The sequence below is a fragment of the Musa acuminata genome, chromosome BXJ1-10 (genome assembly GCF_036884655.1).
Source record: "Musa acuminata AAA Group cultivar baxijiao chromosome BXJ1-10, Cavendish_Baxijiao_AAA, whole genome shotgun sequence".
Taxonomy (NCBI): Eukaryota; Viridiplantae; Streptophyta; class Magnoliopsida; order Zingiberales; family Musaceae; genus Musa; species Musa acuminata.
Genome location: NC_088336.1, coordinates 3,070,227 through 3,137,500, shown reverse-complemented (window position 1 = coordinate 3,137,500; position 67,274 = coordinate 3,070,227). Strand labels below are relative to the sequence as shown.

Here is a 67,274-nt window from a genome sequence, read left to right as displayed (position 1 = left end):
GGTACAATACCCTCGGGTGCTTCAATTAGGTACTAAACCTTATTGGGGTACATGGAACCCACCATAGAATTCATGGCTTTTTGTCACTTCCCGGAGTCTATATTCGTAATAGCCTTCACATAGGCTTGAGGATTAATATCCTTGACATCCTCTTATCTAATATATCCCACATATCTCTTAGAAGGATGAGATACTCTGTCGGACATACGTAAAGTCAGAACTTGTGTGCTAGGTTATAACATCCCTCATTATTGAAAATTTTGTAAGGGCTATTTTGTAATGTAGGGACCTAAATATAAGTATTAAAAAATATGATATGATTTGTGAAAGATTCATATTAGGTTAAAAGAAAAATGGTGGACATGTGTCACTAGCTAACCTAAGGTTGGTGCCACCTAAGTTTGTTCTATGAATGACACATAAGCCTCTTTCATGCATGCTTGCCACCTTGCAATCCTTATATTAGCAAAATCTAATGCATTACAAGAGAAACTAAAGGAGAGAAACCTGCTGCATCTAACGTAGGATTGAGAAGAGAAGGGAAGAGGAATTGAAGTAGAAGAAGTTTTGCTTTGGCTTGAGGTTTTGCATCAATTCCACACATTTGGGATTCAAATTTTTCTAAGACAAGTGCTATAACCCCTTCTTTCTTATAGAAATATTGATATCTGATTTCATCTTAATTTAAAATTTTTTAAAAGATTTTAGCTTCATACTTGATATTTCTGTCATTTGGGAATAAAACTGTGAATCTAGAATTTTTTAAGATTTGACCTTTCTGCATTTTTCTACCCATAACTTTCTGTATCGATTTTTTACTTAGGAAAAATAAATTCATCTAAAAATAGACTCATAGCTCTTTCTTTTGATACTAAGATTGATAAATTTGGAGTTTATTTACCTACCGAAACTATTATTTCAATTGACCCTATGAAATCTGAAAAACAGAGATTGTCGGTTTTGACCTTTTAGTACTCTCTTACTTATAACTCTTCATTGAAAACTTTTATTTATATAAAATATGATTTATTAGAAACTAGACTCATAGCATATTTGATTTGAAGATTTAGAGCACAAATGCCTATTGAATCATCTATTTTAATTAACTTTATGAATTCTGTAAAATAGAGATAATGTTCTTTGACCTTTGGTTCCTAAATTATTTATAACTCCTTATTGGAAACGAAACTCCTATTTATACAAAACTTGAGTTATCTAAAATTAGATTGATACATTTTGAATGACCCCAATTTTATGTAATTTAGAGTATAATTGGTTATCCAAATAATTTATTCAATGTGCCTCTCAAATTCTGTCAGAATCGAGCTTTGGTTGATTTCACCTATTCTTGTTTTATCTCTTTGGAAATTAATTTCTACTATAATCCTTACTTTAGTTGAGCTTTACATTATTGCTTTGAATTTCTATTTACTCTTTTCCTTCAATTATTTATATACTTGAATCTATTATGTAAAATTCATGTTTATATCACAATGTTTCATATAGGCACATGCATTCCATTGTTCAGCATGTGTTTCTGATATATCCCAATTTTATTGTTCACAATATCTTTTTGTACTCTGGTGTTTGTGAGATAAATGTGAACCTTTGCTAAAAATGGTAAAGGGAGTTACGTTTAGATCCTATGATGCTCTACCGACCCCCTATGACTTCACTCAAATATGGGTGGATGGAGCTTCCAAACGTGGGAGACTTATGTTTGGTGGTCACTCAGAAACGGATGGACCATATTATATTATGATTCCACTTCACCATCTATGTGTTTGATATGATATCTAGAGCTTTGGTTATATGCTTCTATATGTGCTTTGGATATGAATGAAATGTATGCTACGTCAAATGCGACATTTGAGCTTCTATTTCGTATTTATTCTTTGATATATTCCGAAATGCTTCTTATGCTTCTGAAACATTTCATACATCATTGATATGCTCCGAAATATTTCATATGCCTTTGATATGCTTCGAAACATTTCATATATCATTGATATGTTCCAAAATGTTTCATTTGTTATTAATATGTTCTGAAATATTTCACATGTCGTTAATATGCTCTGAAACATTTCATATGCCCTCGATATGCTATGAAATACTTCATATGCCATTGATATACTCAGTAACATTTCATACGCCTCTGATATGCTTTGAAATGCTTTCTATACTATTGATATACTCTGAAATACTTCCTATGCCATTGATATGTTCCGAATATACCTTTGATATGCTTCGAAATGTTTCATATGCTATTGATATACTCCAAAATATTTCATACACCATTGATATGCTTTGAAATATTTTATATGTAATTGACTTGCTCCAAAACACGTCATATGCCATTGATCTACTCCAAAATGTTTCATATATCGTTGATATACTCCGAAACATTTCATATGACCTTGATATGCTCCGAAATGCTTCATATGCGATTGATATGCTCCGTAACATTTCATACGCCATTGATATACTCCGAAATATTTCATATACTATTGACATGTTCCAAAATATTTCATATGCCATTGATATCCGAAATGCTCCTTATGTCAATGATATGCTCCAACTAATCTTACTCCTTTGTTATAAACAAAACATGCTTCGAATGAAATGATATTGTAATTCTACATTCGTTGAGTGGCTATTTATGAACTCTTGTATCCTTGCCTTATATTTGGTACCTTATTTATTAGAATCTGTCCTCTTTTGTCATAGATATGTTAGTCTTTTGCTGAGCTCTATGTGCTCACTCCGTTGCTATATAAAATTTTCAAGATAGCTTATCACTCGCTAAAATATTTAAATTAAGCTGCGGTAGTGGAAAACTAGAAGACTTTGTGCAAACCTTTTGTAGATGATATGTTTTTGTTGTGTAAGTACACTTGGTGTCTAATGAAATATTGATAGTAAATCTAAACTTATGAGTTTTGTAAAAGTTTAAAGAACCTCTTATGTTTAAGATTTTGGAGTGTTAAGTTAATTTGTGTAATGATATGAACATATGGTAAATATTAGTTTTTGTGATTGTATAGAATATTACATTTATGGATTTATGAGGTGGTTATTGTCTTGGTGAATTGGCTTTAGATTTTATGATTCATCAAGTGATGTGGTATATGATTTTAAACTACACAGGTTTTATGAATTATGGAATTAATGTGTTCCTTCTCAAGGAACACCGCTCTCTTAGCTACAAAGACGTTTTGGTCCTCGGGATAATAGAAATAATATCCACAAGTTTCCTTGGGGTATCTCATGAACCTGCACCACTTTGTCATCGATTCTAACTTATCGAGGTTATATCTTTTAACGTTGGCAGGGCAGCCCAAAATTTTAACAACCTTAAGATCATGCTTCTTTCCTTTCCATATCTCATATGGTTTAGACACTACTGATTTAGTTGGAATTCTATCCAAAAGATAGGCTGTAGTCTCTTGAGCATATCCCCATAATGAGATGGGTAAGTCAGCGATACTCATCATGGATCGCATCATATGTAATACTGTATGATTCTTTCTTTCATATACACCATTAAGATGAGGTGTATAAGAAGGTGTCCATTGGGATATAATCTCATGGTTCTTGAGGAACTGGGTGAACTTTGTACTCAAGTACTCACCTCCACGATTTGATCGACGAGTCTTAATACTCTTTCTAGTCTAGTTCTCTACTTTATTCTTATACTCTTTGAATTTCTTAAAAGCCTCGGACTTATACTTCATCAAGTACATATGTCCATACCTTAAAAAATCATCAATAAAAGTAATAAAGTAGGAGTAACCACCTATGACATGAGTTGACATGGGTCCACATACATCACTATGTATGAGTTCCAACAGCTCATTGGCTCTCTCTCCAGTTCCACTAAAAGAAGATTTGGTCAGTTTTCCATGAAGGTAAGGCTCCCAAGTTCCATAAGTATGCAATGTTCACCTCATCTCGTTTCCTCTTAGACACACTTACATTCATGATATATGGAGTTTAGCAATGATATTTGAGTTAGGCAACCTAGAAGGACTGATCCAGTTCCCCCACCAGTCGAACACCCCGAAAAATCTCCTCCTCCTAGTCCCTTTGGTGTAGTACCTTCAGAATCTGCTCCTGCTTCATTCTCTGAAGATCTCATTATGACAGAATTGCATCAGATCAAATCACAACAAGAGTAACTCAAATCATAGCAAGAGCAAATTCAATCTCAGCAAGTTGAAATTTTGAGAGAACTACGACAAATGAATCAAAAGATAGATGTCATGTATAAGAACTATGGATTTCCTCCTAAGGATTAATCGATATGTCTTCTTATTCTGTTATCTTAACATACAATCCTTGTATAATTACTCTTAATGCCAAGTTAAAGCTTTGTCATCTTTGTTCTTTTTATATGAAAGCCATGCTGATTCTTTTTGAGATGAATTTTGGATGAATGCTACTTTTCTTTCGAATGGTATGAAGTTTGGATGAATGCTGATTTTCTTTCGAATAATATGAAGTTCGGATAAATGCTGATTTTCTTTCTAATAATATGAATTTTTGGACAAATGCTGAACTTGAGGTTATAAGATGAATTTTGTATAATCTTATGAATGTTGAATGATCGATCTTTATGTTGAACTCCTTTTCTAAAGATTTTATGATCACAAATTGTACGCTTAAAGTCTCATCTCCTTTTTTTGATGACAAACGGGGAGAAGAATGAACAAAAGATTGATGACTTATACCAATGCAATAGCATGACTTATATGAATTGCAAAAGCTAATATGTTGTGTAATGCAAATGTCTTATATGCATCACAAAAATTTCTTATATGCATTGCAAAACTTTTTGAGAATATTGCAATATGAAAGTTTTTAGATTGGTTATCATTTCATCTCATGATCATATGAAATCATGCCTTACATTTATATCATGAGATTTACGTTGATAGTTCATATCTCTTGCCGAAATGATAATTGTCTTTTATCATTCGACTTGAAAATAATTTTCATAGCTTGAAATTATGAGAAATACGAAGTTTCGTATTTGCTCATGCTTATTGAGAATAATGATAAGTTCAACGGATATAACTTATCGGTTTAGGCTTAAATTCAAAGAGATTAAATTCAAGTATTTTTATCTTCTCATTATATAGCATTTAGATAGGGGGAGTTATGTTTAACTCCATCATCAATTGATTGTCATCATCAAAAAGGGGAAGATTGTTGAATCTCAGATTTTGATGATGAAATCAATTGGTGGGTTAATTGATCTAATCCATATTATTGAGATAAGTGTGCAGGATTAACTATGATATATTGAAGACATAAAGCAAAGTCTACTAGTGTCAAGATTCGATGGGTGTTCGAGAGTCCGCCGAGAGTCCGAAGATTCGTCGGAAGTGTTGCCGGAACCAACCGAGAAGAAATCGGGGATTTGTTGAAGTTTTCAGAAGTCTGCCGGAGAGATCGTTGGAGGTTCGAGGAGATCACCGAGAAGGTTCAGCTACTTGCCAAAGACTCGCTGAACTCGCCACAAGACCGGGAGTCTGCCGAAAGAAATCCGAGGGTGTATCGGAAGTCTGCCGGAAGTTCGCCAAAAAGCTCACCGGAAGGAAACTCGACGTTGTTGGATTATGTCTTAATTTCATAGTTTGCATGTAATTCGGGTTAGGATTAAGGGTTAATCCTATAATCTGGTACAAGGCCAACTGGGCCCTAATACAGACTGGTTTGGGCCAAATTAGGAGCCCGACTAGTGATTCGTAAGGTCGGGCGGTGGCACCGCCTAGAATCCTCTTGGGTTCAAATTTGAATCCTCTCGGGCCCTATAAATACCCCTCAATTCTCAGCAGAGAATACAACCTTTGAGAAGTTAGAGATTGAGATAAAGCCTTAGCAAAGTCTTTAGCAAGTCTTGTTTTCAATAGCTTAAGTGTTCACCTCCCTCTTTCTCTTTGAAAATATGTAAGAGTGTGAACCACTTGTAAAAGGTTGTAAGAGGGGTATATGTCCTTCCCCTTTAAAGTGATTTGCTAGTGGAAGTTGAGAGCCTCATCGAAGAAGGCTTCGCAAGTGGATGTAGGTCATTTGATCGAACCACTTTAAATTGGTGTGTTCCTTGAATGTGTGAGTGTTTACCTTTCTGAAACCGTTATTTACATAGTAGCAAGCTTTTGGTTTTCATCTCCTTACTTTACTCGAGCTACTTTTACCAAGTCATTCTTTGTCGAATCGAAATCTCTATGTATTTACGAAATCATTTTCAAACTTACAAGTTTTAATCCACTGCACTAAATCACCCCCCCGCCCCTCTTAGTGTCGCTCCGATCCTAACAAAAGTTAGGTCAAGTGGTGGTGCCACTAGAGGCTTAGTCTCTAAGACATAGTCTCCGATACTGTGTTAGGCAGTAGTACAGCCAGAATGGGCGATGGTACCGCCCAATATCAAGCGATGGTACCACCAGTCTGGGCAGTGGTACTATCCAGACACAATCTCCCAAATAGTGTCAAGCGGTGGTACCGTCAGTTTGGATAGTGGTACCGCCCAATGTCAATGCTATAGGCGATAGTACCACCCAACACAAGCGGTGGTACCACTAGGACCCGGGATGAAACCTTTTTTTGCTTCATTTTTGAAGTCATTTGAGGTATATAAATACCCCATATATTTCTGCTTATCAAAGCACGAATTGAGTAGAAAGGGGGAAAATATTCTTGAGAAAGAAATGTTGTAATCTCTCTTACAGTATAGAATCACTTCTTCCTAGTATTTAGAAGTTCATCTAAAGGGAGAAGTGAGGTCTAAGAAAGAGAGGTTATATAGGTCCTTTCCTAAGCCTATCAAAAGGAGAAAGAGTGTAAAAAGGTAGTTGATCTTTGCCCATTAAAGGAAGATTGGTAGCAGAAGCCAGTAACCTTGAGTGAAGAGGAATCGGGAGTAGATGTAGGTCACGACGACCGAACTACTATAAATCTGATTTGCATTTACTTTGAGCATTTTATTTTCATTGCAAACTGATTTCTTACTTCCAATATGCTTACAAACGTGTTTTCAAGTTAACATCTTTCCTATATCATTTTTCATCGAACGTAATTTTTTAAAATCGATGTGATTTTTTCGTAAGCACTAATTCACCCCCCCCACCCCCTTAGTGCTGACTCATTCCTAACAAATCTTCCTTTTAACTCTTAAAAACTTCCCTCACAATCTTTACCCCATTCAAAATTCATATTTTTTTGGATTAGCTCGGTGAAAGGACTTGCAATTTAATAGAATCTCTCCACAAATCTCTTATAGTAACCTACAATCACTTAGAAACTTCTAACTTTTGTCACATTTATTAGTCTTTCCATTTAACTACTTCTTTCACTTTCTTTGGATCAACATAAATGACCCCCTGAAATCATATGGCCTAAAAAGGTAATTTAATTCAATCAAAACTTACATTTGTTGAACTTTGCATATAACTTCTTTTCTCTTAATATTGACAATACATTTCTCACGTATTTTTCATGCTCCTAGTTACTCCTTGATTACACTAATATATCATTAATGAATATAATTATATTGTCGTCTAAGAGTGATTGAAATATCCTATTCATTAGATATATAAAAGCTACAAGGATATTAGTCAAGCCAAAAGGTATTACCAAGAATTTATAGTGACCATATTGAGTTCTAAAAACTGTTTTTAAGATATCCTCCTTCTTAATCTTTAATTGTGAATAACCAAACCTTAGGTCAATCTTGGAAAAGATTTGTGCACCCTACAATTGATCAAATAAATCATTAATTCTTGGTAAAGGATACTTATTTTTTATGGTCACCTGATTCAACTATTTATAATTAATACAAAGCCTAAATATTCCATTCTTCGATTTAACTAACAGCATCGGAACACCCCATGATGAGACACTAGGTCGAATGAAACTCTTATCTAATAGTTCTTGCAGTTGCTTGTTTAACTCCATGAACTCGAGTAGTACCATTCTATATGGAGGCTTAGATATTATGGTTATTCTGAGAACCAAATCAATAGCAAATTTACCTTCTCTCTCCAGTGGTAAGTCATCCAAAAATACATCAAGAAACTCCCTGACCATAAAGAGCATCGGCAATGCCTGAGTTTGGATGGAGAACGCTTGTGGCAGCTTCCATCGGAAACAATTTTGTTGCTAATCTAGTTTGTGGGTTGAAGTGAATGGTTCCCTGCCATATGCAAGGACATTGGAAGGGTGGGGGAAATGAGTTATCTTAACAAGAATGTATGTAAGAGAAACCATATTATTACCATGTTGTAGCTGGAAAGGTGGCTAGTCTCTTTTTCCCTTTAATCAGGGCTGGAGCACTTGTTGAAGTTAGAATGAGCCTGTTTTTTACTAGAATACCCCCATTTTGTCTTTGCTCCTGAGCTATGGAAATGTGTATAATGTGATACACCTAATGCATGTCAGATTGATCCATTTGCTCGCTATAATCAACATTGTCACAGTTTGGAAGTATCATAAGAACACTTCTCACATATTAATGCATTTACATATTAACACTGGAAACTGCTTGCTTGTGTTCTGCTACGTGTATCTATAGTTGGCACCTTTCAGCGCAGAGATCTGAGAGTATTGAGTTGGTTTCCTCTAGCTATGATATTAGACCTTTACAAACATTATACACTAGTATTAAACCTTCTGCAGCTATGCCTAACCACCACTGACAAAGTGCATATAGTATTACTATTTTGTAAATGTAACGTACCATAATAGATATATATATCTCTTTTTCTGGTTACATGCACGTGGTTAGTTAATCCTGAAGAAAATAGATCTACAAAGCTGTTTCGGAAGTATTATTATCTTTGGTCTGTAAATAAGAAATAAAATGAGAAAATTTCATGCGCTATACAGCAAAACAAAAAACAAACAAACAAACAAACAAAAGACGAACATTGACAGCCTACCAATTACACAAAATCCAAAAGTAGATAAGCATAACAGCAACATAACAGCAGCAATTGAGAAGCATTATTCAAGGACAAACAAATTGGACACCCTTTGTGCATTCTTGTATACGGGTCACAACCTCCAAGGAACAGAGAAAATTTCTCAGTTTTCAAATGCAGCGGCAATTTTTTTCTGAATAAGCTCCACCGTGAGACGAGGGGATAACCGCGGAAGTGTTTCCTGCAAGAGTAAAAAGTTCAAAAGATGATTTGCTAAAAAGTCCTTGGATCAAGTTTCGGTGCTGCAATGCTTGGTTCTAATAGCAGCACCTGCATAAAGGACTACGGCAAAAAGATCAATGGTAATGATGTGAATTAATGTCAGTTTTATTATGAAGTATGAATGGTCTATGGTTACCATACAAGAGTTAGATGCCTGGTATGGACAATAGTTGAATTGACCGAACTGGTGACACCTTATGATGGTTTCGGTCAGGGAAGTGTCCCTTCAAATATCTGAAACTATGCATTTATCCCCTAAATATTGAAATATCCTGCATAACTTTAAAGATTTTGACTTCAACCTTTTCATAGACATAAAGATCTAGCTTGCCATAGCTTTCATGTGCCACTTGAAAGTATTACATGAGATCTTGATCTCTAAAGGACAAATACAACAACTCAAGAGTTCTCTAAGCACAACCAGGAGGCATTATGACTGTCGATGCAAGCATGTTTTGTCTTTCCAGAAGTTTGAAAACCAAATTTGCCAACTGATGTGGTCAACTCACCATAATTCAAGTACTCAAGTGATATGATGATGTTTATATAAAACTATAATGAGCCTACTCAACATTCAAAATAAAGATTATATAAATAAAGGAGAAATGTCTTCATGTCGTAAATTGCTTAATGATGTGAGTTTTGGTTCTTATTTTTGCTATTTCCTAATCTATCCTCTTTTTATGTTTATTATTATTTCTTTTAAAGTAAATATTCTCACTCAATGTTGTTTGGCATGTAAAAGCAAGGGCTACCATACTGTCCAAAACAATACAAAATGGGCAGAGGCGAGACTAACCAGTTCGCTCAATGACCAATATGTGAATCACTCCATTTCAGACGAGCAAGGGGGGCCAACTTGGATCGGCCAATGACAATCAAATTTCGATGGTACGCTTCAATCCAATCAAATCAGGGGTTCCCACGATTAAATTGACTTGGTTCACCCCTTTTAAAGCCCCTCTCTCCCCCTCTTTCACTCACCCTCACTCTCTTTCTCCCTCTCTTTCTCACTCTCACTTCCTTTCTCAATTAAAGATCCTAATTCAGTGATTAGAGCTCATCAAAAGATTCAATCAGAGGGCTTTAAATGCAGGATTGGATGGAAATTCTCTTATATTATAGGTATTTATGTTCTTTCCATCTTTTAGTTATTTTTTGACATAATTGAATGCTTATTATTTCATAATTATGAATTACTGACTGATGCATTTCTCTTATGATTAGACAATAGGTTCATTATCATGCTTTTAGGTCCAAATTAATGTTAATTTGGTCCAATCACAACTAGTTAATGGTGATTAGTATCTTTCTTTAAAGTTTAGGCACAATAAGGACCATTAGCTTACTTTTATTAGGGATAACTATACCTAATCATAGCATGTTAAGTGTGATTAGTGTGCCTCTCTTAATTTTAGGCTCAATTAGGTCCATTGTCTTACTTTTATGCTCGAATTGGAGATAATTAGGTCTAATCACAACTTGTTAAGTGAATTAGTGTGTTTCTCTTACGTTGAGGCACCAATTATGACCATTAGCTTACTTTTAGCCCAAATTAGGGATAATTAGGCCTAATCACAACTTGTAATGAGTTGTTTCATTATAAATCTAGTTGTTGATTAAAGTTCCTTTCTTGTATTTAATATGATTAAAGCATAATTAGAGGCAATTAGTGTTATTCTTCATATCTTTAGACCCAATTATGGGTCATTAACCATAATTTAGGATTAATCACAGCATTAACCATAATTTAGGATTAATCACAGCTTCTTGCTAATTGTTTTATTATAAATTTAATTGTTGATTAAGGATCATTACTTGTATTTTATATGATTAAAGTGTAACCAGAGGTGATTAATATTAATTTTCATACTTTTAGACACAACTTAGGGGTCATTAACCATAAGTTAGTCTTAATCACAGCATCTTATTAGTTGTTTGAATATAAATAGATAGGTTGATTAAGGATCTTTCCACGTATTTAATATGATTAAAGTCTAATTAGATCTAACCAGTCTCAATTTTTACTTTTAGACCACAGTTATGGTCATTATCTATAATTTAGGTATAATCACAGTTTATGAATTGATTGGTTAAGGGTTTCTTCATGTATTTAATATGATTAAAGTCTAAGTACGACCAATTAATCTTATTTTCTTACTTTTGGATCTACTTAGGGTTATTATCATTGAAATTCCGTACTGTACCAGAGTTTTGAGCTTCACTCGGTACGGTACAGTACTGTGTACCGAGCGGTACATCAGGGCGTACCGAGCGGTACGTCAGGGCGTACCGAGCGGTACGTCAGGCCATACCGAGCGGTACGTCAGGGCGTACCGAGCAGTACACCTAATTTAGACATAAAATCCTTCGAAAATACCTGAAAATAAAAAAAAAAGTTATGATAGGATTTTTAAGTTAGAAATAAATATAGTAATAGTTTAAGTTTAGCAAAACCAATGTAAATTAGGTAAGAATAGTATCACAAATCTTTTTCGAACTTTGAGGAATAGCCTTGTCCAAGGTTTATATTTTAATCCGTTACGGATTGCTCTTCTGTAAATATTGAAATATCTACAGAAAAATTATTTGAATTGTCAATTCACAAATCGTTGCTTTGTAGAGTTTAGGAGAGTGTAAATGTGAGAAAATATGAGTTTGAGGTAGTTTAAGAGAGTGAGAGTGAAATAGAGTGAAATATAGGAGAAGATGAGTTTAAAAACCCATGAGAAAGGGCTCCAATATTGGAGCACTGTTACAGATCGGTAACGGTCGAAATCGATCGTTACCGAGCTGTGTCGGGTGGTAACGGTCGAAATTTTGACCATTACCATCCGATATACCCCCGTATTGTCCAATACAAGGCAATATTGAGCGTTTCGCTCGATAGCAGGCGGTCCGCGTACCGGTATGCTGTCAGACCAGTACATACCGCCCGTACCGAGTAGTATTATTCGAATTAAAAACCTTGGTCATTACCCATAATTTAGGCTTAACCACAACTTATTATATTAATAATTTTTTGTAGGAAAATGGTCCCAAAACAACAATAAGGTGATAAGTCCTCATCGTTTGGAGATCCACCATCATTGGCATGCTATGTAGGGATTACATCGGTTAGGTTGAAGCAAAATTTTGCAAGCAAGAATCCCAATGTCACAAAATGTACAAAATACACCAAGGTTCCACTATTGATCAAAAGAAAATTTCAATCAACTTGGATTAAAAAGAAGGCTAATACAGACTAGAACCATAAGAACAATATGGGCATGCTACGTAGTCATGATGATGATAGCAACACAAACATTACGACTTATATCGTGCTTCATTGGACATTGATCAAGGGGCTCAATGGGAACATGATAGTGGCACAACATGAGGCAACTAATTGCCCCTCAGTTGAGGATAAGTAGCATAAGGTAGGGTCACTTACGTGGCTCCATGAGAGGCCTTTGGTTGGAGGGCATCACCTGAAGTCATCGACATTGATCCATAGTCCTATCCACCATAGCCAACCAAACAGACAAAGATTAATGGTGTATACAAAGGGAAAAAAATGGGATATTAGCAAGGTCATTATCAAGTGGTTTAACTTCTATAGGATTCTAATGCATATAGCACAAGGTCCATATTACCAGAATGAGCATCCAACCTCCTAAGCCTGAGAAGATACATGGCATGTATTTAGATAAGGAGGTGATAGAACCAAAAGACTAGATAAAATCCTTCAAGAAGCAATGAGACCTACATGGTTGATATTAATGTATGATACTTGAACTCAACCCATCCCGAATGAGAGCATCATCATAGTTTACAGCAATAAAAGGGTGGTCTTTCAAGATAAGTTATTGAAAGATAGTCTTGCAATAAAAGAGTCATAGAAGATATTGACTTACAGTATATTATATACATTATTCTAATAATAAAGCGAATTTCAAGAAGACTGATTTGCAATTGATGAAGAGTTTTTTTTTTACTCTATGTGCATAATAAAGAATATTGGTGAACTACATTAGTTAGAAGATAGTGGCAAAGGCACAATTGATTAAGGATTGAAATATCGTACTGTACCGGAGTTTTGAAATATCGTACTGTATCAAGGTCTTCAATTTTGATATACCGCTCGGTATATATATATATATATATATATATATATATATATATATATATATATATATATATATATATATATATATATATATATATATATATATATATATATATATATATATATATATATATATAAGTAAAAAAATAAAATCTGCGATGTCGCCTCTCTTCTCTCCACGCGGGGCAACGTCACCTTTATACATATACATATACATATACATATACACATATACATATATATACATATATTTACATATATATATAATTAAAAAAAAATCTGCGACGTCGCCTCTCTTCTCCCCAAGTAGGGCAACGTCGCCTTTATATATATATATATATATATATATATATATACCGCCCGGTAGCGAGCGGTCCGTATACCAATGGCAGACCGGTACGTACTGCCCAGTACGAGCGATATCATTCGAAATTGAAGACCTTGCAATCGATCATGATGTTTATCTACAACCATCAATGGGTACATTCCTTGATGTATTACACAAATAGAGAGATCCTCCGACCTTCAACAGAAGACACATGGAGTAATTACAATGTTCATATCTCAAGAATGGACCAATGCTGACCAGATTTGGGATTCAGTCTTTCGGATTATAACAACGATCGAGCCACTTAAAGTCGTCCTCCACAAAGTCGATTTGGAGAAGTGGCCGCATATGGGCTACCTAACATTATGTTAATTTCGATCGAGAAGATTAAAAAAGCATTTAACAAGTTATTCCTCCACCCTGAGTTATTCCTCCATCCGAGTAAAAGTGAGGTTAAAAAAGTATATACAAATCATCAATCGTAAGTGTACAGCCTACATAGGGCAAGATATTCATAATGCAAGTGTATTAAATTTTGATTTTATTTAGAATTTGAATAATATTTGTAACATATTAAATTGACCAATACAAATCATATCTTGTAGCATATTACCTATATCCTGATATTCAGTATAACTAATGTTATTTATCAGCTCCTATCAAAAAACGACAAGACAACCGATGCCATAATAGAGGGTCTATTATTCTAAGAATGTATCAACTCATTCACCGATAACATAATCATATCATGTCGATACCCTATGGTTCCTAGCAATACACATTTATATTTAAGGCTCAAGCTCGAAGCCTACAACTCAAGGCCTGACGCAATCTAGCGAGCCAAATAGGGTAGCACAAAGATCGATGTGGCTTGGTAGGTTGACGCAGGCAGCCTAGTCCTATGCGACTCAACGTAAGGCCCAACCAATAGCCCAGCCTATTGCCAAGACAATCATGTGTAGGCACGTGACTAAATTTGGCCGCAACCCTAGATCTAATAGTCTAGGCCAGAGTCGTCCCAGTACTGTGTTGAGCCTAGTTGAATCCTAATTTGATCGGTTTGATCGGTTCAGACCTATTCAAGGTGATTTTAGATTGATTTTAAGCGATTCAAGCCTATTTGACCCAAATTGGAACTAAGTCCAAATTAGACTAGTGATTGCAGACTAATTTTATGAGGGACTTCAGGTTGGTTTAATTACGTTTTAATTGAATCGAGTCCAATTCGAGTCAATTTGACTCATTCAACTATGGTTCAGGTCAATTAATGGTTAATTAGGATATGACTCCTTATATTATTAATCTTGAATGATTATTAATCATTTTTATGAGGTTACATGGTAGCACTATACCCTGAGACTTATATGTCACGAGGTGTTATGTGTGCCCAAAATGATGTGAGGGCAATTATTGACCTTGCCATGGACAAGAAGACTAATATACTGGTAGGGCAATTCTCTTCAGGGATCTAGCAGGTTGTTAGGCATGGTAGCTTGACAAGTAAGAGACATCATTCCATCAATGGCTAAGAAAGTGATATGGGTTCTCTCCATAAGCGGATGGGAGAACATAGAGCTCAATTTATGAGGCAAGACCTCTCCATCAACTACTAGGATAGTGCATGATCAGGTATTTGACTTATGCCATATGTTCATGAGACCTAAACTTGATCATATTATTAAAACTAGTTACTGAATTATGATTTGATATTTTGATATTATTTATGACATATTGATATCCGTTCATGATATTTTATTGATTTTGTTACATGTTTTGAGAGGACATTTAAGAAGTTCCTACTCAGCTTTGTTGATTTGTTGTTGATTTCTTTTTTTTTTCAGAGCAACTTTCAGATTTTAATACTGACTTTGACATAGAGAGGGTCATTGTGTAGCCTTAAGTAATTATGTGGAGGATTTTAGTTTTTACAGTTTCGGTATGAGCCAGTAGGGTTTCATTTTCCTTAATGTTACACCTTATTTATGATACATTTAAAATTTAAATTAAATAAAATTAGTTTGTTTATATATTGTTCGAAATGTTATATATGGAAAGTATATCATATTCTGTACATGTGTGAAAAATAAAATATTTTTAGCACGAGATGTGATATCTTTTTATGATATCATAGCATAGTTAAAGACCTCTGAGTTTTAGGATTCAAGGACTGACTTGACTAATGAATTTTTGTGACATATTGTAGGATTGATGGAACCATTGAACCTTTGAGGAGCAAGTCTCCTTTGCTACCTTCATTCTAGTGGGTAGGGTCGATGCTTGGTGGACTACCTAAAGGAGAATCTTATTGATGGCGGCAATTAGATTATTTGAGAAAGGTTCAAGCAGGCATCTTATGATTAGTACTACGGAAAGGTTTCATCGTCAAAAGAAAAGAGAGTTCTTAATGTTCATCAAGGGAATCGGACAATAGCTGAGGACAAAGTTTACTTCATTGAGCTGGCCTGATTTTCTCCACACATGATCTTCAACGATGAGTAGAAGGCCCGACATTTTGAGGCTGGCCTACCCCCATCTGTCCAAGACCGTATTGTGCTCATGGAGCTTTGCACCTATATCGCAATCGTCAACAAGGCAATGGCTGTGGAGAAGTTAACAATGAATACCTAATCAACAACAAAGGGCATCATCTGATCAAGAGGTGTTACTTTTGTGGCAGGACAGATCTTGTGTCCATAAACTGCACCATTGGACAACATGCATGCTTTCCAAAGATTGTTCCCTTAGGAACCAACACCCCTGAAACCAACAGTAAGGAGCAGCACCAACTTAGCCTGGACAAAGGGAAGAACAAGCTTGAGTCTTTGGACTTACCCATTGGGATGCACAAGCTTCTAAGACAATAACTTCAAGTTATGCTTACTCTCTACAGCATATATGCTAGTGTCTTGATTAAACTGAGTACTTTGTACTCTTTTGTACCTCCATATTTTGCAGATAAGTTAAAAAGAGACTCATAACCTATGACTAATGCTATAGTCTTGGCCACACTGGCTAGAGATTCTTTACTAGCTAACCGGATATTTAGATGATGCATTATTACAATAGGACATGAATTATTGGTTGAATGATTCCCTGATTCCCACAGAGAAGGATTTGTGGTATTTAATAATGCTTCTATTCATGGACTTGGATGTGTGTTAATGCAAAATATAAGAGTGGTAACTTATACATATAAACAATTAAAAACAAATAAAAAGAATTATCTCACATATAATTTTGAATTAATGGCTATTATCCAAGGATTACAATTTCGAATAATACCGCCCATACCGGGCGATACGTACCGGTCTGTCAGTAGATCGGTACACGGACCACCCACCACTACCAAGCGGTATCATATATATAATATATATATTATATATAATATATATTATAATATATATATTATATAAATATGCGACGCCGCATTCTCCCCAAGCGGGAAAAGGCGACGTCGCGTCGCCTCGGCAACATTGCCGAAAAAGGCGATGTCGCGTCGCCTCGGCATCGAAAAATTCTTTTTATATATATATAAATATATATAAGATATTTTTACTTATATATATATATATATATATATATATATATCGAACAGTATATCGCTCGGTATACAGTACCGTATCATATCGAGCGAATATTGAAACTTCGGTATGGTACGATATTTCAATCCTTACTATTATCTTTACATTAAAGATTTAAAGACATTATCTTTACGAGTAAAACATAACATTAAGGGCTTGTTCAGGGCAATTGCTCTATTATTTTTAGATTAAAAAATATAAAACTTATGATCTATTAATTGTTTAAAACATAGATTTAAATGAAACTATGACATGAAAATTATTTATATATCAAAATTATTCATGAATTGTTGAATTTGTTTAGAAATACTAATTTATGGATATTTTTTATTTATCAAAATAGTTTTAGAATCTTATTAATTAAATTTCTATTTTAATTAATTTAGTTTGTATGCTTAGAATCCTATATGTTTATTATGTGATTTTTGAGCAATTAAAAGTGATATTATAGAATTATAAAAGTATATAAAAAAGAATCAATTTGAATTCGAGTCTAAACCGAGTCAAACTCGAGTCAAATCAAGATAACCGAGCCATAATCAGCTTGGACCTAGGTGTGATTTTGGTTCAACTCAAATTCTAACCTATAGCTTGGCTCGGCATCGTTTGTTTCAGGCACGAAGCATGCGACTCAAGGCCCGGTGCAGGTCCAATGAGCCAAAGGCAAGCTGTGGTCATTTGTATCTGTATAACTTTTGAACATATCATGTGGGTGTGTTTTTCCTTTGGTTAAAGGTTATAATTATGTACATATGTCAAAATCACCATGTATAGGGGTAACTCTATCATTTTGTGCAGTAAATTAACATGTTTTACTTTTAAGATTGCTTACACTCCTATAAAAACATTAAAAGAATTGAAAACTGACATCCTACTTTCGTCATGCATGCAAGATATGGGTAGGACTAAAAGTAGGGTGTTATAAGTTGTGGTATCAAAGCCCAGGTCATGAGTCCTGTAGACTATCTGTATCTACAAAAGCATAGAGCGCACTACTTAATTATATTATAAGTTTTAATAATTAAATTATATTGATTTTCTTATTAATATATGATCCTCTTATGTTTGGCAGCTAGGGTGTAAACAACTTGAGATTAATCAAGAAGATATCATAAGAACTAGAGGACAAGCTAGTAACTCTAATATCCCGATTTGCACTCCACATGAGTAACACTAATGCCTTGAAGGTGGATCAATTTCTACAATGACTTAGAGTAGAAATTTATTGGGATATGAAGATGACAATGAATGTTCAAGACATTCCCTATTCCTTAGTAACGGAAAAGGCCTTGGAAGTAGAGAAGATCGAGCAAAGAATTTTTCAAGCCTAATATATGCATCGCAGCCATAATATACCAAGGAAGAATATTATTTTGACAACAAGCCCCCATAATATATTTTGAGCAATAAATAAAATGGCACCTAGGTCAAGGACAACAAAAGGGGCAACCCAAATGCTCTACGCAAGGAAAAATGGGTCAAGCATTCCAGTCTTCTCAACCAGCTCAGGCACAAAGACCCACTTGCCTTAAATGTGGGGCGCATCATATGGGGGAATGCCTTAAAAGAAAAGGGCTATGTTTTCGATGTAGAAAGCCCAAAATTTAGCAAAGAACTGCACAACAATCTTATCATAACAGAAAAGAGTACCGGGCAGCAAGGATTGAAATTTTGTACCGTACCGGTGTATCGAGATTTGCTCGGTATGGTACGGCATACCGAGCTGTACGCCTAATTTAGGTGTAAAATCCTCCAAAAACACTTGAAAAATAAGGAAAAAAATTAGGATATATTTCTTTTCTTTGTTAATTCCATTTCAATGAATGAGTTGCGCTTACGAAACTGGCACAAGATGTCAAGTAAAAAGTGAGGTAACATCTTTCGAGCACCAGCACTACACAAGAGATTCCATTCATTCTTTGTTAAACCACATTTGATGAGTTAACCACGCTTTGGTGTTGACGATGAGAATGAATCAACAGTTTAAAGATCTGACGCAGGTAAGGAAGCAGGTAAAGAAATAGTATCAAGGTTCAGTTCCGATGTTGGCGACCTCTGCTCTGGTTGGTAACGTAATTTCTTGTGCTAGCACATTCTAATTTCTAGGAATGAATACTATGCTGGCAACAATTCATTTAGAGTTTTTAAGTTAGAATAAATATACATTTAGTATAGATTTAGCAAAACCAATGTAAATTAGGCAAGAATAGTATCACATATCTTTTACGTGCTTTGATAAATAGCCTTGTGCAAGGTTCGTAATTTCGATCCATTATAGATCATCCTTTTGTAAATATTAAAATATCTACAGAAAAATTATTTGAATTATTAGATTATTTTGTTACAATATAAATTTTAAGATTCAAATGAATTAAATAATAGACATATGTTGATATACTTGATTGTTGATTCTACCACCAAAACGAACGACGAATCTCCATGAGTGGTGGATCATGGTCCTCGATCCTATGTATCTACATATTGATATGATATGTTTGTTAGACTCAATCCTAAAATTGATCCCATGACATAGTTTATTGATACATCATATGTCATTGGTGCATCAATGTGATGATGATCGTAGGTTAATTGTCATGAATCATATGTATCTGAAACGGCTCCTAAGGCATGTATTGGTGAATGTTAGAGCTTCTACTTTCGCTACTGATCTGCTGCTCCGTATCATACTGTTGCTCGGATAAATATGACCAACTATCACCGTATTGCTATTGGCCGTAAGATTCTCCATAATACAACGGCTATAAATACAATGAGCTTCGTTCTGTTTCTACATCGTGTAGGCTCTATCGCATCTGCTCAAATTTATCCACTGCCTTCCCTTTCCATACATAAACTTGACTAGTACCTTGTCGAGTTCCATGATCAGAATCTTGGGTGACACGTATAAAATATTGCTCCTCAGTCCATGCATCAACCGCAAGTTACGTAGACGAGACCAACGATTGCCTGACGTCGCCACCATCATCCTTCGAGGCACTGCTGTCTATGTTGCTATCATGTCTCTGGACCGAGCAAGTTGTTGAATGCAATTGTGAAGGTGTCTCATCGCCCGACTCAATTCTTTCCAACGATACAACTGATGCTACTACTTTCCCCTTTGCCTTGGCCTTTGCACGCTAGCTGAACGACTGTGATAGTTAGGTGTCTATAGTTCCTCGAGTAGTCTGACTCGATGTTGTTTGACTCCTTTCGCCATATTATGACCGAGGGGGATTTTCCACCTGTTGGTGTTGTACTTCCTCTTCTTCTATTGTCTCGATGATAAAACACGAAGGATATTGAGGATCTCCCACCTCATAAAGTAGAGGATCCTCTTGGTTCTCCATCGCTTCAACCCATTCTATCATCGGCTCTTAATCTTCATTGTAGAATTGGAGGTCGATGGGATCAATCTCTGGTTCCTCTAGCTCCTTATCCAGCTCAACACACCGAAACCTTAGCCGCATATTATAATGGACATATACTAGTTTCTATAACCATCTATATGAGAGTCTATTGCGAACCTTCGTGTGAATCAATGCGAATGTTGACCAATTACGTTCGCAACCACTAGATGTCGTTTGTGAAAGTACACGAATGACAACCTTAAATGTGGTACATCCCCTCCAAATTGTAGCGACCACTCGACTACAAATAAATATAAATAAGACTTTATTTGCATAACAAATAATTAATATCAAATATAATTGATAATCAATATATGTAACTTTTCCTCACCATGATCCATAGTATAACGACACGATTTAGCTACAACGTCGGAGAATGAACCAACTATTTCTCTAAATAATTGACCCTCCATAAGAGCATCAGCTGCATCAGTAGTGTTTGGCAAAAGTCGGCATATAACATTTCTTAATGTCATTAGTAAATCATTTTGCGTTCCAAGAGTATATTGATATTGAATTGCTAGGTTTAGATAATACGTTGCAAGACATAATTTTATTAGTATGATTTTTTTATTGTATAAAAAATAATAAATTAAATTATTCTGAATATGAATTTACTTGCATTATAGATATCTTGATCCATATGAACTTCAGTCAGACGATCAATGATTCATATGTATTGGTTGGCCTTAAAATCATCTTTGAATGCTTTCCTAACCTCCTCTCTTGCTAAAATCAGCATATATTTAAGACACGACATCTGTGAATGCTTGTCCATATCAACCTTATGGAGAACAATATAAAGTGGTTCCACACCTTTTATGATTTCAGCTGTGGTCTCTCAAAATCTAGAAGAAAGGATAGACTTTTTTATCTTCTTTCCATCGCTCAATTTCGAATATCTAAAATCAGACCACTCCTGTGAGGTGACCATTGTCTTCAAGTCATACCTCTTTTGCTGTAATGACTTTAATGCAATGAAATTAATAGCAAACCGAGTAACTCCAGGTTGGAATATCTCATTGTTTGCATACTTTTGCATTAAAGAGCGGACCTAATGATAATTATATATAAACTTTGTAATTGACTGTGCTCGAGCTACGCACTTCTTGACTACGTCCAACTCACCAATATCCTTCAGCATTAGATCTATACAATGAGCTGCATATGGAGTCCAAAACAATATTTTTCTTTTTTCCATCAATTGCAAGTTGACCTTCTTGAAATTTGCTCTATTGTCGATTACTATTTGGACAATATACTGTGTTTCGATCTCCTCTACTACGGTGTCCATCAAGCTCTCAATATAGTCTGCATCTTGGATCTTGTTAGAAGCATTAACTGACTTATGAAACACCACCCTTCAATTACAATAAATAAGAAAGTTGATGATACTCATTCTTATTGGCCCTATCCAACTGTCACACATCAGTGTCATCCCATATTCATCCTATTGCCTCTTGAAGGATTTGATCCAATCCTTCAGTTCTACCACCTCCTCATCTAAATATACGCTGTGAATCTCACTCGGTGTTGGAGGTTGGATCCTTGTGCTAGACTTTTGAATAAAAGAGACTATACTCTGATAATATGGACCTTGGGTTGTGTTAGCTGGAATCCTATGAAAGTTGAACCATTTTGAAATTGTCTTCCCAATATCCCGCTTCTTTTCTTTTGTATATATATCGTCAATTCGTGCCTGTTTCGCTATTTGTAGGGGATAGGCTTGTGGATAAATATCAACAATATCTGGTGCAGACCTCCTGCTAAGACCTCTCATAAATCCACGGAATCCACCATACCTCGTGCTACTAGTTCGACCTAACCGAGGAGCAGTTGGCTGCCTCATGCTGGCCGACCTCTGGATTCTACTGCCACGCCATGCTCCAATTATGAGTCAAGTCATCGATGCCTCGTTGCTTCATCAACCATATACTGATGCTCCAATGATGCACAAATCCCAACTATGAGATCCGAGTCGACTTCATCATCGCAACCCTCATATTGATCATAAATTGGTTCCTACATGGCCCTACAATATTCTTCCTCAACTCTTGTCTTCTTTTTAATGTATCTTCCTTTACTTATTGTAGCTTGCTTTTAAATAATTTACGGATCTCCATCGGAACCTTCTTGCATTTTGCAATATCAGGATACCTGCCGACCAAATACATCTTCATCCGAGTTATTCCTCTACTCTTGCCAATGTAGTCACAATAAATACATTGCCAATGATATAGGTTCTCATCCATCTTTCGAGTCTGAACCCATGCATCATCACGTGGTCGTTCCATTGATACAATGATCCTACTAAATTTAAATCAAATAAGCTTTAAACATATTGAATTGACCTAATATCGATCAAAAACCACTAATCTGTTAAATAATTTTATTAAAACCTAACTAATCCTATTTTACCATCATAAATATATGAAACTCATGAAAAAACCATTAAATACGTAAGTTTGATCCAATTTAAATCAAATAATGATGAAATCATTAAATACACTAATCATATGATTAACATAGTTAATTACCCATCAATTACTTCTTTTTCAATACTATAAACATGTCAAACACCCTAATAGGTATTAAAGACATTGAATTAACTTAAAACCGATCAAATTTCGATTAAATCATCATTAAAATCATTAATCACAGTATTAAATAACTTTAATAAAACCTAATTAAACCTATTTTACCATCATAAATATGTGAAACATATAAAAGAAACATTAAATACATAATTTTGATCCAATATAAATCAAATTATGATGAAATCATCATCAAATACACTAATCACATGATTAACATAGTTAATTACTCATTAATTACTTCTCTTTCAATACTGTAAACATGTCAAACACCCTATTGGGAATTAAAAACATTAAATTAATCTAAAATCGATCAAATTTTGATTAAATCATCATTAAAATCACTAATCGGAGCGTTAAATAATTTTAATAAAACCTAATTAAACCTATTTTAACATCATAAATATCTTTCAATATTTAATATGCATGAAACATAAACATTTGACCTATTAAGTGTCTAATTTTGAATAAATTAATATTAAATATACTAATCATAATATTAAAAATTTTAATTATTCTTTAAATAAAGAGAATACATATCTATTGATTAAAAAGTTTTTCCTCTTAATCCTCTCAAATTAGTCTCGATTCAATTCACAAATCGTTGCTTTGTAGAGTTTAGGAAAATGCAAATGTAAGAATAAAAAAGAGAATGTGAGAAAAAATGAATTTGAGGTAGTTTAAAATAGTGTAAGAGTGAAATAGAGTGCAATAGGGGGAAGATGGGTTTACAAACCCGTGAGAAAGGGTTCTAACGGTCAATTTGACCATTGGAACACTGTACTGGGCAATAACGATCCGATCCCATAACATCTGAAATAGGGCTATATCAAGCGTTCCGCCCGATAGCGGGCAGTCCGTGTACTAGTCTACTGACGGACCAGTATCGAGTGGTACGAATCGGAATTTAAATCCCTGTTGGGCAAAGTGTTTGTGATGACCAAGACAAAAGCAAAGGCTAAGACCACAGTTATCTCAAATGAGATATTTATTTACAATATTTTCTTGCATGTCTTAATTGATTCTGGTACCACATATTCTTTTATATCACTAGCTTGTGTAGAGAAACTAGGCAAACCAACCAAAGCATTAAATGTGATATATTGCATAGTTGTTCCATCATGGGATATAATGTATTCAGGTTAGGGATTGGGGTCTTGTCCAATTCAGATTGCTGACAAAGAATTAGTTATTGATCTGATAGTGTTGAACATATAAGACTTTGATGTTATATTGGCCATGAATTCGTTGTCTAAACCAAGGATTGAAATATCGTACCGTACTGAAGTTTCGACATTCGTTTGGTACGGTACGATATACCGGTCGGTATATATATATATATATATATATATATATATATATATATATATATATATATATATATATATATATATATATATATTTTTTTTTTTTTTTTTTTTTTTTTTTTTATAAAAGGCGGCATTGCCTTTTCCTTCTCCCACGCGGGGCGATGTCACCGAGGCGACGCGATCTCGACAATGTCACCTCGTGTGTGTGTGTGTGTGTATATATATATATATATATATATATATATATATATATATATATATATATATATATATATATATATTATTTTTTTATTTTTTTTATAGAAGGTGACGTCGCATCGCCTCGGTGACATCGCCTTTTCCTTCTCCCACGCGGGGCGACGTCGTCGAGACGACACGACGTCATCTTTTATAAAAATATTTATATATAAAAATACATATATTAACACACACACACACACACATATATATATATATATATTCCATCCGCTAATGAGTGGTCCGTGTACCAGTCAGCTAACGGACCGATGCGTACCGCCCGATACGGACGATATTATTCGAAACTGTATACCTTGGTCTAAACATCATGTTTTAATTGACATGTGATAAGAAGAGGGTAGTATTTCAACCTCCAGGGTCAATAGAGTTTATATTTGTTGATTCTGAAGTAAAGACATCAATCCCTTTTATCTCAACAATGAAAGTCATGAGACTCTTAAAGGAGGGATGCATAGGATATTTGACAAATGTGATTGATACTAGGGTGAAACCAAAGGTCAAGTCAAAGGATATGCTTGTTGTGAGTCAGGTGTTTCCAAAGAACCTCCCTAAACTACCACCAAATAGGGAGATTGAATTTGTTATAATGTCGGGCACTGAATCTGTTTCCAAAGCACCTTATAGAATGGCTCCAATAGAACTAAAGGAGTTAAAGATACAATTGCAAGAGCTCCTTAATAAAGGGTTCATTCGCCCTAGCTTTTCATCATAGGGTGCAATAGTTCTGTTTGTAAAGAAAAAGGATGGGTCAATGCAATTGTGCATAAATTACAAGGAGTTGAATAAGGTGACTCTTTAAGAATAAATACCCACTCAGAATTGATGACTTATTTAATCAATTGTAAGGTACATCAGTATTTTCCAAAATTGATTTAAGAGCAGGATATCATCAATTGGAAATTAAGAAAAAGGACATTCCCAAGACCGCCTTCAGGACTAGATATGGTCACTTTGAATTTCTAGTGATGTCCTTTGATCTAACAAATGCACCGAGTCATCTTTATGGACTTAATGAATAGAGTATTCAAGGAGTATATAGATAAATTCATGATAGTTTTTATTGATAACATTTTGATGTACTCAAACTTTAAACAGGAACATATAGAATATTTAAGAATAAACTTGAGTACCTTAAAGAAAAAGCAATTATATGTGAAGTTTAAGAAATGCAAATTTTGGCTAGAGAATATAGCATTCCTTACGCACAATGCTCCAAGGAAGGGATCTCAGTGGATCCAACTAAGGTATAAGCAGTTAGTAACTAGCCTAGGCCGACTACTATAACTGAGTAAGAAGTTTTCTTGGGATAACAAGTTATTATAAATCTTTTGTGGAAGGATTCTCCAAGATAGCATCACCTCTCACTCAATTAACAAAAAAGAATATTAAATTTGAATGGAATGATGCAAAAAGAATATTATCTTTTATGAGGAAAAATACAAAATATACATTGATTACAAGAGTTTGAAATATTTCTTTACTCAAAAGGAGCTGAATATGAGGCAGAGGAGATAGTTAAAATTAACAAAGGATTATGATTGTGTAATCAATTACCATCCTAGGAAAACGAATGTAGTTGCTGATGCATTAAGTAGAAAGTCAGCCAATTTAGTTGCTTTATCAATAGTTCATAGACCTTCCTATATAGAATTGCAAAAGTTTGAATCTGAGATGATCCTTAACAGTTTAATTGAGAGAATAGCAATATTATCACTATAGCCAATCGTTTTGAGAAAAATTAAAGAATTATAAGTTAACAACCCTTATTTAAACCGATGAAGTTTGATATTGAGGTAGAAAAAAAATTTTCACATTGATGAAGAGGTAATTAGATTTCAGGGTAGATTATTTATACCAGAGAAGCCTGACATAAAGCAAGAAATTTTAACAAAGGCACACTCATCTTTATACTCAGTACACCCTGGAACAATCAAGATGTACAGGGATCGGAAAGAACACTACTGGTGGCCAAGAATGAAGAGAGATGTGATCAAATTTGTTGAGAAATATCTCACATGTCAATAAATCAAAATAGAACATCAGAGGTTAGTAGGTACCTCAAATTCATTGCAAATACCCTAATAGAAATGGGAAGAGGTTAACATGAATTTTGTTATGGGTTTACCTAAGACCAACAAAGGATATGATGGAATTTGGGTTATTGTGGATAGATTGATCAAGACAGTCCACTTCATACCTATTCGTACTAACAATTTGATGCATCAATATGTTCAATTATATATCCAGAAGATAATTAGACTCCATGGTATACCAATGTCCATTGTGTCAGATAGAGACTCTAGATTCACATCAGGATTTTGGAAGAATCTTCATAAAGCACTAGGGATAAAATAAGCTTTTAGGACCGTTTTTCATCCTCAAACAGAAAGTCAATCAGAAAGAATCATTTAGATATTAGAAGATATGTTAAGAGCTTGTGTCATGGACTTTAAGAGATCATGAAGCAAATATTTATCTTTGATAGAGTTTGCCTATAATAACAATTACTAGGCAATCATTGGGATGACACCATTTGTAGCACTATATGGCAGAAAGTGTAAATCACTTATTCATTGAGATGATATGGGTGAAATAAAATATTTGGGGCTAAATTTGGTAAGAGAAACATCAGAAGTAGTAGAAAAGATTTGCCAAAGAATAAAGGCAACACAAAGCAGGCAAAATGTATGTCGATAACAGGAGAAGGCCTTTAAAATTTGAAATAAGCGAAAAAGAATTTTTAAAGGTGACACCAATGAAATGAGTTATAAGGTTTGGAAAGAATGACAAGTTAAGTCCTCGATATATAGGACCATATGAAATTCTTGATAAAGTTGGTAATGTGGCCTACAGACCAGCCTTACCTCTTGCATTAGCAAAGGTGCATAATGTATTCCACGTATCAATGTTGAGCAAGTATATTTCAGATTCTTCTCATGTCCTAGAAGAATAATTAATAGAATAGGATAAAAATTTGACGTATAAGGAACGAGCTATACAAATTCTTGATATAAAGGAGAAAGAACTTCGTAATAAGAATATCACTTTAGTCAAAGTGTTATAGAGGAATCACGCAACTTAGGAAAGAAAAAAAGAGGTGCAAGAGAAATCTCTGGAGCTATTCAAGTAAAAATTTCAATGATAAATTTTTTATTAGAAGGGGAGGATTGTAGTGCCCGAGTCTCACACACATTGAACTAAACTAGCATATCAATGGAAGCACAAATAATATGTGTGTTAACCTCACTTAGTGATATGATTTATGATGTCTATGCTTCACAAATATAACAAATGACATGCTTTCTAAAAATTTTATTCTCAATGTTCTACGAAATATTGGTTGAGCATGCATAAGTATTAATGTTTACTTTAAGCATCACGCAAAAAGTCAAAGCGTGTTAATGGACTTGAATATGAGACTAAGTTATGGTAAGAAGCATGCATATAATGGCTAGAAGTGACGGTTGAATTTTAATTGGTCTTAAGTGAATCTCAAGGCTTGAATAAATTTGACCATGATTAATGTAAGAAAGTTTGAGTTATAAATATTATGTATATGGTGGATAATAAGCTACCTAGACATGAATAAAGTAGTGAAAAATTAAATGGAGATGCAAATCAAAGAGTGTTATATTAAATGTTGAGATACATAAATGAGATTGAAGGATGAGTTTAGACCAAAAATATCATCTTTGTCAACCTAAATTAAACTCAATTGAAGTTACTACAACATTAGAATTATATTAGTAAAAGAAGAAAAGAAAAAAAAAAGAAGAGGAAAACCTAAAATAAGGCCTAATGGGATTGAACCCTAGACCTCAAAGTAACATCTTAAACACCTTTACCTTGTTTTGGTCTCATCCTTTTTACCAACCTAATAACCCACGACCCTTTCTCTCCTTCAGCCATTCTTTTAGTTTTTCTCATGAAGGCTAAAAAAACCCCAAAGGAAGATTGAGGTAAGAATAACCCAATTCTTCCTTTGTTATACCTAGGGTTTTAATTTTATATATTATAGGTTGATCTTTTCAGCTAATTTTAAGAAACCTAGATTTCGAATTTATCTTTGATTTTTAGATATGCTTTGTATGAATCTCTTATAATTCTAAGACCTTTGGTATGACTTTAATATAAGATTGATGCATAGAGTTATTACTGTCCCAATCTGAGGTACACAGAATCTCCTGTTTTCTAAGAATGGGTTATATTCAAGCTGAATTGACCCCCTTAGGGACTATCCTTTTGATATACTTTAAAAGATATCCTTAGGTGGGATTTGGAATTGAATGAATATCACATCTGTGCACCGAGATATGAAGTTTATAAGTTCTGATAGTCCCAACCTAGTTTCAGCATAATAGAATACGTGTTGGTAGTGAATTAGGATGGTAGTTTAGCCTCTAAATGATTATGTTTTAAGGTGAAAATTTATGAGCATTTAGTTTTATATGTCTCTTAGTTTCCTATAAAATTTTATAATAATTCAAAATCATTTGAAGTAAAACTTATTCACAGAATTATGCGATGGTTTGAGTGATACTAATTAGTTCGTTGGTTATAGAGTGAATTGTTGAAAAATTAATGGTGGAATTTAAATAAATTTTCAAGCTGAGTATAGTCTATTTTATTAAGGGCTTTATCAAATTTCTACTATGAATTATTAGTATGAGTTATTATAAATCAATAATTCAAGAGATAGGGTTCTAAATTAATGTATCTCATAATTATATACTCCTAATTTGATAGGTGTACCGTTCTCTAGCACACTCGATTAGTAAAAAACATGGTCCTTCACTATCATTTTCATTTTTGAGTTAAATCAAGTACAAGTTTAATTCACTGTAAAATAATGGTCATATAAATTATCGTATTTATAATGAATTTTGGAAAGCATGTTTCGAATGATATGATTGTCATGAGCTAAACATGAGTTAAATGTGAATGTATATATTATAAGGTGCGGTTTAGGAGTGTATGTATATATTATGATGACGTATTGACACGGACTTAGCTGGTTTTGCCTAAGTCGTGCGGCACCCTTGCGTGTCCGTCCGCAAAGGTCAGCCTCCCCGAAGCCTCCCATTGTCCCTTAGGACCACCAAAAGAGAGAACGGGTTAGAGAGAACGCCTCAATCGGGATCCACAAGCAAACATCTCTGAAAGAACACTTCATAGACAATGCAAATTACAAACAGACTTTACAAGCTCTGAACAGTGGCACCACAAAGGGTAAAATGGTCCATTACAGACCGAAAAGCTCTCGCACGTGTCCACATGACACAACCTTTATTTACAAGCCTAAAGAGGCCACCAACCCAACTAAAATGGGACTTATAAGCCTTCGACTGCCCCTCTACATGCTGTACAAGGCATGAACATGCCAACAGACACGGACAGATATAAGCATTACATCAAACATCCTGTTTCAAAGTTTGTCCGTGACAGTATGGTGTCGGAGTATACATATAAGCATTTTAAATTATTCCAACATAGAATTTTATTTCTTTATTTTTGCATATATTATGTTGTAGAGTTATGCTTGCTAAAGAAGTCATAAAATAAAGCGTTTATAGTTAAATGTCTTATGCTGATGATTTTGAAATATTATAACATAATATATACTCACCTAAATAAAGCTATAAAGGCTTATACTTACTGAGTGATTACTCTATAGATTTTACAAGTAAAGATACTACTGCCCCACTTAAATGATTAGGTCGGAAAGTAAGCACGTTCGAACCCATACTAATGTAGATATGGATGATGACTTGTGGGTATTTGTATGTGTATAGCTTTTGGACACGTTTGGGTATGTTTTTCTTTTAGTTAGAGGTTATAATTATATACAAGTGTCAAAATCACTATGCACAGGAGAAATGTCATGACTCGAGTCTGATGAGCTAATTGGCCTATCAACTTTATTTAGCCAAAACCACTAGCCAAAATGCTTAAGCTGAAATTAATAGTAGTATACTCATCAAACCCTTATAAGTCAATCTTAGTCTTGCCCACTTCCGATGTAGGACTAATCGAGGTACTACAATCTCCCCCACTCAAGGACTTGACATTCTTGTTAAGGCCCAACATAACCCAAATCAAACCCTAGCATGGTGCATGTTAGGCGTAACCTAATGGTGTCTCCACGCCGTGATGAGTCCTCTAACTCCATCCACGAGTAGCCAGTTCTTGCTCGAGCCCCCTAACCATGCTCAAATACTAGGTCGGCTCTGATACCAAATGTCACGACTCCGATCTGATGGGTTAACTGGCCTATCAACTTTATTTGGCCTAAACCATTAGACAAAATGTTTAAGCTGAAGTAAAAAAAGTATACTCATCAAACCCTTTATAAGTCAATCTTAATCTTGTCCACTTCCGATGTGGGACTAATCGAGGTGTTACAAAACACCTAAGCTAATTTATTTAACATTAAATTATCACATCCCAAATTTATAAAATGGGATAAATCATCATTTTATTATGCATAATTTACATAATACATTCTGTTCTTTTTTTTTTTCATCTTTGAATTCAAATTATTGACTTTACAATAGTAAATATTTTATTAACTAGAAAAATGATCACATCTTCCTAGTAGGGTCACAAGTTTCTTTCACCCAAACTTCATATCTATTACAAAGTAGTAAATTACTCTAAATATAAATATAAGATAAGAACATATCAACAACTACATATGTTGATAGGAACCTCTAAAAAATCATAAAAATAATCTTTCATATTTGTGAAACATATACAATTGTCAATAATTCAATAGGAAAAGATAATATATCGATTCATCATAAAACTTATGCATCAGAAAAATAATGATAATTTCTTATGTAATAAACAAAATCATGCATCAGTCACATGCAACACATACATAATAATCAGATAATAAAGACATGCATCATACCCGATAGTGCACTCTCTCAACAGCGGATGGAGAGGCATACTCCACTGGATGGATTCCTCCCAACGACGGATAAAGATAACCCATATCGCACTCCCAATAATGGATGGAGTGGTATCCCTCACTCGCCAAGTGGGAACACGTTCCTCCCAACAGTAGATAGAGGAACCCTTTAACCATCACGTTTGACGGCACACTAATCCCCGAAGGGAATCACCATACCTGCCCTCGGTAGGGATATATAAACATCCTTGATCATTCATTTACATTCATTCACGCGTGCATCCAAAAAATCAGTATGATCAAATATTATGAGAGACCATAATAGTTCATCAAATCATAAAGACAAAAAATAAATCTCTCAATAGTGCTCGATCAACCAAAACCTTAATTGGAATAGCTCAATTGACTTAAACCAAACTCAATTAGATTATGACCTAACGGAACCAACCTTAAATCCTTATAGAATCGGTCTGGAATCACCTTAGACTGGTCTGGAATTACCCAATAGTAGGTGGGTAATGAACAAAATTTTAACCATTACCGCCCAAAACTTCCTTGTATCATCCGATACGAGGGTATATTAAGTGAACCGCCCAATAGCAGACGGTCCACGTACCGGTTCACAAGCGGAATGATTCGAAACCGCAAACCTTGATCAAAACTATTATGTTAATCCAAAAATAAGAGTTTTGATAATTAAATCAATCTTGAAATTCACTTAAGCTTAAAAGACCATTATAAATCAAATAATCATTCTAACATCATAAATCAATTATCATTATTTATTAATCATAAAATTTTAAAATTAAAACATTATTATGCATCATAAAATCATAACAATTTTAATATTAAGGATTTCAGAACATGAATCAAAACTAATTAGAAAAGAATACAGGATCCTACCTCTCCTCGACTATCCTCTCCTCATGATCCTCTCCTCAGAAAATCCTCTCCTCAATCCTCCTATTGTGCTAAGTGAAAAATGAGAGAAGAGAAGCCCCCTTTATATAGGAGAAGATGGAAGATGAGATCTCCTCGAAAGGTAAGTAAATATTTAATTTTTATTTTAAATTTATTTTTATTTTGCTTTCACACAAGATAAAAATATAATATTCATTTCTTATAGTTCACACATGAAAATGAAATATATACCATTTATTTTTTAAAAATCACAACACCTATTAGGAAATAAATCAATTAATAATTTAATTAATTAGTAAAATTTCTAACTTATCCACATGATTAAAAAATTAATTTTAATAATTTCCTTAACCATACTACATGAACATGGAAGTTAACAATAAAGTAATACATTATTTAAAGTAATTAATTTATGTTAAGGGAGAAATTATCGATGATTACAGAAACTCTGTCATTTTGTTTAGTAAATTAGTATGTTTTACTTTAAGATTGGCTACACTCTTGTTGATAGTGGTAAAAGAACTAGAAAATAACATCCTACTTTAGCCATGTATATGGGGTATGGGTGAGAGTAGAAGTAGGGTGTTACAGGAGGACTTTAGTTTTTGTAGTTTTAGTAGTAGCCCGTATGGCTTTATTTTCTTTAATGCTAAACTTTGTTATTTATGATATTTTTGAAATCTGAATTAAATATAGACTATTCTGAAATGTTATGTGGAAAGTATGTCATCTTTTGTGTATGTGTGGAAAAAAAAATGAGCATGGGATATGATAAAGGCTATAAAAGAAAAGATACAACCCCTATAAGAAGAAGAGTACCCTCGATCAGAACATGGAAGTCATACAGCCTTGAGTCAATCCGGTCGGGATCATGGCACCTAACAATCACAAATGTCTACCCAACTTAAGTATCACACACTTAGTTGGAATTATCTAAGTTGTGAGGCACACTTAGTTGTAAGGGTTAGCTTAAAAGCAATCTTGCATAAGTGAGTGTAAAAGAGAAAGTTGATTAGTTCAAAAAGTAAGTGGTGAAGTCCCAACATCTCGCAACAGAGGACACCTTATAAGTAATTTAACAAACACTTAATGTGCAAGAGAAAAAAGAGAAGAAGGGAAAACAAGGACTTTAGAAGATAAAAAAATAGCCGGAAGTCCACAAACGATCACTCAACCGAGTGTTTAGGTGTAAGGCAAGTCCACACACTTTGCATGCAAACATGTTTATCTAGACAGCATCAAACGATACCCCAAAGCCCCATCCAACCCTGTGCCACCTAGGTGATTCTAGGGGTCTAAGATGGCTGATGTTTTATACTACACCGTAGCCAGCAAAAAACAAGTCATAGCATGTGAAAACTAAGCAATTTTGGGGTAGTTTTGCCTAGTCTGATGAGCAATCACTGTGCAGCCTCGCAAACTACTTCTGCTTATGAAAACCATGCAAAAATACATAAAAACAATGTAAAGCATGTTGTCAAACAACTATACAAGCAAATATAAGCAACAAACGGTCCATTGATGAAGAAAAAGGTTTGTTATGGTGTTTACGACACAACTGAGATTGACATAGAAATATTGCTTTGTAAAACATGTTCACTCGTAGGATTTGCATGTTCCCACCAAATTCCCAGAATCTTCTAATTGTTTTTTAATTTTTTACCATCCAGAAAAAAATATTCTTTAGCCAAAAAAAAATTTCTGATGTAAAGTACTACTATCCAGAAGCGTCAGTAATACATGATGAACAGCTAAATAGTATGCTCTTTCTAAGCTGTATTTGAACCTTACTAGAGATGTAGCATGGATCACAAGTTAAGAAACACCTAGATAAATTGGCAAACTCAAGCTCAACCATACTTACAAACTTCAAGTTTACAACAAACAAGCACAAAAACAATTAAACAAGGAAAACAGAAAATTTAACGAAACAATTCTAAATTTCCAAATATACTCTGTAAAGCTCAAACAGTTAATCCAAAACATGATAGATTGCATTTTAAAAACTGGCTATACAACTAAATGGATTGAAAATTTCGCACAGGATCCCATATTGCCAATAAGACTGCACATCAGCCACATTTTAGCAAACACTGACAAGGCAAAGAAAGCAAGTCGCTAGTAAACGCTTCATTTGCAAAACAAAAACTTAATTGCTTCGTAATCAATTACCGGAAGAGAATTTAGGCATGCACATACATAAAATAATGAGAATCAGTAGAAGATGTGCACCTCGGTTCCGTCAGGAAGAACCTTGGCCAAGACTGGAATCTCGTACTGGTAAAGCATCTCCCATTCAGGATTCCCCGTGATATCCCTCACCTAAATGCAGAAAAATCACGAGAGAGAGAGAGAGAGAGAGAGAGAGAGAGAGAGAGAGAGAGAGAGAGAAGTAAGGACTCCGTGGAGGCGTGAAGAGGAGGAACAGGAGGAAGGGGGGTGAAAGGAGCACTCACCTGGAGGTCGACCGAAGGGAGGGAGTGTGGGCCTCCGGCGAGGGAGAGGGCAGCGTGAAGCTTCTCCTCGAGGCCGTCGCAGAGGCAACAACCGGGCTTCTTATAGAGCACGAGCCGCCGCCGCTTCTCCTCGCCGCTCCCTCCACCTGCGGAGAAGGCAGCAGTGGCTGCCACAGGTAGAGGACCACGGATCGACCACCTGTCCATAATCCACGCTCGACCGGGGGCGAGGCGGGCCGCGAGCGCCGCCGGTGAGACGGAGGAGACCAACGCTGCCATCGGAAACGGGGAATCACATTCTTGGGTTTTTGCAACGCTATATACTAGTCGGTGCCAATCTTATCCAGCATTTTTCATTTTCTTTTCTATATATATATATATATATATATATATATATATGCGAATTATCAGAAAAATTTCTTAACTTTAGATTTTTTTTTTTTGGCATAACGTCCCGAAAAATTATCACATAGTACCAATTTTTCATAAATGATATTTTTGCTCTTATTGGTCATTGTTGCTCACACCTCGCCACACCTCCATCCTGCTAATCGCTCCCTTTCAACTCGTGCTTGGTAGCAAACCCCACTCATTAGCTCTCGCTTATCGTCGACCCTCACTCGCTCGCTATGATCGATTGTAGCTCTCGTTGATGTTAGATTATGTGATCATATTTAATTAGATAAGATATATTATAGATTTGATTATGATTATTGGCTAATAGAAAAGAAGTTCATGTTATAGTATGATTCCTTAGGGAATACCCTTAATGGGAGGAACTCTCTTAAAAACTTATCATAGACCCTCTACTCTCGCCTATAAATAGACAAGACTTCTATGGGCTAAAAATATACATCTCAATAAAGTTAGATTATGATTTTTCTCTCAATCTCTCTAATCCATCAATCTATATGGCTCTATGAAAAGATAGGAAGAGAGAAGAAAGAATATCTAGTTTTTCTTATATATTGATAACTCAGATTCGACAATGGTGCGCTTGTAAATCAGATAAGGTTTATTCTTCTAAACAATAATAAAAGGTATGCATCATAATATTATTAGATCTAATATATATTTGATTTCGGATTCTGGCATAAAAGTTTTTTTCGCATTACAAATAGCATGATTACAGATTTTATGCTAACAATTGGTATCAAAGCTTAGGTTCTTAAGATCAAATATATTATATCTATTATTTCTGTTTACGATGCATGAATGATTCGTCGGATATTATTGATCTATTTTTTCTATATGATTTGCTCTATCGCTAATTGTGAGCAATGTACTTTTTTTATGTTTGATCGATGAATTTACTGTTTACTATCGGTGTTATTGAGGCGATGATCTCTGTTAATCGTTGTAGACAACCCCACTGAAGGGCCGTGTACCACCTTGTAGCCACGCATCACGGCCGCGTGCGGGCATCAGTCCTCTTATGAGTGGTGGCTACACTACGGGCATCCGACACCGCCTCTGAATGCGGTGCTCGCAGAAGGCGGCAACTGCACCTCTTGTGAAGGTAGCGACCACCCTCACGCATAATGGTGGTGCCCGCATAGGGCACATGCGGAAGGGCGGTAGTCGTAGATGGCGGCAACTACTACCCCCGTGGGCAGCAGCAATGGTCGTGCGTGGGCATAGGCCGCACCCAAGCGATGGCTACGTGTGGGTAGGTCGTGCCCAAGCAGTAGCTACCACGTAGGGGCATAGGTCGCACCTAGGCGACAACCGCGTGTGGGTAGGCCGCACCAAGGAGGCGGCCACACGCGATAGGAACCGCGGTAGCGGCCGCGCGCGAGTAGAGATAGCACCTCATGCGCAAGCAATGATGGCGCAGGCTAGGGTTTTGGCATATTTATAATTTTGCCCTCGAGGTTAGGGATTTTATTAAATTATAGTTTTGCCCTTTATAAATTTCGTAATTTCAATTTATGTCCTATCAATATATTTATAGTTTTACCCTTATGAAATTGAGAATTCTAATTTATATCCTCAATTATGAAATTGATAAATATGATTTATTATAATTGTGATTGAATTTGATCATGATTATATTTTTGGTTATTTGATTAGATTTAATTTTTGATTAAAAAAATATAAATTATAGTTTTCTCATGTGACTTATTGATTATATTTTAACATGTAGTAAATAAAATCAAATTATTGTTCTTAGATATTCATTTGGTTATTCACATGTATATATTTAAAATTATGAAATTATATTTATCTTTCAGCATGATTTATATATTATCATGATTATCATATAAGTTTTTTCTTTTACTCATTAATGTTCAATAATTATTATGGTTGTTATTCTATTATTGAACTACTTCAGCATAAATTAAGATAAATAAATTTATGAATATTATTTGTAATTTATCTTAATAAGTTTTATCTGATCGATAGTTGTCAAAGTAGCTTGGGATGGTAGACTTATGAGATGTGAATTACAATAAATATCTTATCATTTATAGGATATTTTAGATTATATTTTATATTTTTGTATTAGTTCTACGGCCACCAAAGTGACCTGGACTAATAATATATAAAATACATTATAAAATTAGTCCTAAATGATATTAAATAAAATAATATTCATAATGACATAATGAGGATAAAGTTTTATCTAAACGGTAGCTACCAAAGTAGCTTGGGATGATAGGCTTTATAGGATATGAATTACAATAAAATTATTGTCATCCATAGGATATTTTAGATAATATTTTATCTTTTTGTATTAATCCTACAACTACCAAAGTGACTTGGACCAATAATCTATAAGATACACTATGGAATTGATCCTAAATAACATTAAATAAAATAATATTCATAATGACACATATAATTAGGAGATTTAGATAATCCCAAAGGAGAATCTATTTCAAATAGTTATGTGATGGGGTAGGATGATACTATTTTAGATATTCTTGTAGTTTAGGGTTGTATACCTAAAGATAACAATACTATTCCACAAGGATGGTATCAATCCTCCATAAATAATCTTGAGTGAACACTAGATATGTTAATATTTCACCCAAAGGTGAAATATAGATGATATCAATAGTTCATTATATTTTGGAAATATAAAGCATTAATGTTATATTATTACAATGGTACTTCCTTCATTGTATTTTTGTAAATGTCCCTATACCTTTTGAAATAAATGGCTTAAGCATATGCAAGTTGTATTGAGTGAGTGAGACCTTAATCAGATTAATTGAATAGAACACAAACTTAATTACTAAAAGTTCTATGGAACAAATAATTGAGGTGACTGATCAAGAAACGTATGAAAGACTTAATTTTATTATACTTAGACTTAAGTATAGTTTATAACTTGCACATGAGAATATCTAAGGATCAATTTAAATTTTCTAATAAGTCATTAGTTGATACCTTAAAATGATAGTATTTGAGGAATTCAAAATTATATCCTCAATATAAATGATAAAGTTGTAAGCTCAGACTCATAATATTTTGAGTACTATTCAGGAAGTGGGTAACACTAAAATAAGAATGAAGCGTAAGTCACTTGAGTTTATAATTATTATATAAACTCATAAAAGAATATCTTCACAATAAAGTATTACTTCTATACTAAAGAAAGTTATGTGAAGAAGAAGAAAAAAAAAACTATAAGATTTGATTTCAAATGAAAAGGTATAAATATAACCTTTATATGATTCAAATCAAACATTACAAAAATTAATTTTATAATACTTGATAGATTAATTTGATGCTTTAACATATGTTACCAATAATAAATATTCATTAAAATAAAAAAATAAAGGGGGATAAAACCAAAATATTCATCATTATAGGGAATCATATTAAAATGAAAGCGATATTAGTTTATATTTATCGTCTACATCTAAAGATGATTCAATTGATAGATCTTAAGGATCCATGCTATGTTCTTATAATTCTGGGAATTTGAATTCTTTATCTAGAATTGTTAAAATATTATTTTCATTGTAAACTTACTATGATTCAATAAAAATTAACCTTTGAATTATGTATAATAGTCTATATAGAATTAATATGAATCTTAAGTTTACAATGATCCTATAATTAAATATTAAAATGAAATATAGTTTTATAAACTCCTTGAGATTATGCTTATATCTGTGGGTCACTTTATACTTTCATCTCATTAAAGAGAGGCATTTTATCATCATATAAATAACCTATTGAGATATGATTATATATGTCTAATTTATGTAAAGTCTATGACCGTTCACACTCTTAAAGTGTATATGAAGTCGATAGACAATTAGATAGAAAAATCAATGTCATCATATCTGACAAGGGTAATGAATTTTATGGTATTTATGATGAACCTAATTATAATTCTAATTCTTTTGCTAGATTCTTGGAAAAGTAAGGTATATGTGTTTAATATGATTTACTAGATGTGTTACAACAGAATATGACTACTCAAAGATATAATCATACCTTTATAGATATGGTTAGGAGTATGATAAATTATTTTTTTCTACTCAAATCAATATGAGAAGAAGCTCCAAGGATAACTATATATTTCTTGAATTGTATTCCTAGTAACTAAATTACATGACTTCTTTTAAGTTATAAAATGATAGGAAACATAACTTAAGATATTTATATATTTGAGATTGCCCTATAGAGATAAGGATCTTCAACTCACATAAAAGAAAATTAGATTTAATAATTATTTTTGAATTTTTTATTATCTATTCAGAAAAGTTTAAAGGGGTACATATCTTATTGCTCTAATCATATGAGGCCAATTAAATCTAGTAATATAAGATTCCTATAAAATAGCAAATTAGTGGGAGTGAAAATCTCGAAATTCAATTCTGATATAGAGGAAATACAAGTTAATACTCCTTTATTATTCAAGAGATTGTTGTTACTCAAATCATTAAATGATTTGATAAATGTGAACAACAAAATAACATTACTAAACTATCACATTATATTGATATCGCTATTAATAGTCTTGTAGAATAACCATAATTGACAACCTTGAGAATATCTTAAAGGAAAATGAATCCTATCATTTATGGTTATTATGTAGCAAATCTACAAGAATTATATTATGATATAGGAATCAGAATGGATCCCTTATTATTTTCACAGGTTATGAAAAGTAATGATTCTGAAAAATAATAAGATGCAATAAAAGAAGAGTTAAAATTAATAACCAAAATGGTGTCTGATAAATTTATTGAATTATCTAATAATTGTTAAAGAGTCTATTATATAAATGTGGCTCAAAGAACAACATTGAACGATATAATGGTCAAACTTGTGGTTAAAAGTTTTACTCATAAATAATGTACCAATCATAATGAGATATTTAGTTTTTAATGAACTCGTTAAGAATCGTCATGACATTAATGACTTATTATGAGTTTGAGTTATATCATAATGATATGGAAATAATTTTTTTTAAAGATCTAGCTTTATATAGGTTACTCTAAATGATTTACAAAGAAAATAAAAGAAATATAAAATTTGGTATGCAAATTCAGGAATCCATTTATGACCTTAAACAAACTTCAAGATAATAATATACAAAGGTTCTTGATATCATTATTTTCAGATTTAAGAAAAATACTATTGATCAGTATTTATATTAGTGGGAGCAAGTTTATTATATTGGTCTTATATATGGATAGTATTTTGTCTTACCAATAGTGATCTTAGTTTATTATACTAAATTAAAAAATTTATCACTAAGAGTTTTAAGATGGTTGATATGAATGAGACATCTTATATTATTAATATCAAGTAATTCAAGAATAAACTTCAATGATTGTGAAGACTGTCTTAGAAAAGATATATCAACTAAGTCTTGAAAAGATTTAATATACAGCTTTGTTTAGTAAACCATAAAAGCAAAATTTTAGTCAATAGTAAATGCTCTAAAATGACTTGAAAAGAATTAGATAAAAAAGATATTCTTTGTATATATGTAGTTGGAAGTCTATGCTCAAGCCTGTGTCGAAACATATATCAGTTTTATAATTAAAATACTAGGTATATATTGGAGTTACCTATAAGTAAAGACACTAAATGACTGCAAAGAAAGTAATAAGATATTTGGAAGGGACAAAGGATTATATACTCGTATATATGAAATTATATCAGCTTGAAATGATGATATTTTTCAGATGTTGATTATATAAATTACCTCAATAATAAGAAGTCCACCTTACGATTAATATATATCTCAATTAGAGGGGTAATTTATTATTATTAATAATAGAGGTTGATTTTATGATATGTTTTGAGGCCATTGATCAAACTTTTTTATTGCGAAATTTTATCTCAGGATTTGGTGTAGTCAAACTCAATTGCCAACTCTTTAAAGATATTTTATGATATTATAGTAGTTTTCTTTTCTAAGAATGACAAGTAATATTGCATCTCTATGCATTGTAGTATAAAGTACTTGATGGTTAGAGAAGATGAGTCCAAAAACATCTAATGTTAATTAATTACTTGAGTTCCACTATATTAATTATGATCCATTCACTTGATAAGACCCTAAAGTCTTATCGTAGGCTCTGATACTAAATGATAAGACCCTAAAGTCTTATCGTGGGAGAAAGGGGAGAAATGGGGATGATAATGATCTCTTCGAGGGGATCGGCCTCCTTGATCGCTGGCCCTCCTTGATCACTTCGAGGGGATCGGCCTCCTAGGGTTTGTCCAAAGACAGAATAGTATTTTTCATAGATTACTGAAAAGAAGCAATTACATCCCTATTTATAGAGTTCCACCTAGAGTCCATCAGGACTTGAACTCTAATAATAAATAAATATTAAATAAACCTCTACTTGACTCTAACTGAACCAAACCGATTCAATAAACAACTGGACTAAATAGACTCAATAAACATTATTCAAAAGCTCAGAAAAAGGGCCCTAACACTATCATATGTGTGTGACCCTCTCAGCCCAATATCGAACTAGTCATGAGTCATACCTGTTAGAATTCCTTCTAACTTAATGAATTATTATCTCCAAAATAATTCACTCGACTTATCGACTATAGAGGTACTAGGCCACTACGTCATAGTCCTCAGACAATACAGGGGAATCCAATCCATTGGACCTATTTATCCTCAGTTACCGTGTACCTATAATCTACTAGTCATAGGTGCCAAGCAAGCCAATCACGTGAGTGATGACACATGTGACTTGACACGGAATATTTTTTTGCTTATTATATTTTGGTATTTATCACTTTATATTAGTTATTGCATATATGCATGTATATATTGTGATGTCCTTGGATCTATGCAATGGGAATCAGATCATGATGAGATCACGATAATGAGATCGATTCACCTTTAAACACAGATCATAAATAATCCCGGTCATAGGTTACTCGAGAGGGACATCGTGATAACCGGACAGACTGGTATGCTATATACTCGTCCATATGATGGATACAACTAGTCTTATAGCTGCTCATGTGGGGACACTAGGGATACAGTACAGGTGCTCATTGGAGAATGAGTTCACTGATTGATCTGCTTACGAAATGTTGGATGGTTGATGAAGCCTCATTGTTAGACAGTAATTTCGTAGTCCTAGTGGTGTATCTGGTCCTTAGACTTGAGACATCAAGGATATCCTGTATGAGTGCTCCACTCTTTGATACCAGACTTATAGGTTTGGTTGTCCCAGATCTAGTACAGCTGGTCATTGGGAGTGGCAGTCGACCTTACGAGGGCTATTGAGTGTCGATAGAGGATCATCCACTCTTGGCGTCATAAGAGGAATATCCCATGTTTTTTGCTCAGACAAATCCCTGGCCAGGGTCATTCGGGTTGAGAGAGAAAGAATTCTCCGGGAGAATCCGATTAGAGATTGACTCGAGTAGAAACCGTATGGGTTTGATAACACTATGCTCGATATACGGTCTCTGAGATATTAAATGAATGAGGGACTATAGGTACACGGTAACTGAGGATAGATAGGTCCAATGGATTGGATTCTCCTATATCATCTGGGGACTATGGCGTAGTGGCCTAGTACATCCGTAGTCGATGAGTCGAGTGAATTATTACAGAGATAATAATTCACTAAGTTAGAAGGAGTTCTGATAGGCATGACTCACGGCCAGCTCGATATTAGGCCTAGAGGGTCACACACATATGGTAGGCATTGCGATGAGTAGAGGTTCGGATATGAGATATCCGTTGGAGCCCTTATCTTATTGGATATCCAATAAGCCCTTGAATTATTGGATCCCATGGACGAGATCCAATAAGAGCCCATGAGAGATTATTGGATAGAGATCCACTAATCTAAAAGGCTTGGGTAATTGGATGCAGATCCAATACCCACTAGGGGATGATCCATTAGATTTTGACAAGGGGCCTCTATAAATAGGAGGGATCCAGAGCCTCATAGGCTAGAGCCTTTGCTTGCCTCTCCTATTCTCCCCCTCCTCTCCACCTCAGAGCAGGCCTGGAGTTTTGAGGAGCATTATCGCACCCCTACTGTGTGGATCACCGCTAGAGAGGAGGACACTTGACCTCCTTCACCCTCTCCTAAAGATCTGTAAGGAAACAAGGATATACAATCTCCCTAGGTAATATAATCTACTCTATACGCAGTTTTAAGTTTCACATATTTTGCGCACCAATCTTTGCACGACGCCGAACATCTCTTTGGGAATAGGGGATTTTGTTTTCTTGTTCTTCCGCTGCGCATGTGATGTCGCCCTCAGATTTCTCAACAGTGGTATCAGAGCTTGGTTGTTCACGCAAAAGATTGGTTTTGAACTGCGTGTGTTATGTTTTGGAGAAGCTTTTGACGTCAAAATCGTTAACGCAAAAGCGAGAAAGGACAATAACTATTGCTGCCCTTGCTGCCGTCGCAGATGGAAGCATTACCATCTGCATGCAAGCAGGCCACTTGTAGCGGCAGCCGCAAGGTAGGCCGCGTGCGGCCAAGCTAGTGCCCGCGCGCAAGGGCCACGCCTGCGTGTGCTGAACCCATGTGCAGAGGCACTAGTGGCCGCTGCATCTGCGGGCTAAGGCACAATAGGGCAGCGGCACCTACAACCACTGCTCACGTGTGCAAAACCCCCCTGCAGGGGTGGTGGTGCCCGCGGGTGAGTCGCCCGCAGTAGGGGCAGGTGGCGGCGGCGACGGCGGCAGCAACAAGGGAGAGGAAGAGGGGCTTAGGGTTTTGGGCAAAAAGATAATTTTGCCCCTGTGAATTTGAGAAATTTCAGTTTCTCTCTTTTATCCAAATTATAAAAATACCCCTAGGAATTCAAAAATTTCCTACATGTCCCTGATTTTAAAAAATATTAATTAATTAAAAAGTTTAGTTGTGATGTATGATGTATGGACGGATGATGATGATTATTTATACATGTGATGATGATTATTTATACATGATGATGATGATTATTATATATGATGATGATTATTTGTCCTACATGATGATGATGATTATTTATATGATGTATAGACGAATGATCATGGACCGTGTGATGTGTGTACTTGTGATTATTATTATTGGGGTCTGCGAGCCTCCATTATATTTCTCATTTATTGTTGGGCCTGCGTGCCTATGATTAATTTGTAATCATATGAGAAGGCGCAGCAGGAGCATGGATGCGATAGCAGGACCCACGAGACGGACGATTGCGATGCATGGAGATGCATCGAGATGTCGACGAAACCGACAAGGATGAGATGGACGATCACAAGGCATGAAGATGCATCGTTGCGCAAATAGATCTTGATGTGAGTGATCAGGCCTACTAGCTCGAGTCTGATCACATTAGGTTGTGGTCCATGATCATTTGGTGTGATTGCTTATACATATACTAGATATGTATATATATATTTGCATGCGATGTAGATATATATTAAATATGTATCTATGTGACATGTCATATTAGGAGACCAAATTATACAAACATATCTCTCGATAATATTAAATCGATAAACGTAAGACAATTAGATTGACCCACGTGGCCTTCTATCGTTATAGGTAGGAATCGATTCCTGGTGTAGGTTGAGTTGGTTGAGTCCCTCGAGGCTCACCTATATCATGACTCGCTATCTTGCTTACGACATAGAGATGTCACCGGTGACCTGAGGACATGGTATGCTTGATCGAGTCCCTCGAGGGTATATCGTCAAATCAGACTCATCTTGTAACGAAGGTGTTGACTTAACCGAGCATCATGATTGGTCGAGTCCCTTGAGACCATGGTGATTTGGAGGCCGAATAGGACGAGAATCACAAGGAGTTATGATCGATAAGAGTTGCCTACCTTTTGGGCTTAGTGTGATTGGTCGAGTCCCTCGAGGTTACACTAAGACGCTGATTGGATCCTGATCCCCACTAGAAGTTTGCCGGAGACTTCCGTGTCATGTGCTGAGGGTGTCGCGTGACTTAGTAGTAAAATAGTGGGAGCATATTAAGATAGAAGTCCATATCTTGATAGTTTATTTCTTTCAAAATCTGCATGTTATTCATTTATGCTACATCTTTATTTTCAAAAAATGTCGCTTTTAAATCCCTTACGTGGCATACTTGATGTCAACCGCCTCACTGGTCCAAATTATATGGATTGGCTCCGCAACTTGAGAATTATTCTCACGGTGGAGAAAATCACGTACGTCCTTAATATAGTGATGCCTACGCTCGAGGAAGGGGCAAGTGAGGATGAGATCGCTCGCTACGTGAAGTACATTGATGACTCCACTCTTGCTCAGTACTATATGTTGGGCTCTATGACTCCTGAGTTACAGAGACAACATGAAAAGATGGATGCCAGATCCATTCTCCTACATATCCGCAAATTGTTTGAGGAACATGGAAGGACTCAACGATATGAGATATCCAAGAGCCTCTTCTGCGCTAGGATGATTGAGGGGACACTGGTTCAGAACCATGTCCTAAAGATGATTGAGTGGATAGAGAAACTCAAAAGTCTAGGAATGGTCCTAGAGGATAACTTGTGTGTGGATATTGTGCTTCAGTCCCTACCAGATTCCTTTTCATAGATCATAATGAATTTTAATATGAACAAGCTTGAGGTGACTCTCTCAGAGCTCCTTAATATGTTGAGGGAGGCAGAGAGTACTATTAAGAAAGAGAAGCTAGTTCTCTACACTGGTGAGACCAGAAAGAAAAGGAAAGCAGAAAAGTCCCTTAAGAAGGGAAAGGGCAAGGGCAGACCAGGTAAAGCAAAGGTTGCTAAGAAAGACCCAACAAAGGATAAAGGCTAGTGCTTCCACTGTGGCAAAGATGAGCACTGGAAGAGGAACTACAAAGAGTACCTTGCAGAAAGGGCGAAACAAAAGCTTGGTGAAGCTTCAGGTACATTCATGATCAGTCTCCATTTGTCACTCTTATGATAACACATGAGTATTGGATACCAGTAGTGCTTATCATATATGCAATTCGTTGTAGGTTCTAGCAAGGCCTAGGAGACTAGAGAGAGGTGAGATGGACCTCAAGATGGGCAATGGAGCAAAAGTTGCTATAGTAGCTATTGGCGAGGTTGCCCTACATCTGCCTGATGAAGCTTTTATTGCATTAGATGCATGTTATTTTGTTCCTTCTATTATAAAAAATATTATCTCCATTTCATGTTTGATAGTCAGTGGATATAAATTAGTTTTTGAGAACAATGGTTGTTCGATATTATTGGATGATGAGATCATCACGAAAGGAACATTATATAATGGTTTATTTATGTTAGACACTACTCCACATATTATGAATGTAAGTGTGTCCAAGAGGAAACAAAATGAGATGAACAGTGTATACCTGTGGCATTGTAGGCTAGGTCACATCCATGAAGAAAGGATTCAAAAGTTGTTAAATGATGAATATCTAGATCCATTCGACTATGAGTCATATGTAACTTGCGAGCCTTGCCTTCGTGGAAAACTGACCAATTCTCCATTTAAACTGGAGAGAGAGCCACCGAGCTATTGGAACTCATACATAGTGATGTATGTTGACCCATGTTAATTTATGCCATTGGTGGTTACTCCTACTTCATTACCTTTACTGATGATTTCTCAAGGTATGGATATGTGTACTTAATGAAGTACAAGTCCGAGGCCTTTGAGAAATTCATAGAGTATAAGAATGAGGTGGAGAACCAGACTGGAAAGAGTATCAAGACTCTTCGATCAGATCGGGGAGGTGAGTACTTAAGTACAGAGTTTACTCAGTTCCTCAAGGACTATGAAATATTATCCCAATGGACACATCCTTATACACCTCAGCTCAATGGTGTCTCTGAAAGGAGAAATCGTACACTATTAGACATGGTACAATCCATGATGAGTTTTGCTGACCTACCCATCTCATTCTGGGGATATGCCCTAGAGACCGTAGCTTACATTCTGAACAAAGTTCCAACTAAGTCGGTAGTGTCTACACCATATGAGATATGGAAAGGGAAGAAGCCCGATCTTAAGGTTGTTAAGATTTGGGGCTGCCCTGTCCACGTTAAAAGACACAACCCCGATAAGTTAGAGTCGAGGATAGAGCAATGCAAATTCGTGGGATACCCCAAGGAAACTTGTGGGTATTATTTCTATCATCTCAAGGACCAAAAGGTCTTTGTAGCCAAGAGAGCAGTATTCCTTGAGAAGGAACACATTCTTGGCGGAGATAGTGGGAGTATGATAGAGTTCAATGAGGTTGGAGAACCAAGCTCAAGTACCACTCTACAGCCAGAGTCTGTTCAGGTACCTAATACACAAGTTTCAACTTTACGTAGGTCTGGCAGAGTATCCTATCCTCCTGAGAGATATGTGGGACATATTAGAGGAGAGGATGTTGAGGATATTGATCCTCAGTCCTACGAGGAGTCTATTATGAGTATAGACTCTAGGAAGTGGTAAGAAGCCATGAATTCTGAGATGGATTCTATGCACTCCAACAAGGTTTGGAACCTAGTTGATGCGCCTGAAGATATTGTACCCATCGGTTGCAAGTGGATCTTTAAGAAAAAGATCGGAGTAGATGGAAATGTAGAGACCTATAAAGCAAGGCTAGTGGCCAAGGGGTATCGTTAAAGGCAAGGTATTGACTATGACGAAACCTTCTCACCCGTAGCAATGCTAAAATCCATCCGAATTTTATTGGCTATTGCAGCACACTATGATTATAAGATTTGACAGATGGATGTGAAAACTACATTCCTCAATGGCAACCTCGAGGAGGAGGTGTATATGATACAACCTGAGGGATTCGTATCCAAGAACTGCCCAGATAAGGTGTGTAGGTTGCTTAGATCCATTTATAGACTAAAGCTAGCTTCCCGAAGTTAGAACATAAGATTTGATGAGGCAATCAGATCTTATGACTTCGTTGAGAATAAAGATGAGCCTTGTGTGTATAGTGTTAGGATCGAGAGCACTAAGAGGGGGGGGGGGGGGGGGGTGAATTAGTGCAGCGGATATTTTTCAGCGATTAAAAAACGAAAGCTGCGTTCGTTCGATAAAGACTATTTTGATGCAAAAGCCGATTCTAAGATTACTTATGATTAAGTGCAGTTTACGTTTAAACACAGTTAGCGTCTAAACGCAGTTTGCGTCTAAATGCAGATTGCGTCTAAACTCAGATTGCGTCTAAGCGCAGTTTGCGTCTTAGCGCAGATTGCGTCTAAGCACAGATTGCGTCTAAACGCAGATTGCGTCTAAGCGCAGATTGCGTCTAAACACAGTTTGCGTCTAGGAGCAGTTTAAGCAGAAGTATAAAGACAATGTGCTGCTGTTGTATAGCTCAAAAAGTAATCTGCAAAAAACAGATTTACGTCTAAACGCAGATTTACGTCTAGACGCAGATTTACGTCTAAACGCAGATTTACGTCTTAAACGCAGATTTACGTCTGAACTTTGAAACTCGTTTGTATACTCGCAGAAGTCAGTATGCAGTTGAAATCAAGACGTAAACGTGAACTGAGATCTGATGATTGTGCGAGGAAAGCCGATTTACGTCTAAATGCAGTTTTACGTCTAAATGTTGAAACTCGTTCGTAAAATTGTAGAGGACAATTTGCAGTTATCAATAGGATCAAAATGTAAGTGTAAACTGCAAAGAAACTCGTTCGTAAAAGCACGGAAGACAGTTCTGCAGAATCAAACGTAAACGTAAACTGTAATGTACGAAAATACGAATTTACGTCTGAATGCAGATTCGGAAGAACAGCACTTAGAACTTGTTCGTGAAAGCGCAGAGAGCAGTAGTAATGAAGGAGGTTTGCAGTAATGATAAAGTGCTCAAAAATAAATGCAAACCAGAGATTTAGAGTGGTTCGGTCAGCCTTGACCTACTCCACTTTTGGCTTCCTCCACCGACGAGGTCGCCGACGTCAACTAGGGGCCTTCCTTCAATAGGCGAAGGCCAAACTGCCCTTTTACAGTTTCTCTCCTTTTGACAGGCTCAGGAGACAACCTTTACAGACCTTTCTCTCCTCACTTTACAACTGAAAACTTGAAGAACAGAAGGAGGAGACTTAAAGGCTTTACAACACTTTTGAGCTCTTAGAATCACAGAAAAGATCAAGATTTCGGTGTAGGTCTGTATCTTTTCAGTGCTGAATGGGTGGGGAATTTATAGGCCCCAACCCAATTCAAATTTGGAGCTCAAAACAATCAAATCCCGGAATTCTGGGATCAGGCGGTTGCACCTCTTGACTGGAGAGGTTGCACCGCTTGGCAGAGCTCGAAGACCGAGCTCAGGCGGTGCCACCTCTCTGCCAGGGAGGTTGCACCGCCCAGTCTTGCTCGAAGACTGAGCTCAGGCGGTGCCACCTCTCTGTCAGGGAGGTTGCACCGCCCAGTCTAGCTCGAAGACTGAGCTCAGGCGGTGCCACCTCTCTGCTGGGGAGGTTGCACCGCCCAGTCTCGCTGGAAGGCCTAGCCCAGGCGGTGCCACCTCCTGGCCTGGGCGGTTGCACCTCCTGGTGCAATCAGGGTCCGAATGGTTCATTCCATTCGGCCCAATTTCAGTCTTTCAGGGGCCCAATTGCCCCAAGATTAAGCCAATGGGATCACCTCCCATTTTCCAACTTAATCAACGTGCTAACTACGATTAAATCTAAGACAACTTCTGCAGCTTTGCTTCGGTGCGTCAATCGCTCCTTCCGGCGAGTTTCCGGCGAACTTCCGTCGATCATCCGATGAACCCTCGGTGATGCTCCTGCGGACTTCCGGCAAACTCCTGGACTTTGCGACGATCCACTTGGCAAGTTCCGACGAGCTTCGCTTGGCAAGCTTCTGGACTTCTCGGATCTGTTCTCGCAGAACCTCCGACGACCGTCCGAACTTCCGTCGAACTCTCGAACTCCCAACGTGATCATGAACTTGACTCCGGCGCAACTCCTGCTGCTTGTCTATCTTTCATCGTAGTTAATCATGCACACTTATCTCAACACATAGATTAGACAACAAATGACAATTGACTTCATCATCAAAATCCGAGATTCAACAATCTCCCCCTTTTTGATGATAACAATCAATTGATAATGGAGTTATCCTTAACTCCCCCTGTCTATATGCCATAGTTGAGATAAGTCAACCTTGAATTCAAGACCTAAGAATTCAAGTGACGTATTGATAAGTTAGATCAGTTAAACTTATCAATACTCCCATCATGATACTCATCATGATGTATCTCTTCAAGGATGATGTCAGGGTTTGACATACATCAATAAGTTTGTATGATTGTGTTTGTAACTATTCATCATGTAGTTTGAACATTATCATATAAAGCTGTGAAACTTATTACATGATGCACACATTTGAAATATTCTAGCAAGTTTTGCATTTTCTTCACATGATAAGATATCAACTCAGGGCATAATGCAAACTTTAGCACATGTTCATATATCTCTTGGTGATGCAAGGATGACATAATCATAGCAGTGTTTATAGCATCATAGCAGTGAAACTTATTACATGATGCACACATTTGAAATATTCTAGCAAGTTTTGCATTTTCTTCACATGATAAGATATCAACTCAGGGCATAATGCAAACTTTAGCACATGTTCATATATCTCTTGGTGATGCAAGGATGGCATAATCATAGCAGTGTTTATAGCATCATTCATAGTATTTCTAATCATGGCAGTGTTTATCAATTCATATATATCTCCCCCTTTGTCATCAACAAAAAGCATAGTAACTATGATACCAGAAAATAATAATAGCAAGCTTATAGAGGAATTTTACATAGATTGCTTTAAATACTTCTTCCCCTTTGTGTTATAATCCATTGTAAAGATTTTGCAGGATGGAATACATACACATGAATCACTTCATCTATTTCAGAAACTCAATTTTCATGAAGGTGTACGAGAAAATCTGTTTCATAAATAAGATGCATTCGGACAAGATTTTGTTGCAGATTTTCACATATAATCATGGAAATCAAGTGATTTGATCATACAATATAGTCCGAAAGAAAATTATTTTAACAAATTTATCTGTTCGGACACATCAACATTCCTAGTTCTCTTCGAATGAAATCAAAACACAAGATTTTCAAAACTTTTAGTTTCAAAGCACAACATTCTTAATTTGGACACATCACATACCAAACAGTAATGATACCATAAAAATCTGAGATAACTTTTACCACAATAGATGTTTACAGCCAGTACATCAGAAGTGAGTATCATAAGAAGTTTACAACAACAACAGGTGTTCAATAAGTTCATTGATGAGGTGGAAAATTAAAGTGCCTAAACAAGGAGTCAAATTGACTATGAATTTGCTGCAGCTCAGATAGGATTTGATCTTGTCTTTGTTCAATCCGTTCTTGTCTCTGTTCGAATCGATCCATACGAATCCCAATTTCTTCGATGGATGTATGAGTTTGCTCAATTGGATGTGTTTCCTCAAAGGGAAGGGTCGGAGGAGATTGAGTACCCCTAAATACTGGTGTTTCCGGTTCTGGTTCAGATTGAGGGTGATCAGTCCTTCTAGGGAGTCTAACCCAGTTACCGTTTCTATAGTAACATCTTAGTCGGTGAAGTAGATTTTTGTTTATTATGCTGAATCGATCTACTTTCATTACTTCTTCTTCTGGTGATATTAGAATGTCGTAAGTTTTTATTATTCTAGTGATTATACCACCATATGGGAGCATCATATCTTTCTTAGATAATTCTAACATATTTTGTTGAATAAGATAGCCAAGACAGATGTCATGTCCCTTCATGATTGAGTACATAGTTCCTAATTCTAGTTGACTTATTTCATCATGATGGTATTGTTTAGGAAGAATTATACTAGTCATGATATAATGAAGTATCTTAGTGTTCAAAGGCAATAGATGTTCACAACTTTTGGGAACCAATGCTATGTTAGGATTGGCAAAGATTGTTCCTAAGGCTTCAACATAGGATGTTCCAATACTTTCATCATCCCATGATCCTCTAAAGTAGAGTCCTATGCTTTTTATGGGAATGCCTATCATATCACAAATGAACCTATCAGTGATTGAGATGTGTTGTCCCAAAAGATAGGTGGACATCCTTCCTTCATCATCTATTTGTATGTTATTGTAAAATAATCTAACAAGCTTAGGATAGATGGGTTCGTTAATCTGCAAGATTGGAAGTAGACCTAGGTTTGCAAACCATTGGATGTTCTCTAAGTCTCTTAGTTCATTTAGATCTACGTATTTTCCCTTACTGATACATCTAAGTTCGAAAGAGGGAAATTTTTCAGCATGGTATTTCGAATCGAAAAGAGTGAAATCAAACTCTTCTACTAATCTCCTCTTTCCCTTGTCCCTTGAGGATCTTCTAGATCCCATAACTACTGCTGTTTAGAGGGATGATGATGAGCTAGAGTAAATGAAGAACAAAACAGAATTTAAGAGCTTCTTAGAGAGTACCTTTGTGAGATCTTCAAGAGAAGGAAGGATTCTTGATGTTTTGCTCCGAAATGGGAGGTATTTGGAAGGCTTAGAGGAGTGAAATGGGAATGGAGGAGACTTGGAAGAGTAGAGGAGGAAATGGGAGTGAGTTGGGGTCGGTTCCATAGCCGGCCCTAGTGTGGGTTTAAAAAGGCAGAGTTGCGGGCGGTTGCACCTCTGGCTGGAGCGGTGCAACCTCTGGCAACCCGTGATAGCTGGAGGTGCCACCGCCAGCTGGAGAGGTGCCACCGCCTGCAGCCAGTGAGCACCTAATATGATTTGATCAGGGAGCCTTTGCCTTGAGGAGAGTTTCAGAGCAATTAATGTTTGTTACATGATTTCGTATGAGTTTTTATTTAAGGAAGAAGCTCTTGTACGATCAAGATAGATCTTTTAACGTGCATACGTATGTTGATAGTTTGTTTGGTATCCCTTTTAAGATCATGACATATTTAGTTTCTTCATGATACAAGAATTAATTCGTAGATGATAGTGTTAACGGGTTTTGAAGATCAAGGGGGTATGTGAATTTGGATATCATATGTTTCTAATAAGGTTGTATCAAAATCGTATTTGTGATTTCATAACTTCCACTTGTTACTTAAGCGTTGCGAGTTCCTTTTTGATTCTTGGTTTCTGACCATCGAGAGTCAAGGAGCAGAATATTATTTCTTGCTCCGGCCTAAAATTTTAATGTTTTTATAGGAAGGGATGATCTTTAGGAACCCATTTGCTTTTGGGTGCCTCATAAATAGATCTACATTTCTTATCATGTTGCATAGAATTTGTCATGGTTCCTTTAGGAACCCAGATTAGTTTGTTTGGACTTATTTTCTTGAATGGACAACAATGTGTCTCGTGTCCAGATTTGCAACAAAAGTTGCACTTGGTTTGGTGTTGAACATGTAAGATGGAGCCTTTTATGAAGGTGGTTGGATTTTGGTGAGGACTTCTCACAAATCCAATTCCGCTCCTTTTTGGAATGTGACCCTTGTTTGCAAGGATCATGTTTAATGACTTGCTACCAACCTCGAATTTCTTCAAGGTGTCCTTGAGTAGCAGGTTTTCTTTTTGCAAAGTTTCTAAATCATGACATTTGATACATGAATTTAAACTATCATGATGTTCGACTTTTAACTTATCAAACTCACAAGTAAGACTATCATGCATCTTTTTCAGCAATTTATATTTTCTACTTATACTCTTGCATTCGTCAAATAAGTCATTGAAAGCATTTAATAATTCATCGAAAGATAAATCAGCATCTATTGAATTTGTTACCTCATCTTCGATGGCCATTAAGGCGTAATGAGCAACTTGCTCGGTGTTGGACTCCTCTTCCTCAGATGCGCTCGAATCATCCCATGTTGCTTGGAGCGCCTTCTTCTTTGTTGTTCTTTTCTTGACTTGGGGACAATCACTCTTGTAGTGTCCCGGCTTTTTGCATTCATAGCAGATTACTTGGTCCTTTTTGGGTTCAAGTTTATTTTTTGCATCATTTTTAAACTTGTTTCTTTTAAAGAACTTTTTAAACTTTCTTGTTAGAAGTGCCAAGTCATCATCACAGTCCTCATCACTTGAGTTTTCTCTCAAGTGGCATTCTGAAGTTTTGAGTGCCATATCCTTCCTGTTCTTTGGAAGGATGTCTTCTTGCTCTTCATGAGCTTTACAAGTCATTTCGTAGGTCATTAATGACCCGATTAGTTCTTCAAGAGGGAAATTTCGCAGATCTTTTGCCTCTTGAATAGCGGTGACTTTAGGATCCCAACTCTTAGGAAGGGATCTTAGTATCTTATTAACAAGCTCAAAATCCGAAAAGCTCTTTCTGAGTCCTTTTAGACCGTTGACGACATCCGTGAAACGGGTAAACATGTCGCCAATGGTTTCACTCGGTTTCATCCGAAAAAGTTCGAAAGAATGTAACAGCAAATTGATTTTTGACTCTTTTACTCTACTTGTGCCCTCATGGGTCACTTCGAGCGTGTGCCAAATATCAAACGCAGTTTCACAAGTTGAAACACGGTTAAACTCGTTTTTATCAAGTGCACAAAATAAGGCATTCATAGCCTTTGCATTAAGAGCGAAAGCCTTCTTCTCCAAATCATTCCAATCGATCATTGGAAGAGAAGACTTTGAAAAACCATTCTCGACAAGATTCCAAAGATCAATGTCCATAGAAATAAGAAAGATTCTCATTCGGGTCTTCCAATAGGTGTAGTCCGTCCCATTAAACATGGGTGGACGTGTAATGGAATGGCCCTCTTGGTTTCCGGCGTAAGCCATCTCTATTGGGTTTTAATCCTTTTGAGAGTTAACCGGGCTCTGATACCAATTGTTAGGATCGAGAGCACTAAGAGGGGGGGGGTGAATTGGTGCAGCGGATATTTTTCAGCGATTAAAAAACGAAAGCTGCGTTCGTTCGATAAAGACTATTTTGATGCAAAAGCCGATTCTAAGATTACTTATGATTAAGTGCAGTTTACGTTTAAACACAGTTAGCGTCTAAACGCAGTTTGCGTCTAAATGCAGATTGCGTCTAAACTCAGATTGCGTCTAAGCGCAGTTTGCGTCTTAGCGCAGATTGCGTCTAAGCGCAGATTGCGTCTAAACGCAGATTGCGTCTAAGCGCAGATTGCATCTAAACACAGTTTGCGTCTAGGAGCAGTTTAAGCAGAAGTATAAAGACAATGTGCTGCTGTTGTACAGCTCAAAAAGTAATCTGCAAAAAATAGATTTATGTCTAAACGCAGATTTACGTCTAGACGCAGATTTACGTCTAAACGCAGATTTACGTCTTAAACGCAGATTTACGTCTGAACTTTGAAACTCGTTTGTATACTCGCAGAAGGCAGTATGCAGTTGAAATCAAGACGTAAACGTGAACTGAGATCTGATGATTGTGCGAGGAAAGCCGATTTACGTCTAAATACAGTTTTACGTCTAAATGTTGAAACTCGTTCGTAAAATTGTAGAGGACAGTTTGCAGTTATCAATAGGATCAAAATGTAAGTGTAAACTGCAAAGAAACTCGTTCGTAAAAGCACGGAAGACAGTTCTGCAGAATCAAACGTAAACGTAAACTGTAATGTACGAAAATACGAATTTACGTCTGAATGCAGATTCGGAAGAACAGCACTTAGAACATGTTCGTGAAAGCGCAGAGAGCAGTAGTAATGAAAGAGGTTTGCAGTAATGATAAAGTGCTAAAAAATAAACGCAAACCAGAGATTTAGAGTGGTTCGGTCAGCCTTGACCTACTCCACTTTTGGCTTCCTCCATCGACGAGGTCGCCGACGTCAACTAGGGGCCTTCCTTCAATAGGCAAAGGCCAAACTGCCCTTTTACAGTTTCTCTCCTTTTGACAGGCTCAGGAGACAACCTTTACAGACCTTTCTCTCCTCACTTTACAACTGAAAACTTGAAGAACAGAAGGAGGAGACTTAAAGGCTTTACAACACTTTTGAGCTCTTAGAATCACAGAAAAGATCAAGATTTCGGTGTAGGTCTGTATCTTTTCAGTGCTGAATGGGTGGGGAATTTATAGGCCCCAACCCAATTCAAATTTGGAGCTCAAAACAATCAAATCCCGGAATTCTGGGATCAGGCGGTTGCACCTCTTGACTGGAGAGGTTGCACCGCCTGGCAGAGCTCGAAGACCGAGCTCAGGCGGTGCCACCTCTCTGCCAGGGAGGTTGCACCGCCCAGTCTTGCTCGAAGACTGAGCTCAGGCGGTGCCACCTCTCTGTCAGGGAGGTTGCACCGCCCAGTCTAGCTCGAAGACTGAGCTCAGGCGGTGCCACCTCTCTGCTGGGGAGGTTGCACCGCCCAGTCTCGCTGGAAGGCCTAGCCCAGGCGGTGCCACCTCCTGGCCTGGGCGGTTGCACCTCCTGGTGCAATCAGGGTCCGAATGGTTCATTCCATTCGGCCCAATTTCAGTCTTTCAGGGGCCCAATTGCCCCAAGATTAAGCCAATGGGATCACCTCCCATTTTCCAACTTAATCAACGTGCTAACTATGATTAAATCTAAGACAACTTCTGCAGCTTTGCTTCGGTGCGTCAATCGCTCCTTCCGGCGAGTTTCCGGCGAACTTCCGTCGATCATCCGATGAACCCTCGGTGATGCTCCTGCGGACTTCCGGCAAACTCCTGGACTTTGCGACGATCCACTTGGCAAGTTCCGACGAGCTTCGCTTGGCAAGCTTCTGGACTTCTCGGATCTGTTCTCGCAGAACCTCCGACGACCGTCCGAACTTCCGTCGAACTCTCGAACTCCCAACGTGATCATGAACTTGACTCCGGCGCAACTCCTGCTGCTTGTCTATCTTTCATCGTAGTTAATCCTGCACACTTATCTCAACACATAGATTAGACAACAAATGACAATTGACTTCATCATCAAAATCCGAGATTCAACATATAGGAAGGTAAGTGGGAGCGCTATCACCTTTTTGGTGTTATATGTGGATGACATCCTAATCATTAGGAATGACATAGGAATGCTAACCATAGTAAAGGCTTAGTTATCTAGACACTTCTCCCTGAAGGACTTAGGGGAAGCATCCTATATCTTGGGGATTCGGATCTATAGAGACAGATCTAAGAGGATGCTTGGTTTGTCCTAGTCTAGGTACATAGAAACCATTATCAAAAGGTTTGGTATGAAAAACTCCAAGAGAGGTCTCATACCGATGAGACATGGGATATCGCTTTCTAGGAGTACGTCCCTAAAGACTCCAGAAGAAAGGGCGAACATGGATATGATACCTTATGCCTCAGTGATAGAGTCTATCATGTATGCCATGCTATGTACTAGGCCTGATATAACGCATGCTTTGAGTGTCACGAGCAGGTATCAGGCGGATCCAGGCTTGGAGCACTGGAAAGCAGTAAAGTGTATCCTTAAGTACTTGAGAAGGACTAAGAATCTTTTACTAGTATATGAAGGTAGTAGCCTCAAGGTTGAAGGCTACACAGACTCAAGTTTTCAGTCTGATGTCGATGATAATAAGTTGAATTCGGGGTATGTGTACACCTTGAATGGAGGAGCAGTGTGCTCGAAGAGTTCCAAGCAAGATACTACTACTGACTCGACCATAAAGGCGGAGTACATTACTATATCAGATGCAGCAAAAGAGGGAGTTTGGGTGAAGAAGTTCATCATAGATTTGGGAGTCATACCAGGTAGCGAGGAGTCGATTTCCTTATTTTGCGACAATAATGAGGCGATTGCTCAAGCGAAAGAACCCAGGTCTTATCAGAAATCTAAGCATATTCTGAGGAGGTTCCACCTTATCAGAGAGATCGTAACCTGAGGAGATGTAGTAGTGGAAAGAGTTCCATCCAAAGATAACATTGCAGATCCACTGACAAAGTCGTTGCCTCAGATTGTCTTTGAGTGTCACAGGGGTCTGATGGGGATCAAACACATAGGTGATTGGCTTTAGGTCAAGTGGGAGATTGCTAGTCATAGGTGCCCAGCAAACTAATCACGTGAGTGATGGCACGTGTGACTTGACACATAATCTTTTTTTGCTTATTATATTTTAGCATTTATCACTTTATATTAACTATTGCATATATGCATGTATATATTGTGATGTTCTTGGATCTGTGCAATGGGAATCGGATCGTGATGAGATCACGATAATGAGATCGATTCACCTTTAAACACAGATCATAAATAATCTCAGTCGTAGGTTACTTGAGAGGGACATCATGATAACCAGACATATTGGTGTGCTGTATACCCGTCCATATGATGGATGCAGTTGGTCTCATATCTGCTTGTGTGGGGACACTAGGGATACAGTACAGGTGCTCATTGGAGAATAAGTTCACTGATTGATCCGCTTACGGAATGCTGGATGGTTGATGATGCCTTATTGTTAGACAGCAATTCCGTAGTCCTAGTGGTGTATTTGGTCCTTAGACTTAAGACACCAATGATGTCCTATATGAGTGCTCCACTCTTTGATATCAAACTTATAGGTTTGGATATCCCAATCTAGTACAGCTGGTCATTGGGAGTGGCAGTCGACCTTACGAGGGCTATTGAGTGTTGATAGAGGATCATCCACTCTTGGCATCATAAGAGGAATATCTCATGTGTTTTTGCTTAGACAAATCCCAGGCTAGGGTCATTCGGGTTGAGAGAGAAAGAGTTCTTCAGGAGAATCCGATTAGAGCGAGACTGAGTATAAACCGTATGGGTCTGACAGCACCATGCACGATATACGGTTTCTGGGATATTAAATGGATGAGGGACTATAGGTACATGGTAACTAAGGACAGACATGTCCAATGAATTTGATTCTCCTATATCATCTAGGGACTATGACGTAGTGGCCTAGTACGTCCGTAGTCGATGAGTCGAGTGAATTATTACAGAGATAATAATTCACTAATTTAGAAGGAGTTCTGACAAGTATGACTCACGACCAGCTCAATATTGGGCCTAGAGGGTCGCACACATATGGTAGGCATTGCGATGAGTAGAGGTTCGGATATGAGATATCCGCCAGAGCCCCTATCTTATTAGATATCCAATAAGCCTCTGAATTATTGGATCCCATGGACGAGATCCAATAAGAGCCAATGAGAGATTATTAGATTGAGATCCACTAATTTAAAAGGTTTGAGTAATTGGATGCAGATCCAATACCCACTAGGGGAGGATCCATCAGGTTTTGATAGGGGGCCTCTATAAATAGGAGAGATTCAGAGCCTCATAGGCTAGAGCCTTTGCTTGCCTCTCCTATTCTCCTCCCCCTCTCCACCTCAGAGCAGGCCAGGAGTTTTGAGGAGCGTCGTCGTAGCCCTACTGTGTGGATCACCGTTAGAGAGGAGGACGCTTGTCCTCCTTCACCCTCTCCTAAAGATCTGCAAGGAAACAAGGATATATGATCTTTCTAACTAATATAATCTACTTTATACGTGGTTTTAAGTTTTACGGATTTTACGCACCAATCTTTGCACGATGACGAACATCTTTTTGGGAATAGGGGATTTTGTTTTCTTGTTCTTCCGCTGCGCATGTGATGTCGCCCCTAGATTTCGCAACATAATCCCTCATCCATCTAATATCCTAAAGACCATATACCGAGCATGGTGCCGTCAGACTTATACAGTTTCTAATCGAGTCTTGCGCTAATCGGATTCTCTCGAAGAACTCTTTCTCTCCCAATCCGAATAACCCTGACTAGGGATTTGTCTAAGCAAGAATACATGGGACATTCCTCTCATAACACTATGAGTGGATGATCCTCTATCGATACTCAATAGCCCTCGTAAAGGTTGACTACCACTCCCAATGACCAACTATGTTAGATTTGAGATATTCAAACTTATAAGTCTGGTATCAAAGAGTGGAGCACTCATACAGGATATCCTTGGTGTCTAAAGTCTAAGGACCAGATACACCATTAGGACTACAGAATCGTTGTTTGATAATAAGACATAATTAACCATTCAGCATTTCATAAACTGATCAATTAGTGAACTCATTCCCTAATGAGCACTTGTATTGTATCCCTCGTGTCTCCACATGAGCAGCTATGAGACCAGCTGCATCCATCATATAGATGGGTATACAACATACCAGTCTATCCGGTTATCTCAATGTCCCTCTCGAGTAACCTATGATCGGGATTATTTAGGATCTATATTTAAAGGCAAATCAGTCTCATTATCGTGATCTCATCACAATCTGATTCCCATTGCATAGATCTAATGACATCAATATATATATATATATATAAAGTGATAAATACCAAAATATAATCAGCAAAAAGACTACGTGTCAAGTCACACGTATCATCACTTATATGATTGACTTGTAGGGCACCTATGACTAGCATTTCTTAGTGAGTTTCGACAAGCTTCTTTGGCAAGCTCTTGGACTTTTTGATCAATTCCGACAGAACTTTCGATGAATGTTCGAACTTCCAATAAACTCTGGAACTCCCAACGAAATCTCATTCTTGACTCCGAAACTTCATTTTGCTTTATGCCTTGATTGCTATCATAGTTAATCCTGCACACTTGAAACCTACTTTGATTTGGATAATTATTACAAAGCTTGAATCAAATATTGTCCGACATGTCATTGATTCATCGATGCTTCGTCTGATTCTTCGACGTATCGTCATCTCTTGTGGCCTATTGCCCAATCGGCCAGTTGACCTCCGCAACTCCGATTTCCTTAGCGTAATTTCTACTCTTCTTGGCCCGATGCTCGAACCCATGGCTCGAAGCCTTCTGTCGATACGTCGGCCGGTCCTTCGGCTCAACGTCTAATCTTCTGACATGTTCCACTCCAGTTTTGCATGCATCATCATAAATGTTTCAAATCATCATGGTATCAAAATATCAAAGTATATTAAATCCTACCATGTATGATTCTCATATCATCATATCTTCTCCCCCTTTGTTATAAATAAAAAGGAGAAGTGCATCTATCAATTTTGAGTTGTGCATGTTTGTAAATTTAGCTTCCTTTTTTGTAAAATAGCAAGCTAGCAATTCAAAATAGCAAGTTCTTTATTCTCTTCTGAGAAGTGCAAGCTAGCAATTTTTGAAACATTCAAGTTCTACTTCATTATAGAACATGCAAGCTTAGCAAATTTTACATCATTTTAGAATATACAAGCTAGTAATTTGCCAAGTATTACTTCTATTGAAGTATGAAGGCTAGCAAGTTTTTGAAATAGAATGCAAGATAGTAAATAGCAAGCTAGCAATGCATCATTTTAGAATATGCAATCTAGTAAGTTTTACTTTTCTTTGAAATGTGCAAGCTAACAAGTTTTAGCCTTTTCTTGAATTGTGCAAGCTAGCTTTTTCTTGAATATAATTTTGTAATTCTTTTCTCTTTATATCAATCAGAAAAATAAATTTGTATCAATATTTCAATCATAAAAAAATAAAAGATTAATTCATGAATACCAAAAGACCATGTGTCATTTTTGACAAATCTCTTCTTTTGTAAATAGAAGGAATGATAGGAAACAATATTGATTTAAAAAGAAAACTCAAGTCATAAAAATTAAGAAATCAAGATCATGATCCGAAAAATATATAAGAAGAGTTTATGCATTTGGGAGATTTAAGTTTATCATTCAAGCTAGCACTTTTTTTGTTCTCTTTTGCAATGTGCAAGCCAACAATTTCCTTTTTCTTTTACAACAATGATTCAATCATATCATGAGATATACAAATCATAAATATTTCAAATCATGATGGTATCAAAATGTCAAATTACATTACATCCTACCATGCATGATCATAAATTCTCATTTGTATGCATCATCATAATATCATGAGTATTTCATACATAATTTCATATCATCATATGAAGAATATCAAGAAAAATTTGGTGATAAGATATACTTCATGAATACAAAAAAAATCATATCATGAAGGATAATATTATGTGAATACCAAAAGATATGATTCATTTTGATAAATATTATCTTTAATAAAATGTAAGAAATCATTCGAGAATAAAAAGTGAGGGATCTTGATTCACATAAGGAAAAAAAATCAAGTTTTAATTCTGAGAATTCAAGATCATAATTTCAATAGTGCTTCTCTTTAATATATAGCAAGTCGAATCATGGGTGCATCAAGAAAGATGTTTTATGTTGAATATATCAAGTTATAAATATGATAAATGATTTAGTTAGATATATCATCTCATTAGTAAAATGAGTCATATGAAAATAGATCCAAAATCATCATCAAAATCACTTTTCGAAAAATTCAATGAAGGCAACGTAGATATATTTGTATGAGAACTTAATTCAAGCATAATGTCTCAATTTATCATGAATCACAAATATTTAGAGTATCAAGTGAAAAAATCATGATTCATTTAGAAAATTTTCTTCTTTTATACATGACAAGAAGAAACATAGCAATGATACCAATCATGATTCATTTGGATATTAGATAGCAAAAAGAAACATCGAGGATAAAAGATCTCGATTCATATAGAATAATTCTCAAATTATAAATATCGAGAAATCAAAATAAAAATCATGATTAGATAAAACTCATCCACATTAAAATCGTCAAATCATCAAAATCACTTTCAAGAAATTCAAAATGACATAAATAGATTTATCAATTTTTTATTTAAAAATCGATAAGATAGAGAAATTTTCAAAATACATTTATTTTTTTTTTGGGTTGTTTCAATTCATGTAATTGATTTCATATAAGCATGCCCAAATTTTTATGCCAAATAAAAACATACATCAACGTTTAAAACCGAAAAAGAACTTTCATTATGGCAAAGATCGATAATCCATAAATTACAAGAATCATCATGCATAATTTTGAAATATAAACTCATTAAGCATGATCATTATGCATTATTAGATCATCAAGCATGGTTTCATTGAATATAAAGCATCTTTAATCAAAATCGAAAAGCTATATGGAAATTATCAAAATACACATTATTGCTTCTTAAGAACATATATAAGATTAATCTTATTTGGTGTACAAGTATTAGATTTATATATAATATTTTGTTATATTTTCATAAAACATGCAATTGTCATTATTATTTTTAAAATTACTAGCATGATCTCAATATTTTTTTATTTTTATTTTTTACTAACTAATTAAAAAACAACTCATGAAATGCATCATGTAATTTCGAAATAAAGTAAAGGGATTTTGGTTACCTCATTATTGAAAACTATTCAGGCGTAGTTTGCCACCTTGTCTTTGTTGGATTGTTCTTCATCTTCGGATGAACTTGATTCGTCCCAAGCTATCTTGAATGTTTTCTTCTTCTTATGCAGCTTCTTTTTTAGGTTCATTTTTGTTCTGTGATTCTTATTTTAAGAATTTTTTAAGCTTTATAGTTAAGAGTTCAAAGTCATCATTACTTGAGCTTTCGCTCGAGTAGTCTTTATTTGTTATAAGTGTCAAAATTTTCTTATTCTTTGGAAGGTTGTTTTCAAGCTCTTCATGAGTCATGCAACTCATTTTGTAGGTCATTAAAGACCCAATAAGTTTTTCAATTAGAAAATAGTTTAAGTTCTTTGATTCTTGTATTACCATTTCTTTCGAATCCAAATTTTTAGAAAGTGATCGTAAAACTTTATTCACAAGTTCAAGATTTGAAAAACTTTTACCAAGAGCTTTTAGACTATTGATGGTATCCATAAAATGTGTGTACATGTCTCTAATAATCTCGCTTAGTTTTATATGAAATAATTCAAAATCAGTCATCAACATATTTATTTTAGAGTCTTTAACTCTACTAGTGCCTTCGTGTGTGATTTCGAGTGTGTGCCAAATGTCAAAAGCTTTTTTGCAAGTTGAAACCTGATTGAATTCATTTTTGTCTAAAGCACAAAATGGAGTATTCATAGCTTTAGCATTTAAAGAAAAAACTTTTCTTCTCCAAATCATTCTATTTGTTCATTAGAGTAGAAGACTTTTAAAAACCACTTTCGATAATATTCCATAAATTTAAATCCAAGGAAAGCAAGAAAACTCTCATTCGAGTTTTCCAATAAATATAGTCTGTCCCATTAAACATTGGAGGACGTACGATAGAAAAGCCCTCTTGAAAGCCAAAAAGAGTAATTTCTCTTGGGTGTTAAACAAAACGAGAAATAACGTGGCTCTGATACCAACTGTTAGGAACGAGTCGGCAATAAGAGGGAAAGGGGGGAGGGTGTGAATTAGTGTAGCGAATATAAACATTGGTTTGAAATTCTTCATACAATAAAATCCATTTTGGAAAGATCTTAACTTGAAAGTGTATGGGAGTATAGTGAAAGCGATAAGAAGGTAAAACAGTTTGTAGTAAAGGTAAATTGCTCAAAAAGAAATGCAAACCAATTTATAGTGGTTCGATCGCTGTGACCTATATCCACTTCCGATTCCTCCTCCGTCGAGGCCACCGACTTTCACTTTTGATCTTCCTTCAATGGGCGAAGATCAACTACCCTTACAACTCGATTCTACTTTTGACAAGATCAAGAGAGAACCTTTACAACCCTCTTCAATCCTCTCTTAAACAAGACTAACACTTAGAGCTTGAGATGAGTTCTCATAAGATTACAATAGCGTTTTTGTTTCTTTTTGCTCTCAATTCTTATGTGTTAGCCAGGGATGAGAGGGGTATTTATAGGCTCTAAATGGATTTAAACTTGGAGCCAAAACTGGTCTCATCCCGGGTCTTCTGAGTACTAGCGGTACCACCGCCTATAGCATTGACACTGGGCGGTACCATCGCTTGGGAGATTGTGTTTAGGTGGTACCACCACCCAAACTAGTGGTACCACTACCCGATAGTCTCGAAGATTGAGTCTAGGTGGTACCACCACCTGACATAGTCTTGGAGACTGTGCCATGACAGTTTCACATATTAGGTCACTGTTTGAGCTTTTCACTTGGCCTAACACAACCCAAACTTGGGCCCAATTGGCCCCTAAATGAGTTGACCTAATTCTAACCCAATTATGTGCTAACTATGAATTTTAAGGCATATACTAAGCTAAAAAAGTCTGGTAAGTCTAGATTTCTTCCAGTGATCTTCCGACGAACTTTCGACGATCTCTCGGTAACTTCCGGGTACTAGCGGTACCACTGCCTGCAGCACTGACACTAGGCGGTACCACCACCTAGGAGACTATGTTTGGGTGGTACCATCGCCTAGACTAGCGGTACCACTGCTTGACAGTCTCAGAGACTGAGTCTGGGTGGTACCACCACCTGACACAGTCTCGGAGACTGTACCATAATGGTTTCACATGTTGGGTCACTGTTTGGGCCTTTCACTTGGCCCAACACAGCCCAAACTTAGGCTCAATTGGCCCTTAATTGAGTTGGCCGAATTCCAACCCAATTATGTGCCAACTACAAATTTTAAGACATACACTAAACTGAATAAGTCTGGTAAGTCTAGGTTTCTTCCGGCGATCTTCCGACGATCTTCCGGCGAACTTCCGACGATCTCTCGGTAGTCTTCCGGGTACTAGCGGTACCACCGCCTGCAGCACTGACATTGGGCGATACCACCACTTGGGAGACTATGTTTGGGTGGTACCATCGCCCAGACTAGTGGTACCACTGCTTGACAATCTCGAAGACTAAGTCTGGGCGGTACCACCGCCTAACACAGCCTTGGAAACTATGGTATGACAGTTTCACATGTTGGGTCACTGTTTAGGCCTTTCACTTGGCCCAACATAGCTCAAACTTGGGCCCAATTGGCTCCTAATTAAGTTGGCCCAATTCCAACCTAATTATGTGCTAACCATGAATTTTAAGGCATACACTAAGCTAAATAAGTCCGGTAAATCTAGGTTTCTTCCGGTGATCTTCTGGCAAACTTCCGATGATCTCTCTGTAGTTTTCCAATGGACTCCCGAGAAGCTCCTAGACTTCACGACGATCTTCTTGGTGAGTTTTAATGAGCTTCTTTGACAACCTCCTAGACTTCTCGGTCAATTCTGATAGAATTTTCGACGAACGTCCAGACTTCTGACGAACTCTCAAACTCCCAACGAAATCTCATTCTTGACTCCAGGACTTCATTTTGCTTTATATTAGGATCAAGAGCACTAAGAGAGGGGGGGTGAATTAGTGTAGCAGAAAACTTTCGTTGGTTAAAAAGACTATCGTACGAAAACTATTTTGGAAAGAACTTTAGCTTGAGAGCTAATGGAAGTATCGATGATATAAAGCAATAGAGGCAGTTTGTAGTTAAGATAAAGAGCAGAATGTAAATGCAAACTGAGATTTAGAGTGGTTCGATCAATCTTGACCTACATCTACTTTGCTTCCTCCTCCGACGAGGTCACCGATGTCCACTAGAGGTCTTCAATAGGCAAAGGCCAACCACCATTTTACAGCTTTTCTCCTTTTGACAGGCTTAGGAGACAACCCTTACAAGTTTTCACTCCTCTCTTGAATGATCAACACTTAAAAAGAAAGAGGGAGAAGAACTCTAGCTTTTACAACACTTTTAAGCTCTCAAATACTCAGAATAAAAGTAAGCTTTCGGTTGCCCTTTTATGCAGAAATGGTGGGGTTTATATAGGCCCCAAAAAGTTTGAATTTGGAGCTCAAAAGTGTCATCTCCCGGATTTTCGGGGTCCTGGTGGTACCATCGCTAGAGCTGGGCTGTACTACCACTTGGCATATGACACTGAGCGGTAGTACCGCTCAGTCTGGGTGGTATTACCACCTGATGTCGCTCAGAGATCGAGCTTGACAAGAGCAGTACTACCACCCAGAATTT

At 36.2% G+C, this 67,274-nt stretch overlaps 1 protein-coding gene across 2 annotated transcripts; it reads right to left on the bottom strand.

Moving 5' to 3' along the window:
- Positions 1–8,919: 8,919 nt before the first annotated feature.
- Positions 8,920–35,395, bottom strand: LOC135595147 (uncharacterized). 2 transcript variants are annotated; one of them, XM_065085682.1, is made up of 4 exons: positions 35,083–35,395; positions 34,859–34,948; positions 12,640–12,704; positions 8,920–9,165 (listed from the first exon to the last, which is right to left on the bottom strand). In XM_065085682.1, exons 1-4 carry the CDS (start codon positions 35,359–35,361, stop codon positions 8,946–8,948), a joined length of 654 nt encoding a protein of 217 aa, XP_064941754.1. In that variant the 5' UTR covers positions 35,362–35,395; the 3' UTR covers positions 8,920–8,945. The 2 variants fall into 2 exon arrangements, with proteins under 2 accessions (XP_064941754.1, XP_064941755.1); XM_065085683.1 differs by lacking the exon at positions 12,640–12,704 and having other exon boundaries at positions 35,083–35,389.
- Positions 35,396–67,274: the final 31,879 nt, after the last annotated feature.

Coding starts and splice junctions, on each gene's coding strand:
- LOC135595147 (XM_065085682.1), bottom strand. CDS start 35,361: ATGGCAGCGTTGGTCTCCTCCGTCTCACCGGCGGCGCTCGCGGCCCGC. Junction 12,705..34,858: donor TTCTTCCTGACGGAACCGAG/GTGCACATCTTC, acceptor TATGGTGGATAG/GACTATGGATCAATGTCGAT. Junction 9,166..12,639: donor AAGGCCTCTCATGGAGCCAC/GTAAGTGACCCT, acceptor TTACTCTTGCAG/GAAACACTTCCGCGGTTATC.